Genomic DNA, 72,089 nt, shown 5'->3' with positions numbered 1-72,089 from the left:
TAAGGATTGAGGCCAAGCCTAAGCAAGTGTCAGTTGGGCAATTATTCTTAGTGCTTGGGGGAGTCAGTGATAGTTGTCCTTTGTCAGTGGTAGTGGTCCATTGCTAGTCAGTTGAGTTCTTTGTAGTGTCAGTTATGGCTTGTTGTAAGAATGTCAGCGGTGGCCCCGGTGATGATGAGAGGCGTCTGCCTTGCCTGATAGAGTAGGAAAAGGGAAAGGGGCCAAAGAAGACTACCGCAAAGAAGAAGTGCAAGAGAGTTGACATAGAGGCAGAGAAAGCAGCAGTAGTGGCCACTGCCACAAAGCATGCAGAGAGAGGTGGCAGAGGCAGTGATATTCACATTGGTGATCAATTGTCACTAGCTTAGAGGACCGCAGTTGAGCAGCTAGAGGCCAGTCTTGGTAGTCCACATGGTACTATCATGCTTGGAGGTCGATGTGTATCTTTGGAGGATGCACCAGAGGGCACTCAGGTGGAGGAGATTGAGCCTTAGGAGGAGATCGAGCAGCACCAGGAGTAGGCAGACGTAACACCCCGGGTGTTTAAGTATTAAAAACTGGACATATCATCATATGCATTGCAAGGCATTGGTCATATTGCAAACTTTTATATGCATTCACTAAAACAAGTTTACATTTATGTTACAAGTATTGCTTGGTATTGTTTGAATCAAGTTTGAAACCTTTGTATTGATTTGAAATTCCGAAAACCCTGATTTTCAATATTTAAACCCTACCCTAAAAATCCATTTCAAAATCTAAGCATATTTTGGGGTTGAGCCCAAAAGCAAAAGTGTAGAGCTTGACAAGTTATACAAAGTTTGTTTTTGGAGTTTTTCAAGTTGTTTAGTAAAATTTGGAGTAATTCAAAAAGGCGTAATTCATTAAATTTCCCCTATTCAAATTCAAAAGTTCATTTCAAAATCTAGACTGAATTAGAGGTTGGTTATAAAAGCAAAGTTGTAGAACTTTTGATTTTGAACAACTTTTGTTTTTGGAGATTTTTGAGTTGTTATGAAAATTTGAGAGTAATTTATGAATTTTGGCGAATGGCAATCTTGTAAATACTGTGAACAGTGTTCACCATCTAAGCTACATTGTCGGCGGGCCTTCTTCGGCGTTCTAGGCAGGTCGTGGCCGTCTTTGGCATCGCGGTGGCGTGGAAATGGCTCCATTGTGGCTTCCTTGAGCTTCTGAGCCGCGCTATAAGTACCGAAACGCCGTCGTCGTCGTTTTTCTTCTTCCTCTGTTTTCACCGCCGCCGCCGTTGTCATCGCTCCGGCGAGCTCACATCGTCTCCCTAGCGCCGTTGCCATCTTGGTAAAGGCCGTCCCAGTTCTGTCTTTTCCTTGCAAATCTAGCCAGCTAACATTGGTCGCCTGAAATTGTCGAGAATCCGCTGTCCACGTCTTTCTTCCTCGCGGCCGGCAACTTCACCGCCTCGCCCGTGTCATCATTGCCAAAGGCCTCCGGTGAGCCGTTGCCCGTGATCGATGTACCTACGGCTTCATATCGATGCTGTAGTACTTAATCCATTGTTGTTTACTCGTTTTGATCACTACAGTCGCCGGTTCTCTCTCACCGACGATCTTTGCTCCGCCGTGATCACCGTGGTCGTCGTCACGCCTCTCCGTTGCTTCTCCGACCTCGTTCCTTGCTTCAACGCGTTCAGGGTGAGCTACTGGTGCTTCCTGGATCCTTTGTTTAAGCTCTACTGGTTTCACGTCACCGATGTAGCACTGTCGTGCCACCGCATCTGCCATGGCCGGCGTAGTGCTCGGTCCTGTCCGTAGCTAGTCCAGCTTGTGCCCTAGATCGATGCGCCTAGTCGAGGGTAGTGTTTTGATACCTTGGTCGTCACCGTTGGTCTCGTCGTCGGCGAGGAATCGCCGGTCAGCGCCGTCGTTGCCATGGTCAGCATGGGAGGAAGGGGATGATAGGTGGGGTCGGGTTGTCAGTGACTCAACGTTCAAATGGAATTTTTTTCTATTTTTAGATTTGAATGAATAGTGATGTAATTTGTTATTTTTGTGTAGATTTATTTAGAGCTCCAAAAATTATGAAAATTTTTGTGTGACTTCTGTGTGATGTATAGTATTTAAGAAAAATATGAAATAATGTTTTTCAGTACCTTTTGAATATGATGAAAATTGCTCAATTTATTAATAAATGGATTTCCATGATTTTTCTAGGCTTATTTAATTGTCCAAAAATTTTGAAATTTGTTTTGCCACTTAGTTATTATGTGATGAACATTTACAAAAAGTTTGAGGTCATTTGGAACAAGTTGATTTATTTCATAATTCTTAATTAATTAATTAATTCATAAAAGCAAATAGTAACCTTTAGTGATTTAGGTTTTGTTGGAATTTTTGATTGAGTGATGTCCTTGGGTCATTAGTTGGTAATGATCTTTGGCAATTGATGTTAGTATTCTGGAAAGGTTTAGTTAGTGTGACTCGTAACTGTACCACGAAGGAAAGTTGTATTTAAAATGTTAATTTTTGCATCCATCATCGAGCATCATGTTTCGTATTCCGCATCATGTTAAACATGGCATTGTTACTACGTGTAGTGAATGAAGGTGAACATGTGGTAGTTAATCAAGTTGTGAAAGAGGTTAATCTGTCTGTTGAGGTCGGATCGAATACTTGTGAAACGTCGCAGGAACCAAACTTTTCCGTCAACGAAGGCAAGCCCCGGATGCATACAACCCTACCTTGTATTTTACAAATTGATTTTGCTTTTGCTTCTCTTTACTGCATTAAGTGATTAGGAGTCAAGTGAAAAACAAATTGGTGCATTACCAACCTTGTTATTCCATATTTACCATATTACCAGTTTTAAATTCGTATATGCCTAGTTTTGCTCAGCTATGCTTAGAACGATGAAAGTCGGGTGATTACCTGTCACCTGCGAACTTTAAACGGAATTTTAGTTAACTTATGTTATCATGTGATATGGGAATGTGGAGTAATAAATCTAGACCGAGCGTACTCGGTGTGTGTGAGCCACAAGACATGGAGGTCTTGTAAGCGGGTTCTTTCCGCCTATGTCGATTAAGGTCCGTCCGTTATTGAATTGCATGAGGTGAGACTTTGTAGTACTAACCACATACTTCGGTAAGCCTTAACTTGGCGATTCTATTACGAGAATGGCTACTCGCGCACTGGAAGTGGAGAGATGGTGGGAATAGCGTGTACCCACGTGGCCATGGGCCAGATTGATGGAGTACTGTATTCTCGGGTGGCGCGGACCTGTTCTTGTTTTAGAGGATCTGAGTGCAGGTTGGTATATGTAGGTCGGGGACCTACATATGTCGTGTGGTCTGGAATCCCCAACTGGGTTTATAATCGGTTCGAATCGTCGTTGCTCCTCGGTTATAGAGACTCAACTCACTATTCATCATCGTAGTATTAATAACTAGAACTTGAGAATGGTTTGAGAAAGTGTTGGACATGAAGTTTCATGATCTCTTTACGGATCGTGTCATCTTTGTATATGATTTTATGAAGTTTTAACTGTTGAAATAAAGAATTTTTAATAAAGAGCTTTTATGCAAAATAACTTTGATTATTGCTAAAGCCATACCTTGAATCCCTGAGCCTGCATTCCTGAGTTTATCAGTTCTTATTTCGGTTAAGTCTTGTTAAGTACTTTTGTACTCAGGGTTCGTTGACCCTTGTTGCAGGTGAGCCTCATGAGCAGATCTGTTTTGGATCATGCTGCATGACGGTTGTTCCTTGTGATGACGATGAGAAGTAAATATGTGGCCCTTGGGTAGGGTAGTTTCACTGTGTGTTTTGTATTATATTATAATACCACTCCACGATTTCGTTTTGTAATAATCATCAAACTTAGTTATAAGGTTTGAAACTACTGTTTTGTAAATTATGTTATTGTAAGACTTCCGCTGTTTTTACTCTGGTGTAGATATTTGAATAAATGTTGTAATACTGCAATGACTCTGTAACGTGATCCTGCTCGGAAATCATGGATGATTCAGGGTTCCCCGAGGACACCCGACAGTCTTCTTAATGTAATGTCCCGCCTCTCCGAGGCCGGGCCCGCTTACATCTGACAGCTTCTCTAGGATATAGACTGCCCTCACAGACCAACACAGGTCTTTTCTGCGCACTTTGTCCTCACTCGTGTGCACCCGGGAAGAACTTCCCGGTCGGTCACCCATCGCTCCAGGCCAAGCACGCTTAACCTCAGAGTTATTTGCAGATGGGCTTCCGGAAAAGAAGTTGCAACTTATTTGTATGAGTATCCTATTAATCCTGTTAAGCCCTGGGCCGGGATGTTACATCCTCACCCCCTTAAGAGATCGATGTCCTCGTCGATCAATCCCAAGCCAGGAGCGTCCTCTCTTGGCCACGTTCGTGTGTCCAGAGCCAGCGCATGTGCCATGCTGTGTGACCACGATGGATCCACACCAGCCATGCGCACCATGCCTACGCAACTGCGACACACGCGCCCGTGAAACCGCGAGAGTCGGCTCTGATACCATTCTGTAATGTCTCGCCTCTCCGAGGCCGGGCCCGCTTACATCTGACAGCTTCTCTAGGATATAGACTGCCCTCACAGACCAACACAGGTCTTTTCTGCACACTTTGTCCTCACTCGTGTGCACCCGGGAAGAACTTCCCGGTCGGTCACCCATCGCTGCAGGCCAAGCACGCTTAACCTCAGAGTTATTTGCAGATGGGCTTCCGAAAAAGAAGTTGCAACTTATTTGTATGAGTATCCTATTAATCCTGTTAAGCCCTAGGCCAGGATGTTACACTTAAGTTACCGGAAACATATGCACAGATGTCAAAGGTCGTCGGACAGTGATAGGTGCATGTGGGCCCTATAATTTAGGAGGTTCTGCCACAACAGAGCACCCAAAGCAGGCAGAGCTAATAGAGCAGGCAAACCAACCATGGCTTTGACATTCTAGTCGTACTCACACCTAGGTATCACCGAGGTCTGAGACACAGAGACGTGGTTCTATTCCACCTCCCAGACTACATGGTTCGCCTCTAGTGGTACACTTGGACTTGTAGGCTACCACAGCTAGATAGGTGCAGCAGCTCCATTTTGTGGAGTTTGAGCAGTGGTTTCCGTGGAGGCGAGATGAGCGTACTTTAGAGCAGTTCTACATAGTGCTACAGGAGGACTTCTACAATGCCTACCTCAATAGTGATGTGGCATTCAGATCTTAGAGAGTAATGCTCCTTAGAGGCTATAGTTGTAGTTGTAGGAGAGCAAATCCATCCCCATCTCAACTACCTGCTAGGTCTGGCAGATCTCCTAGGACAGACTAGTTGGTACGTTCTATCATAGGTTAGAGAGTTCTTTGTGTCTTTGTGGATTGACCCAAGGCACAGGTACATTCACTTTGCCTTTAGAGGCCATGACTATAGGCTACAGAGCTCGAGGGCTATTGAGATATTGAGGATTTTAGAGTCTCCTATTCAGATTCATGAGATCTATTATGGAGAGACAGAGCCACCGAGACACCCTCATGACGGACTGATACCACCCACAGACTTGGTCAGAGCTTGCTTCACTGAGTTGTTTGGAGAGGGATTGAGCTACACACCGCATGATGTTACACCAACAACTCATATCCTTGATGCAGTCATGAGGAGGTCTTTGCTCCCGAGGAGTGGCTATCGTGAGGGGTTGACACGTATTCAGCTTTGGCTAGTCTACCACTTGATCTCTTAGACTGTGTTTGATATTTGGGATGTGATGCTCTTAAAGATGGAGGACACCTTAGCAGAGGGTTTTAGAGGCCATCGTCAGTTGCCATATGCTCACTGGATCACATTTCTTATCTTACAGGTAGTTTCATAGATGTCCCCAGAGACAGTGGCTGAGTGGAGTGGTGCTACTATAGAGTTCCCATAGTACAACATGAGCTAGCATTATGTCACAGTCGTGGAAGGACTCCTAGCCAGCCGAGCCATAGACCAGAGGTGCTAGAGACTGCAACTGAGTAGGACAAGGCCATCAGGGCCATTGCTGAGACCGAGTTAGAGCATCTAGAGGCATAACAAGAGGATGTGGTCGAGAGCGACCTGACTGATAGCTTAGATGAGGACTACTAGCCCATCCCGCATATGCCACCATGTGCACATGATGGAGAGGCTGGTGGCTCTAGCTTAGCTCCACCACAGCCACAGCCACCACAGACATACCCCGCCTTGCTAGCTATACTTAAGCGCATGCATCAAGACCAAGCTCGTTAGGCACATGAGACAACAGTTGCCATTGCTCAGGTGTAGGCACATCAGGATCAATTCCAACAGCAGTAGGCCATGCAGCAGCAACAACTAGTCATTCAACAGTAGCTTCTTTGTTTCATGATGCATGTCTTTTTGGCTACAGGGATTGCTCCTCACTATCCCACGTTGTAGCTCAATCAGCCTGCTACTACTACCCTAGTGACTCCAGCTATATAGCCTAGTGGGCTTTAGAGTTAGGGATAACTGGCTGCATAGTGTGCCTCACCTACCGAGCAGTGTCTCAATGGTTTGTGTCGACATAGAATTTTGTCCCGTGCTGAGGACACACGCAGCAAGTTGGAAGGGTCCGCTCGATGGAGCAGATCCACCTAACTTCAGTGCAGGGGTCATCAATCCTGCGTAATCCTCCCATGGCGTGCCAGTCAATTTGACCCTGCAATTGACAAGGAGAGAAAGTTCATCAGTAATTAAGGGCGAAACTTGCCAGTGTTACCAGACAGTTCCGAATGTACAGCGGTGAGAGCCTATATGAAAGGAAATCGGCTAAATAGCAGATTCCAGTATATTCATGAGAATAAGTCAGTTAGAGCTCATGGGGTTGTGTGAAGAGAATCGATTATCATTCAGGATAAACATCATTTAAACGAATATTAATCAATGGCAATAAGATATCAATGATGATCGGTCCATGCTGAGCCAATGATTATGAGTAACCAAACTCCTTTTTATATAAAGAAACAATTCAACATCACTTAATCATTTAATAAAGATAAATCTAATGAACATGTTAGATCTCATCTATCGCCATGACCAGTGGGGCATGAGGCAGAATCATGCAGGCCATAGAAACAACAATAGACTCGACGACCCTAACCCATTACTAATATCAGTGGGGCGTGAGGTAGAATCATGCAGGCCATAATACAATAACAAGATCATAGGGCTAACACATCTTTCAACTTATCTCTACTTCAACGATCTCGTGATGTGAACTGTTCGTGAAAGCATTCGATATCGGCTAAATAGCCGATTCAGGCATAGCGCACAGTTAAGGTCATGTTTTCTCAGGAATAGGTCTATCAACCAATGATCCTCACTCCACGGTGCCAATAGTGGGGTGAGAGGCAGAATCCCATAGGCCATGATGATGGGCCATGAAATGGTTCTCGCTAACCGATAGATCTACTCAAGATCGAACATGCCTTAACCGCACGCTATGCACGATTAAGATTGACGCAAAACATCCAATAAAAACATAACTCATCGCTTAAGATGTAGATTAGATCAGTTCTAGATTAGCAAACGATGAGTTAAACAAGATATAAGGCCGATCCAGATCAATCTCAATCAGGCAGAGTGATATTGTTGTAATTAAATAAACAATGAAAGCAATAAGCAATATCGGTAACTTAATGAATCTACCAAAGACTACCACTCTAAGATAGAGCTGATAACTTGACCTTGATCCAATTCAAGTAGTGGGGTGTGAGGCAGAATCATACAGGCCATACTTGAATTAGGCAAGAATCGATAACTAGCTTATACCAGAGCCGCAGTGGGGGTCGACTGGATCGATGCAGCCATATGAATAGAGGTATAAACCATGACGGTACTTACAACAAGCAGTGGAGGTCGACTAGATGAATGTAGCTATACTTGCCGAAGAACTCATCGAGATCTACTCCACTCCTACTCCTAAGGGGTGGCCGGAGCTGAAAAAAGTAATTGACTTGTATTTGATTGATTGATTGATTTTACAATAGCCGGGGTTTGGCATAATGAAAACATTCCTAATTTAAGATAACTTGAACTCTAATCTTTCCCTTTTTGTAGAGTCCAACATGTCTCATCTCAGCGTCGATCATAGCCTCTGTCGTGATCTGCTGGCGCTATCTGAAAAAAGCCGATTCTGGCATTGCATCTGAATCAGCTGGTTTTGATCTGCACGCAATTGATCCCCTGCTGTCATGATCTTGGGAGCTCCCGAGCTTCTGAAATCCTACTTCCAAATCCCAGTGTAAACACATGCCCCCCAATTTTGGGATAAAAGTAATTTTATTCCAAAATTATCCTGTCTGCATCCCTGATTGGTCCACAGTCACGAGTAGAGAACCTTGATCTAGGGTCCACCGTTTGTCGCCGCTTGTGTCCATTCATGAGCCTATGCCTCAAAACCTTTTCAAGAGTACCACTATTTCATGGGCATTTGGATTCATCTTCTCGGGCCGGCTATAAAATGCTTACCCGCCCCTGGCGAGAGCAACTCACCGTTTCAGTCATGTTTCTCTTCCATCTGTCTTTTTGAGTGCTCCCAACTCCGCTTGACCCTCCATGGCCTATCTCTTTGTGATAAAGATCTTGAGTGGTTAGAAGAATTCTTGTGCGTAGGGTGATTGTGTTGCTCATTCTAGCACCTTGTTGAGCAAGAGAATCAGCTACTATGGCTAGAAGAAGTCTTGTGATGTTGGCTGCATCTTCTCACCAGGCTCATAGAGCTATTCTAGTATTTGCAAGGGCTAGAATGTGTGGACACTTTTCCCTTGTTTGTTCCATCAAATGCCTATCGGGAAAGCCACAAGCTTCTTTCCAGCGATCTCTCAGTCACCGAGGAATTAGCTGGGTATCTGTTAGGCAGGCAGCTCTTCCCTTTCTCTTGCATAATCTTATCAATGGGCCGACATGACTAGGTTCACGATGACCCTCGGCCTTATGGGGATTTGGACTCCCTTGAATCCAAAGAAGCCTTGGTGGGTAGATCTGTAGTCAATGTAGATTCTTTGTATCCGTCTCACGATGCTTCGTGATTTGGGGAAATGATAAGTTTGAATTTGTTACCCTTCCGTTATCTGTCCCCTGAATTCCTAGAATGCCAATCGTTTCCGTATCAGTTTTTAGTTTTCACATCCTCGGCAAAATCCATCTCCTTGCCTCCTCGGGCTATATATACAGACCATGGTTGAGGCTCAGAACGCTACCTGTCTCATCTCAAACCTTCTGCGTCCTTAGTATAGTTCCTGCTCTTTTGTAGGTTTGAGATCATAGAGAACAATAAGAGACCTACTAAGGAGGCTCTTAATGAGCCCGCATCATCACGCCAGTGCCTTCATCGCTAGGAAGGTGCCACTTGGGATGTCCCCATCATTCTGGAGCACAGGGTCAACCCAGCTTAGCCATTGGGATCATCCTCAACACTAATTCATCGCTAGCTCCATAGTTATCCGAGGAGGCAGATCGAAAATGTTGATCTAATCACTTCCATCGATCAGACTGATCAGAGTCTATCCAACTGCCTTTCCCTCGCAGAATCAGCTCTGGCCATGATTCAAATCCGATCGTCCTTCGAGGCCAACCTGAGGGAATGGCTGGCCAAGGCTGAAGCCAGAATCACAGGTGAGAAGGCTACCACAATCTTCTTAGCTTTTCTTAACTTTTGCTTTTGAGATTTTCTGATCATCCCTTCCTTTAAATTTTTAGATCTAACTGCTCAGTTGGAAAGCCTTCGATCAGCCACAAATCATGCGGCGGGGTTTGTCAATGCCAGGGGCGCTGTTTTGGCAATCCGTTTGCATGACATTCCAAACCACGTCAGGGAGGTTGCTCTCCATGGTGTTTGTCATGGCGCTACCACAACGTTGGCTACTGCACAAGTCCGCTCTGGCCATAATCTTCAGCTTCTTCCTCATGGTTTCCTGGATGCAGTGCCCCCTAGGGATCATGAGTGTTTGACTGAGGAATTCTCTAGCACCGCCAATTCTGTAGCTTTCAATACTTTGGCCGATGATGTAGTGAGCAAATTGTTCTCCAACTCATAGCTTGTAATAAGTGATTTTTTAGCAAACAATTTCCTCGTCATGAATGATTTTCCTTTGTTTTCACACTTCATATTATGCATATTACTTCATCCATGCTTGCTTTCCCCCTATAGGCGATACGCATTGTACCGGCTTTTGTTCTTTTGGGTTCATTTTTGCACTAAAGGCGATACCTTTTTGACGTCGGCTATTAGAGCTATCAACCGAACAAATCAGCTTTTTAACTATTAATCCAAACGCTGGGATAATATTTCTTCAGATATTTCCCATTAATTGCTTGGCCGAACTCTTCTTCTGCTCCTAGTGTCTCTAGAATATACGCATTACCAGGAGCACAACGTTTGATCCGATAAGGCCCTTCCCAATTGGGTGACCATTTGCTGAACTTGCTGTCCTTTGACCCGATCGACAATTTCACTTTCCAGACCAAATCTCCTTCAAAAAATTGCTTATTCTGACCTCTTAATCATAATATCTTGCAATCCTTAGTTTATTGGCTTCAATATTTTTCAAGAGCATGCAGCCGAAGGCAACCCAAGTCTTTAAAGTCATCCATCACAAAATTCTGGTAGACTTTGGCTTGATAAATCCCTTTGCGACATGACACGCCTTGATCCAGTTTGAACTTCCCAAAGAAAGACTACACTGTGTCCATGCACAAGTTCATAAGGCGATCACATAGCTCCTTCGCTCTTGGTCACCAAGGGCGACCTATTCTCAGCCCTCCTTAGAGTCTTGTCTCCCTTTTCGGCCAAGGGGCACTTGAACAGGCAAGAGGTTTAAAGAACCACTATAGTCGACTGAGCACGTCCGCTTCGGCTAAAGAGCCGATCCTTTGAGAATAGCCGATTCCAGACTTCCGATCTTAATCCCACTCAAGTCTAAAAACATGGCCTTCATTAAGGGAGCCCCTCGATCTTCTATCCTTAGTCATCTGGTGTTGTATTTTCTTTGACATTGGTGAAGCGGCGCTTCACCTCCTATTAATTGCGGTTGCCTTTTGCGCGTCCTGAGGCATCCGTCCCTTCACTTCATGTCTTCAAATACCAGCCGATGTCTTTCGCCTCGAACACATCTCCATCCACGACTGTTCCTTTGCTCTTCTCTGCCTGCTAAAACCCTGTAGCGGTTAGATCCAATCATTCTTCATGGCCGGTGAAGATAACCGAGGCAAGCCCATGGCGGAGGAAATCCTAGAAGAGAATATGCCGATGAATAAGCGCCTCCAGCGCATGAGGTGAGATTGACATTTCTTGTTCACGATGACGAACAGTTCTAATCTGCCTATAGGTTTGTTGTGAATGACATTCTTCGTCCTCTTCCCAGGGCTGGCGGGCCCTCTAACGCCGCATCTTCTGTGCCAGCCTCGTCGTCGGATTCTTCTGATTCCTACAACGGCGACGACGCTCGGCACTATCTTCACGAGTGGAGGATGGCTCAAAACCATTACTCTGAGGCAACTTGGGAGAACGGCCAACTGGAGATTCGCCTTGGGGTTTCCCAGGCCACCCTTCATGCAGCTGAGGAGGAGGCCAGCGCCGTCCGAGCACGGCTGGCCGAATCCGATGCCATAGTGGCGGGTAAGATGAATCCCATGAAGGCTTTTTACTCTGACTTCCATTATCTTCATCTTGGCCGTCTTCTTGTTCTCGTGATTGTCAGCCCTAACAGCATAGTTGGAATCTCTCCAACTGGTGATGAACGCGGCCATAGACGCTGTCAATGCCCGGGGTTCCTCCATCGATGCTCATCTCCAAGACGTCCTGGTCCGTGTTCGGGAGATCGCCCTCCATGGCGTTCATCATGGTGCGGCAGTGGCGTTGATCGCGGCACAAGTTCGAACTAGGTACGAGCTTCATGCCATGGAAATAGGTTTCCTAATGGGCGGCGGCCCTGAGGAGCATGAGGACCTGCTTGAAGAATTCACCCTGGTAGCGGAGGCTGTAGCAGACATCACATTCGCTCAGGATGTGGTGAACAAGGTCTTCGATTAGTTTGTATTTAGGATAAATCAATGAATGAAGACTCCTGTTCTTTTATGATTGTGTTTCAATGCAATGCCTTCATGTACGACTGTGAATGTTTCTTGCCCTTTTTGTTTTTTGCTCTATAGGCGATACATATCGTATCGGCTATTACTGTCTTTGAAGATGTTTACTTTTTTTAACTAGAGGCAATACCCTCCTGGTATCGGCTATTAGAGCCGAGAATTAATCGGCTACCAAGTGTTGATCAGATGCTAGGATAATGCCCCGTAGAACTTTCAATATAAAAGGTCAGATGAGTAATCATCCCAGGTCAAGCATCCTATTAAGCGAAACAGAACTTCTCTTAAAAAATCCATTAACTCTAAATCGCACTCGCACTTTAACTCAGCCTCCACATACGTCGGCCTAAACCCATCTCCAAGACTTAATACTCATTTTTCCTTTGATCCAACGACCAACGTGAAGCTGTGACTTTTCTACTAAAACAAACTCTCAGAGCCGATCGCCTGCATCGGCTGTTGGCTTTTATTGCCGATTTTAATAAAGCCTCCTTCCCATGTCTTGCTAGAGAAACATTCAAAATCTCCCAGTTCCCAAAAGACTGGATCGGCTATCGCAATACTTATAGACTCATCAGCACGGACCACCTCAACATCATCTCCAAGCCATTGAATCAAACACTAATGCATGGTCGATGGCACACAATAGTTTGCGTGAATCCAGTCACGATCGAGGAGTAAACTATATGATCCTTTTCCATCGATAACAAAGAACGTGGTGAGCAGAGTTTTACTCCCGGTTGTTAGTTCAACGTTTATTGCCCCCCGGGTCTTGGATGTATTTCCTCCAAAGTCTCTAAGCATCATGTCAGTCTTAGGAAAATCTCTTGGTCCCTTGCCAAGCTTACGGAAAGTGGTGTATGGCATAAGATTGACAGAAGCACCTCCGTCCACCAACATCTTGTTCATCGGCTTCCCATCAACAAAATCTTTCATATATAAAGCCTTTAAGTGCCAATGCTTGACTGGCTTATAAAATATTGCTTGCTGCACAACTGTTAACTTGGCAACCATCTCTTCATACTCTACTCGTTGAAGTCTAAATAAACTTCCTGATCTACTGGAGCTCTGAATTCAGGTGGTAACAGAAAAGCTATTTGGATATTAGCCGATGGTTGCCTCTTATCAGTTATCTGCTTGGTACGCCATACTTGAGTTTTACCGGGTGCTTGAGCCTGTTCAATCTCTCTGTTCCTTAGGCGCGGCACCCTCCTCTTTTGGCTTCTCGTCAAATCTCCTGGGCACCACTGGCCTTCCTGCCATGTGTATCTTCTTTTAGTGCCTTCCTCTTCATGATCAGCCCAGTCCTGTCCAATGACTCTTTTTCCCAACCGATCATGAACACTTTTTTTAAGCGCCGATCCATGTTGTTATGATGATATGCATCTTGAGCATGGATAGATCGGCGGTTGGTTCAAGATTGCCTATACTCCCGATATTGATTGCTACATTCTAGACAGTCGTGTCTAGTAGGCGCCTTCAAACCTTTATTCCAGCAATGCCTAAAGAAGGGACAATTCCAATGTAATTCAGCTTGTTCCCTTTCATACCTCTCTTCTTCTAATTAATGCTGGTATGCTTGATCTTTTAACCAACGTTGATAATCCTTTTCCTTCTGCCGTTGCCATTTATTCAATAGAATCTGAGATGTGACCCACGGCTTTGACGTCTCTACTTTTCGTGTCTTCCTCTGCTCGTATTGGCTCTTTTGTTTAGCACGACGTCTTCTAATCTCTCTATACTTATCGGCCGATATTTGCATTTCGGGATCGATTATCCTAGCTTCTCTTGATTTGGTCGATGTTAGGACCTTGGTTTTTCCTTTGAACAGCCCAACATCAACCATGTTCTGATCCCCTAAGAAAGGATTGTCATCGACTTTTATCTTTCGAGGTGTATCGAATTTGAGCCTCCCTTGCTGAATAGCTCTCTATATATGCTGCCTAAAGATTCTGCATTCATTAGTGGAATGAGAAGTAGCATTATGGAATTTGCAGAACTTCTTGTTTTTCAACTGATCAGGGGGCAACATGATATGACCATTGGGCAACTTGATCTGCCCCTCCTCAAGTAAGAAATTGAAGAGCTTGTCCGATTTGGTAACATCAAAGTCATAACACTCATCAACTCCTCTTCCCCAAGGATTTGGCACCATCACTGTCTTCTTGCCCCAATTTCTTTCAGCTGTAGCAACCTCTTCTTCTTCATCTTCATAGCCGTCATTGACTGAATATGGATTGTAAGCTTCGGCCACTGAGGTACTCTTCTAGAATCGGGTATCTCTGCGTATGCTCTGGAATTGGCTATTAAGTGCTGCCACTCATTGAGCCAATTGACCCAAGTTGTCAAATTCCTATCCCAGCAGTTTCTCTTTCCACATCGGCAGCATTCCTTGGACGGCTAAAGCAGCTAGTTGATCATCGGCCAAGCTTAGTGAGAAACACAAATTCTTAGTCTCTCAGAATCTCTGAAGAAATTCAGTGCCTGATTCATTAGTCCTCTGTCTCATTGTAACACCTCTGGTGTTTTAAACCCTAAAACATGCCATGTCATCATATGCATTGCACATCATTCATGTGTTATTGAAAACTTTGATATGCATTCACTAAAACAAGTTTATTTTATGATTATATGTGTTGACTTGTATGGATGAATCAAGTTCAAAACCTTAGCATTGATTTGGAATTTCCGAAAACCCTAATTTCCAGCGTTTAATTCTACCCTGGAAAATCCTAATTCAAAATCTAAGCACATTTTGGGGTTGAGCCTAAAAGGAAAAGTGTAGAGTTTGTCAAGGTGTACAAAGTTGGTCTTTGGAGTTTTCAAAGTTGTTATATGAAATTTGAAGTAATTTGAAAAGGCCATAAGTTCTTAAAGTGTCCCCATTTGATTTCAAACTTGTATTTTCAAATCTAGACAGAATTTGGGTATGGTTATTAAAGCAAAGTTGTAGAACTTTGAATTTGGAACAACTTTCATTTTTGGAGATTTTTGAGTTACCATACAAATTTGGGAGTAATTTGGGAATTAAAGTGAGTGGCAATTCGGTAATTAGTTGGAACAGTGGAAGTAGACACTCTCGCCGTCGGTGAGCTTCCATCGGCTTCTACGCGCGCCCGCAGGCGCCAGCGCCAGCTTTGACATGTCCGCGTCGTTGTGGCGTGTCAAGCGCACCTTCACCGCCGCTCTTCGCTCGCGCGATAAGACCGGGAGTGCTCTCCCATCGTCCTTTCTTCTCCCCTGTTTTTCCCGTCGCCACCGCCAGCTCCGACAAGCTTGCGCCATCGCCGTAGCGCCTCCCCAGTCGCAGCAAAGCCAGTCATAGCTCCACCTGCTCCTTGCGAACCTAGCTGACCAATCCTTGAAGCCCGACTCCATCGAGAAAACGCTACGCACCGTCTTTCTTCTTTGCGGCCGGCAGCATCGCCATCAAGCTTGCGTCACCGTGGCCAGCAAGCTCTGGTAGCTTTCTTGATCTCTCATGCTTGGTTTCATCTTTACCATGCTGCGCTAGTGCTCTGTGGCCCTTTAATTGATCCGTTCCTCCACTACAGACGCTGGAATGCCGCCGTCGACGTCAGCCTACGCCGCCGTGTTTGCTGTGATCGACGACAAGCTTCTCCGTTACTCCTCCGGTCCATCTTTCAGCTCGAGCGTGTGTGGGGTGAGCTCCTGAGTCTTCCCGAGCCTTGTGTTTAACTGCTATCGGCCTCCCTTCACCGGCGTGCCATAGCCGTGCCGTCGTGGCTGCCATGGCCGGCGTCGTGCTCGGACCAAGCTGTAATTGGTCTAGCTAGTGCCACCAATCGACACGCTGTGATGTGGGGAACGTGGTAGTACCTTGGCCGACGCCGGAGATCTCACCGTCGGCGAGAAATCGCCGGTCAGCGAGTTTCGCCCCGTGGTCAGCGCGGGAGGACGGTGCTGACATGTGGGACCCGATGTCAGTGGCTGTGGGTTTGAAAATGGATTTTTCTATTTTTGCAAAATTGAATGAATAGTGCTATGATTTGTTATTTTTGTGTAGAATTAAATAGAGCTACAAAAATTATGAAATTTTTTGTGTGACCTCTTTGAGATGTACACTAATTAGGAAAAATAGTAAATGTTACTTTTCAGTACATTTTGAATGTAATAAAAATTGCTCAATTTAATTAATAAATGGGTTTCCATGATTTTTTTAGGCTTAAATAATTATCCAAAAATTATGAAAATTGTTTTGCCACTTAGTTATGATATGATGAGTCTTCACAAAAATTTTGAGCTCATTTGGAAGAAGTTGATTTATTTCATAATTTTGAATTAAATAATTAATTCATAAAAGAAAATAGTAAACCTTAATGACTTAGGTTTTGTTTGAATTTTGGATTGAGTGATGACCTTAGGTCATTAGTATAAAATGATCCTTGGTACTTAAAGTAAGTGTTTGAGTTTGTGAAAAAGTTTAGTTAGTTGTTGGTTTGCAACTGTACCGCGAAGGAAATTTGTATTCAAGTTTTTAACTTTTGCATCCATCGTCAAGCATCATGTTTTATATCTCGCATCATATTAAACATGACATTGTTACTACGTGTAGTGAACAGAAGCGAGAACGTGGTAGTCAATCAAGTTGTTGAGGAAGTTAATCCGTTTGTTGAGGTCGGATTTGATAACTGTGGAACATCCCCAGAACCTGACTTTTCCGACAACCAAGGCAAGCCCCGGATGCATTTAAACCTACCTTGTGTTTTACAAGTTTTTATCGCTTTTGCTTTTCAGTACTGCATTAAGTGATTAGGAGTTGAGTGGAAACCTAATTGGTGCATTACCAATCTTGTTTTTCCATATCAACCTTGTTACTCGTTTCAATCCGAGAATGCTTAATTATGCTTAGTCATGCTTAGAACGATAAAAGTCGGGTGATTACCGGTCACCTGCGTGGTACAAATGGATTTTTGGATATGATTGGTTATTTATGCTATCATGAGGTATAATCATGTGGAGTAATAAATCTAGACCGGGCGGACTCGGTGTATGAGAGCCACAAGACATGGAGGTCTTGTGAGCAGGTTCTTTCCACCTATGTTGATTAAGAACCGTCCGTTGTTGAATTGCATGAGGTGAGACTTTGTAGTACTAGCCACATACTCCGGTAAGCCTTAACTCGGCTATTCTATTACGAGAATGGCTACTCGCACATTGGGAGTGGAGAGATGGCGAGAGTAGCGTGTACCCACGTGGCAATGGGCTAGATTGGTGGAGTACTATATTCTCGGGTGACGCGGACCTGTTCTTGTTTTAGAAGATCTGAGGGTAGGTTGTTATATGTAGGTCAGGGACCTGCATATGTCGTGTGGTTGGGAATCCCCAGCTGGGTTATAATCGGTTCGAATCGTCGTTGCTCCTCGGTTTTGGAGACTCAACTCACTGTTCATCATCGTAGTTAATAAATGAAACTTGAGGAAGATTTGAGAAAGGGTTTGATATGAAGCTCATGATCTCAATACGGATCATGGCAGATTCATATGTGATCTTGATGAGAGTTATATGTTGAAAGAAAGAATATTATGATAGAGCTTTTACGCAAAAAGGACTTTCATTCTTGCAAAAGCCTTACCTTGAATCCCCGAGCCTGCATTCCTGAGTATTATCTTTTGTTACTTTGGTTAAGTCTTGTTGAGTACCTTTGTACTCAGGGTTCGTTAACCCTTGTTGCAGGTGAGCCTCATGGGCAGGTCTGTCTTGGACCGTGCTGCATGATGGTTGTTCAAATCGATGATGCTGAGTAAATGTGTGGCCTTTGGGCAAGGCACTTTCTTTTGTGTGTTATATTTTATGTTACTAATGCCACTCCACTACTATGGTTTGTAATAATAATCATACTTAGTTTGTAAGGTTTGAAATAACTATTTTGTAAACTAAGTTAATGTAATACTTTCGCTATTTCACTCTGATGTATATTAATGAATAAACTATTGTAATACTGCAATGACTCTGTAATGGGATCCTGCTCGGAAATATTGTGGATGATTCGAGGTTCTCCGAGGACACCCGACAGTCTTCTTAAGTTACCGGGACCATATGCATAGTCATCAGAGGTCATTGGACAGTGACAGGTGCATATGGGCCCTATAATTTAGGAGGTTCTACCACACTCATGGTTGTCAAATCAGTTATTTTCTTCTCTCTAGTCCTAGTGTAAAAATATGTATAAAACTTCTTCTCTAGGTCAGCCCAATTGGCAATGGACTTGACTGGTAGTGACGAGAACCAAGTGAAGGCTGGTCCTGACAGGGACAAGGAGAAGAAACGAACTCGATGGGCATCCTCAACTGACGCTTCGCCCAATTGTGTAAGATACCGACTGACATGTTCTATTGTGCTTGTACCATCTTGACTAGTGAACTTGGCGAATTTCGGGAGCCTGTAATTTGTATGAAGGGCGACCAAATCATACCATTCTAGATATGGGCGTTTGTATGAAAAAGTCAATCCTTTTGGCTTTAGACCGAACAGATTCTTCATCATCTTGGTCACCTTGAGCAGCAACTCGTCAGCTTACGGATTTGGATTTCTCGGTACTTGCTGACCCATCTGTGGATTGAAATCCCGCGTGCCTTGATATCCTGGATTTGGAATCATGTGGAGGCTGTTATAATCCGTGCCATAATGATAGCCTTGTGGAATCTCAATCTATTGGGTCCTTTGCTAGCTTGCTGCTTGAAGTCTCTGATTATAGACATAAGGATCTATATCTCTACGGATCCTCTGAACGGATGGTGCTATCTTCTGAGCCAACGACGGTATGTGGCCTGATGTGCCAAAATTGATCATCTGGTTTTGACTTTGCCCCGCCGGCTGTTGCACATGCTGTACTGATGGTCCAGGATTGTACTGTATCTGATTTATAGCAGTACCCAGAGTTTGTTCAGATGAACCTTGAAGTGTTTGGATGTCACCATTACCTGCTGGTGCTGCTTCTTGATGGCTAGTACCAACTTGATTAGTCCCTTGAGTCAACGGATCTTGAATATTATAACAAGTTGATCCAACCTGACCAACTGGAATTCCATGAATCGCCTCTTTCATGGCTTTGTGAAATGCGTCAACGAAAGCTTCATTACGGCTTGATATGGCATCACGAACAGACTTGTCTATGGCTTCCGTAAAGAAACGCCTATCTTCAGCTTCGACCGTATCTGTCTGCCCATGTAGTAGAACTCTTGGTAGTGGAAATTTCTGAATAATTATGGTGTCATGTGTTTTGGTGTAGGACAACAAACACTTCTTCTGAAATTCTTCCGTAGCTTTGTTGATGGTATCCTTATCTTCATCAGGCAGGTCTTCATAATGTACCATAAGGATGCTGTCATTGTTGTGAACCGTCATGACAATTGTGGTGTCCCACCGACCATGCTAGAAACGTGTGTCGACATAGAATTTCATCCCATGCCGAGCACACACGCAGCAAGCCAGAAGGGTCCGCTCGATGGAGCAGGTCCGCCTAGCTTTAGCGTAGGAGTGGTCGATCCTGTGCAATCCTCCCGAGGCGTGCCAGTCAATTTGACCCTACAATTGACAAGGAGAGAAAGTTCATCAGTAATTAAGGGTGGAACTTGTCGGTGTTACCAGACAGTCCTGAATGTACGGCTGTGAGAGCCGATATAAAAGGAAATCGACTAAATAGCCTATTCCAGTATATTCATGAGAATAAGTCAGTTAGAGCTCATGGGGTCATGTGAAAAGAATTGGTTATCATTCAGGATAAACATCATTTAAATGAATATTAATCAATGGCAATAAGATATCAATGATGATCGGTCCATGCTGAGCCAATGATTACGAGTAACCAAACTCCTTTTTATATAAAGAAACAATTCAACATCACTTAATCATTTAATAAAGATAAATCTAATGAACATGTTAGATCTCATCTATCGCCATGACCAGTGGGGCATGAGGTAGAATCATGTAGGCCATAGAAACAACAATAGACTCGATGACCCTAACTCATTACTAATATCAGTGGGGCATGAGGTAGAATCGTGCAGGCCATAATACAATAACAAGATCATGGGGCTAACACATCTTTCAACTTATCTCTACTTCAACGATCTTGTGTTGTGAACTGTTCGTGAAAGCGTTCGATATCGGCTAAACAGCCGATTCAGGCATAGCGCACAGTTAAGGTCATGTCTTCTCATAAACAGGTCTATCAACCAATGATCCCCACTCCATGGTGCCAACAGTGGGGTGAGAGGCAGAATCCCACAGGCCGTGATGATAGGCCATGAAACGGTTCTCGCTAACCGATAGATCTACTCAAGATCGAACATGCCTTAACCGCACGCTATGCACGATTACGATTGATGCAAAATGGCCGATAAAAACATAACTCATCGCTTAAGATGTAGATTAGATCAGTTCTAGATTAGCAAACGATGAGTTAAACAAGATATAAGGCCGATCTAGATCAATCTCAATTGGGCAGAGTGATATTGCTGTAATTAAATAAACAATGAAAGCAATAGGCAATATCGGTAACTTAATGAATCTACCAAAGACTGCCACTCTAAGATAGAGCCAATAACTTGACCTTGATCCAATTCAAGCAATGGGGTGGGAGGCAGAATCACATAGGCCATACTTAAATTAGGCAAGAATCGATAACTAGCTTATACCAGAGCCGCAGTGGGGGTCAACCGGATCGATGCTGCCATACGAACAGAGGTATAAACCATGATGGTACTTACAACAAGCAGTGGAGGTCGACCGGATTGATGCAGCCGTACTTGCCGAAGAACTCGCTGAGATCTACTCTACTCCTACTCCTAAGGGGTGGCCGGAGCCAAAAAAAGTAATTGACTTGTATTTGATTGATTGATTCATTTTACAATAGCTGGGGTTTGGTATTTATACCCGGAGCCTAAAACGAACCCTACTCGAGTACGACTCAATACAATCTTTGGCATAATGAAAACATTCCTAATTTAAGATAACTTGGACTCTAATATTTCCCTTTTTGTAGAGTCCAGCATGTCTCATCTCAGCGCCGATCATAGCCTCTGTCGTTATCTGCTGGCGCTATCTGAAGAAAGCCAATTCTGGCGTTGCATCTGAATCAGCTGGTTTCGATCTACACGCAACTGATCCCCTGCTGTCATGATCCTAGGAGCTCCCGAGCTTCTGAAATCCTTCTTCCAAATTCCGGTGTAAACAGTTTGCTTCACTAGGGACAGAGCAGGCTCAACACTTCACTCCTATAGTCATGGGCTTCACACCTACTCAGTTCACATCAGTGCTAATGATGGACACCCTTGTCTCCAGGAGTCTAGGTGCTACTTTCAGTGAGCTCATAGGACAACCTACACTGCCTGAGTTCCATGTCCTTACTCCTACCATAGCCGCTCTAGTCATAGGGACTACTGCGATGATCCCGTCTTCTATTGCTTCGTCTGAGCCGCCTCTGATAGTCACTCCCACCCTTAAGGTTTTAACGATAGCAACAGCGGCAGTTGGTGCTCCACTTCCTATAGTGACACCTTTTGAGCAACAAGGTGAGGCTACTACCACAGCTTCAGTGTTACCATAGGCCGACCCAGCTATCGAGTTCACCAAGCAGACCTAGACCGCTTCACCTCCATTTCTAGTGACAGAGGGACTGACTGCTCAGAGTTCAGGGTCCGAGGATAATGCAGCTCAGTTTTAGATCTCTCACCGCACCTCAGCGCCCGACTTGTCTGCTTCTACCCCGCCATCGCCAAAGGGGGAGAGGGAGCGAGTGTAACACCCTTGGTGTTACACCATAACAACATACTTAACCATGTCATGAGCATCATGTTTATGTGGTAATGCATGTGATAAAGTGTGTAGATAAATTTCTTGTAACCTAAAATGAATAATAAAAATGTTAAATGAAAGTTGATTCAATAGCTCATGTATATCAAGTAGGGTTGAAAACCATTTTTTATTGAGCAAAAATATTATAGAACATGTGTGTGGTACCTAAATAAAGCTTGAAGTACAAACTTTGTATATCGCAATGCAACCTTTGCTCTAGAAAAATAACATTGCTAGCCAATACTTCTAATAGCCTAAAAATGGAACTTGGAATCAAAATTCAGCTCAAAGACAGAATATTTTTAAGTATATAGACAGCAAGAAAATGTCATGGTTGAGAATTTATTTTGTGGAATTAAGTTAAGAGGTGGTGTCATGTTTTAGCTCGGGTTGATAGCCTGATATGCCCTCTTGAGCATGGTGAAGGTGGTTTGGTTCCAAGAGCAACTATTTTGTTTTTATAGACGCTTTAAAATTCGTGCACGACACGATTTCGGGCTGGTTGGCCGGGTTGGCGCGGTCACCACGTCCCGGGGTGCGACGTCACCACGCTGGCTCGCACCGCGCGCGCTGCCACGTGCGGTGGGCCAAGGCCGCCTCCAGCCTGGCCATGGCCTGGCTGTAGCCGGGCGCAGTGGGCCGCTACTTTGCTACTCCACTCGCCACCACGCTGCCGTCACCGCCGCTGTCGCCTTGCCGAGCTGCTGGGGTGCAGTCATTGCCGCCCGCCCTCGGCCGCCGTCGTGCGATGCTACTACCACCGTGACTCCATGCTAAGCTGCTGCTGCTGCTTGCCTTGCCACTGCGAGCACGTGGGCTGTCCCGGCTGCTCGCGCCGTCACCTCGCCTTAATGGCACTGCGGCCGCGCAGGCCGTGCCCCCACCTGCCTCCCTGCGCGCACGTGGTCTAGCCACGTTGTCGCGTTGTGAGTGCGCGGATGCTGCCTCGGGTCCGGCCGACCGCTTGCCGCCATGGCGAGGACGGCCAGAGCTCGGACCCATCTCATCTCCCTGTCGCTTCCACCGCCGGAGCCGCGCCCCACGCAATTAGCCAGCCAGAGATCACCTCAATCCAATTCAGCGCGTCCGTGGTTCCGTCATCAAGCCCTCTCGCTGCCTGACCCCACCCAGCCTTGAAGCGTGCACAGCCAAGCTCCAATTTGGAATCTTCTCAGCCTTGAAGCGTGCACGGCCAAACCCTCTCGCTGCCCCGACCCCACCCAGCCTTGAAGCATGCTTGGAGCAGAAAAGGAAAAAAAATGGTGAGTATAGAAATGATTCTGTGGCAGCTGGATCAGTAAGTTAGATTCTAATAATCTAAGAGAATACGACCCTTCTCTGTCACGACATTTGCTTACAGTGGCTGGCAACAGCTTCTCATACTTGATTTGCCAACACCTGTTCGTTTTGTCCACTTCAATGCCAATATCTGTCTAATTCATTAATTACTTTAGATCTCTACGATAGCATAATCCACTAACTTTTTGTACCCTTTCATACTTTATTTTTGTGTAAACTTGTCACATCTTATATTTTCAAATATGCCAGTTTTGTAGCATGGGGTCATTGCTTGATTGACTGCATCTTTGAACAAATTACTTCGTTTTGCAGGCTATAGGTTTGATGAACAGGACCCTCACTCACGCTATTTGAACCTGCAGTTCTCTCACTCTCCTCGTATGGGCTCACATGGTGGGTCCTAGGCACTGAATTGCACGGCTCTAGTTTTCTTCTACACCGTCTCAAAGCGTGCACGACCAAGCTCTAATTTGAAAGAGGGGGAAATAGTGTTAGGACTTAGGTGTGATTCGGAAGAAAACCGAGAACCTTGTTGCAAAAGCGCCAGTGCGCGGACTTCCCCACCGTGGGCCGCACGTGCGTTTCGCCTCGCGGGCCTCGCGTGTGGGCCACGCGGGAAATTCGCTTTTCTTTTTCTAGGGAATTAGTAATTGTTTTATAATTTATTTTCTGAAATGATCTTTGGTAATTAATAGAAAATCATGTAGGTGTCCAAAATTATGAGACAAATTTTGTTAGGTTCCTAAAATTGGTGTATTTAGTTCATATTTATATGTGTTGACACTAGAAGCTATTAAATCATTTGATGGTGCTTCATATTATTAAGTTAATCACTATAGGAATTTTTATCGTAAATTAGTGATAGCTTTAGTCCTGAAATGTTTATGGTAGCTTCATTGTATTATTAGGTGCTCACTGTAATTTTTGTGGCCTTAGAATAGACTAAGCATTGGGGTAGTTAAATGTTCTTTGTTTCAAAATACATTAAATCTTTAGTAGAAATAAAGATATACCCTTAATTTGTAAAGCTAAGTATTTGTTAGTGAACCCAACATTTTGCTTGGTGAAGATAATAGTTAGCTTAGTATTTTAGTCATTAGAGCTAGCTTAGTAGCTTGATAGGTGTATTCTTATTTTAAGAGTTGTTGTTGCCTAAATACTAAATAGCTGCATTACTATAATCACATGCCTATAGAGAATGTGATTATAGTAATGCAGCTATTTAGTATATAATCACATGCCTATAGAGAATGTGACACCGCGCCTGCCCAAGACAAGCCCCGGTGCATAATCCATATTTTTCATATTCACTATATATATATATATATATATATATATATATATATATATATATATATATATATATATATATATATATATATATATATGTTGTGCATTTACATTGCTGGAATTTTATGGAAACCACATGCATATATATGTATATCTACCATATGAGTCCCACTAGCACAGGTTCGAGTAGCTGCTATGCTTAGGGCGTTGATAGCGTGAGTAACCTGTCATTACTCACAATAGGTGAACATTATTACTCTCATAATAAAACGATGAAGAGAAAATAAAGACCGGGCAGAGATATGGTATGTGTATTGGTGGGTGTAACAAGTTGTGTCACTCGGCCACGGGGCTTAGCTTGGTTATGCTGTTTTCCCTATCCATGTCGATTGAGGATAGTCCGTTGTTGTGGATGGTAGTCAGGTCATAGACTTATTATCCTGAGCACATACTTGCTTGTGGGAGTGGGAAGGGTCATTGCGCTCTTGTCATGGGTTTCGGCTCTTTTTGGACGGACTGATTGGAGGCGAGGAAAGGTGGAGGTCGAAGCACCACACTGAGACTAGGTCTCAAGTCTGGTGGCTTAGAGTCCAAGTTTGGATGGAGACCTGGACCCCTCGACAGAAGTGGAATAGGTTGATCTTGTTTGTGCCTGGGGTACAAGCGGGGCATGTGTTTTGGGGTACCCAGCTGGGATACAATGGTTCACGAATCGCCGTTTCTGTGAGAAGGTACAACTTGGCTATGGTCTAGCACCGTAGTAAGAACTTGAAGATGAAAGATGGCGAAACGGTTCTGATTGCTCACCCCTTGCTTAAAAGTAGAACATGTGCTTACCTAGAATGGTTAGCTAATGAAGTAATCATGACTACTAATAAAACTTGACCTTAAGGATGTACTATTAGTAATGCTTTTCGTAATCAAAAGAAAACAACAAACCATATTGCCTATCATATCCTTGAGAGTCAGAAAAGTATTCCCACTAGTCGGGTATGTCTTGCGAGTACATTATGTACTCAGGGTTTATTTTAGCCATGTTGCAAGTGCAGATTGAGGAGTAGCCTTGTGTGGAGGATTCTTCTCGTGGGCACAGATGGATCCTTGTATCGTTTCCACTAGATGTTTATTTTAATTCAGCTGTTTAATTATCACACTCTGAACTCTGGTATTGTAATAAATAATTTCCAAAAACTCTATATTGTATGAAATGGATTAAGTGATGTAAGCTCGTACTCATTATTGGATTCTGGCGGTAAAATGTGGATTGTTTCGAGTTCTCCCTTGGGGTGGGCTCGACGGAACTATTCAGTTTAGCCACTTCTGGGGTGCTTAGTGTCTAGTGGAAGATAAGCGCCTCCGAAAGTGTGTTATTTTGGGCGGTTCTACCACAGGTGGTATGAGAGCTAGGTTGAGTATACGAGTTTAAGAACTCTTTTCAAAAATTTAAAAATTTGACCAACAAAAGCTTTGCGAAAAATAGGACGCGATAAATTACGTAAATAAGTATAAGCCCTAGCAATATGGTCTACTTAGGATAGTGGCACTAGTTTTATCTAATCAATTTCTATAGGTACACTAACCTACGCTGCGTAAGAATCATTTAGCATTCGAGAAGTGACTGTGCACTATGCTAAAATTTTATTCGAATGCCACTATATTCCGGCTCGAGTGAATGAATAGGTCGATGCATGCATCATGAAGAGATAATCTTGCTTAAACTAAACTCCCCCACATGTATAATTTTGGGTAGTGAATTGATAGGATAATAAATGAAAAGAAATGCTTTAACTCTTAAGGAAAGGTTTTAGCATGTAGCAACTTATTGGGTCTTATCATCTCTCTAGCCTTTTGTTTCTAAATATGGAGGCCATGTCCCTAATGGTGGGTTCCTATCTATTTATAGATGAACCTAAGGTCTGGTCGTGGGAGCGCCAGTGCTAGGATAGGATGTGGTCTTAGTGAAGATCAAGGGGAAAACGGTCGTGGCGAGGATAACGGCAATGCCAACGAGGAGAGCCACGAGGCCCCACTCCTTGGCCCTCCTCCTCTGCCACTACCACCGATGACCCATGCAGAGATGATGGCCAAGATGTTGGCTACTCATCATGAGTCAGCCCATGCCTTAGAGATGCTGGCATAGGCTATTGGCAGATTCCCTCGTGGAGGCCCTAGTGGCAATGGTGGGAATGGGGGTGGTGTCTGTGGTCTCGAGAGGCCCTGTTATTGGACTTCTTGGGGACACACTCGCCCATGTTCACGTAGACTATGGAGCCTCTAGACATGGAGCATTGGCTTCATAATCTAGAGAGCAGAAGTTTCAGCTGCTCAATGTGACTAACGAGCAGAAGGTGCGCTTTGCTATACAATAGCTTTTGGGATCTGCTAGTGCTTGGTGGGATACTTTCAATGCCATGCAGCCCGTGGATCACCGTGTGACTTGGCAGGAGTTTACCACTACTTTCCGTCAGTACTATATTCCTGCTAGTTTGCTGAATAGGAAGTTGTCCAAGTTTCTAGAGCTAAAACAGGGAAATATGACTGTGATGGAGTATGTGAACAAGTTCAACCATCTTGCACAGTATGCTAGGACTCATGTGGACACTAATGAGAAGAAGATGGACTATTTCAATGTGGTCTCTCTTGTATCTTACAAGAGAAGCTGTATACATGAGGCTATCAGACCTTTGGTGCTTTGATGAATGCTGCCATTGCTATGGAGGGGCTTCAGCGTGACTCTCAGGTTGAGTGGAAGCGCAAGAGGGTGATCACTGGGTCTTCTAGTCACCCATAGTCACAGAAGGTATAGGTTATGAGGAGGGTGTCCTATCACTCTCTAGGAGGACAGCCATCCTGATAGACTCAGCAGACTCACTAGGCACCGCCCACTCAGTACCGTGCACCTACTCAGCAGGTGCATCAGCCTCAGGGACAATAGGTTCTACCTTGTCAGGGGTAAGGGATCAAGCCGAGTGCTTGTTTCAAGTATGGCAAGGAAGGCCACTATGCTCGGGAGTGCCCCCAGAATCAGCCTTCAGCCAACTCTTGTCTGGTTAAGAGGACTATTATTAGGAAGAAGGTGCTAGTGATCCACTTTGGGCAGGTTAACTTCATCGAGGCTGAGGAGATCCCATTAGGTGAGCCTATGATGGCTGGTATGTTTACCATTGATTCCTACCAGCATATGTGTTATTTGATTCTAGTGCATCATATTCATTCATGAGCATAGGGTTTGCACAAAGGCACAATATATCTACTATGGCTATTCCGATTGCCTATAGAATTAAAGCCCCAGGGGCACAGTTGTGCATTGATACTCGGACGGACATAGTGAGATTAGTACAAGCCACTTGCTCTTACCACCTCTAGTTTATGGTGTTGCCTGGACAAGGCATAGATGCAATTCTGGGGATGAACTAGTTGAGAAATTATGGGGTAGTCTTGAACCTTAAGCAGAGAGTTATTGAGTTAAGGCTTCCTTCTTCTAAGGATAGAATGTCTCTCCTTATGTCCTCAGTCCCACCTCACTAGTTGCTGCTCATGCTAAAGCTTCCCCTGATCTTGCCTCTATTCCTGTGGTTTGTGAGTTTCTAGATGTCTTCCTCGAAGATCTACTTGTGTTACCACCGGATAGGGATGTAGAGTTTACCATTGAATTAGAACCTAGTACTGCTCCTATATCATGGCGTCCTTACCACATGGCTCTAAAAGAATTGACTGAGATGAAGAAACAGTTAGAGGAATTGTTGGAGAAGGGATTCATCCATCCTAGTTCTTTACCATGGGGTTGTCTAGCTATCTTTGTGAAGAAGAAGGATGACACACTTTGGATGTGTGTGGATTATCGCCCCCTCAATGTGGTAACCATTAAGAACAAGTATCCTTTGCCTTGTATTGATACTCTGTTCGATCAGTTGGCTGGTGCAAATGTGTTTTCAAAGATTGATCTTCGTTCGGGGTATCACCAAATTAAAATCCGGCCACAAGATATACCAAAGACAACTTTCTCTATTAGGTATGGGCTTAATAAATACCTAGTCATGTCTTTTGGTCTCACCAATGCTCCTGCATTCTTCATGTATGTCATGAATTCAGTGTTCATGCCAGAGTTGGACAAGTTTGTAGTGGTGTTCATTGATGATATTTTGATATATTCTAAGAACAACGAAGAACATGCACAACATCTTCGTATAGTCTTGACTCAACTACATGAACACAAGCTGTATGCCAAATTCAGTAAGTGTGAGTTTTGGTTGGATCGAGTGTAGTTTTTGGGACATGTCCTGACACTTGAAGGCATCTTTGTTGATCATGGCAAGGTACAGGATGTGTTAAATTGGAAATCTCTAAGGTCAGTGCATCAGATTCATCAGTTCCTTGGTCTTGCTGGTTATTATTGGCGCTTCATCCTTGAGTTTTCCAAAATAGCTCAACCAATGACCAAGTTGCTCCAGATGGATGTCAAGTTTGTATGGAGTCCGGCTTGTGAAGAAGCTTTCCAAGCACTAAAGAGGTTTCTTACCTCTACTCCTATTCTTGCTCAACTAGATATTGAAAGGCCATTTGATGTGTATTGTGATGCCTCTAGGACTGGGCTAGGATGTGTGCTTATGCAGGATGGACGTGTGATCGCTTATGCTTCATGCTAGCGGAAAACGCACAAGCTGAATTACCCCACCCATGATTTAGAGCTGATGACAGTGGTGCACGCTCTAAAAATTTAGAGGCATTACCTATTGGGAAATAAAGTGCATATCTACATGGATCACAAGAGTCTCAAATATATTTTCACTCAATTCAAGCTAAACACGAGGCAACAGATGTGGCTCGAGTTAATCAAAGACTACAATTTAGAAGTTCATTATGACCTTACAAAAGCTAATGTGGTAGATGATGTTTTAAGTCAGAAGTCGCATCGGGTCGAGGAAGAATCTCTACCTCTCACCCATTCTGAAGTGTTAGCTCATATTGCTCTAATCTCGGATTTACTTGAGCAAATTATTATAAGCAAAGGCAAGATGCTTCAGAAATTCCTCATATCAAGAAGTTAATTGCCGAAGGACGTGGTCCTCATTTCAGTATTGATGATCAAGGTGTGGTGAAGTTCAAGTATCGATTGGTGTTTCCCTCAAGTGATGAGCTTAGGAGAAAAATTTTGGATGAAGCTCACAACTCTAAAGTATCCATTCATTCAGGAAGTAACAAGATGTATCATGATTTGCGTCACTTGTACTAGTGACCAAATATGAAGCAGGGCATTACTAAATATATCTCAGAATGCTACTTTTGTGGAAGTTTAAAGGCAGACCACATGCGTACGTCTGGATTTCTACATCCCTTGCCTATCCCTATTTGGAAATGGGAGGATATTTTCATAGATTTTGTTATGAGGTTGCCCCGCACAGCAAAGGGGTATGATTCTATTTGGGTCATTGTGGATCGCCTCACCAAGTCTGCTCATTTTCTCCCGGTGGATACAAGGTATTCAGCCAAAAAGTATGCCAAGCTGTATTTTGATCAGGTTGTGACCCTACATGGAGTTCCCCTTACCATTATTTCTAAAAGAGGGTCAGTTTTTGTCTCTCGCTTCTAGGAGCATCTTCAGAAGTGTCTTGGTACTCGTCTTCTCAGGAGTTCAGCTTATCATCCACAAACTGATGGTCAGACAAAAAGAGTGAAACAAGTAATTGAGGATATGTTGAGAGCTTGTGTCATTTCTTTTCTGAAAAAGTGGGATGAATGCTTGACTTTAGCTAGGTTTTCTTATAACAATAGTTATCAAGCAAGCATTCTAATGGCACCTTTCGAGGCTTTTATATGGCAAGAAATGTAGAACACCTCTTAACTAGGTTGAAGTAGGAGACCATGGTTATTTAGGGCCTGATTTTATCAAAGAAGCAAGAGAGCAAGTCGGTGTTATCTAGAGTCATTTAAAAGCAGCCCAGAACCGTCAGAAAACTTATGCAGACAAGAGGAGAAGGCCTTTGCAGTTTCAAGTTGGTGACCATGTGTATCTTAAGGTATCTCCAATGAGAGGTGTGCATCATTTTGGAGTTCATGAGAAATTAGCTCCTCGTTATGTTGGACCTTATAAAGTTTTGGAACGGTGTGGTTCTATTGCTTATCGTATCCAACTCCCGGATATCTTATCAACATTCCATAATGTCTTCTATGTTTCTTAGTTAAAAAAGTGTTTACGAGTTCCCATAGAAGTAGTGGAAATTGAAGGACTCTCTCTCCAACCTGATCTTTATTATGTTGAGCATCCCGTCAATATCTTGGATGAAAAAGAAAGAGTAACAAGAAACAAAGTGGTGAAATTTTATAAAGTCAAATGACAAAACCATTTGGAGGATGAAGCAACTTGGGAACAGGAGAGTTATATTATGGAATATTATCCCCATCTTCTTCCTAATGCATCAAGGTAATGGTTTAAATAATAGTTTATTTCTTACCTCTTTCCCACACTAGGCACACACATGAAATCTTGGGATGAGATTTTGTTTAAGGAGGGTAGAGCTATAACACCCTCGGTGTTACACCATAACAACCTACTTAACCATGTCATGAGCATCATGTTTATGTGGTAATGCATGTGATAAAGTTTGTAGATAAATTTCTTGTAACCTAAAATGAATAATAAAAATGTTAAATGAAAGTTGATTCAACAGCTCATGTATATCAAGTAGGGTTCAAAACCAATTTTATAGATCAAAAATATTATAAAACATGTATGTGGTACCTAAATAAAGCTTGAAGTACAAACTTTGTAGATGGCAATGTAACCTTTATTGTAGAAAAATAACATTGATACCCAATACTTCTAATAGCCTAGAAATGAAACTTGGAATAAAAATTCAACTCAAAGACATAGAAGATTTTTAAGTATATAGACAACAAGACAATGCCATGGTTGGGAATTTATTTTGTGGAATTGAGTTAAGAGGTGGTGTCATGTTTTAGCTTGGGTTGGTAACCTGACATGCCCTCTTGAGCATAGTGAAGGTGGTTTGGTTCCAAGAGGAATCATTTAGTTTTTATAGACACTTTAAAATTCATGTACGACATGATTTCGGGATGGATGGTCGGGTGGGTGTGGTCACCATGTCCGAGGGCACGATGTCGCCATGCTGGCTTGCCCCGTGTGTGCACGCGTGCTGCCACGTGCGGTGGGCCAAGGCCGCCTCCGGCCTGGCCATGGCCTAGCTATAGCCAGGCGTAGCGGGCCACTGCGTTGCTGCTCCACTCACCACCACGCCATCATCATCGCCGCTGTCGCCTTGCCAAGCTGTCCAGGCGTAGTCATTGCCGCCCTCGGCCACCGTCATGCGATGCTGCTACAACCGTGATACCATGCTGCGCTGCTGCTGCTTGCCTTGCCACCACGCACACATGGTCTGTCCCGGATGCTCGTGCTGTCGCCTTGCCTTAATGGCGCTCCTACCACGTAGGTTGTGCCCCCACCTGCCTTCCTGCGCGCGCACATGGTCTGGCCGCGTTGTCATGTAGTGATTACGTGGATGCTGCCTCAGGTCTGGCCGACCGCTTGCTGCCATGGCGAGGATGGCCAGAGCTCAGACCCATCTCCTATCCCTACCGCTTCCACCACCGGAGCTATGCCCCACGCAATTAGCCATCAAGAAATCACCTCAATCCAATTCAGCGTGTCCGTGGTTCCACCATCAATCCCTCTCGCTGCCCGACCCCACCCAGCCTTGAAGTGTGCATGGCCAAGCTCCAATTTGGAGTCTTCCCTGCCATCATGATGATAAGGCCTTGCTCGGCCATAGCCGAGGGTAGCCCTCCACCTGTCCACCTAGAACCAATTCTAGTGCACCGCTAGCTTCGCTTCCATCCTCTCTTTACCCTACATGTCTTAGGTGAACCTCTACCGCTTCCCTGGCATCGCTAACGCGACTATGTCACCGCGGTGCGTCGCCGCCCAGCTCGGGTGCACGTGGCCAGCCCTCCTCCATCATCCTCCACTCCAACCGTCTCCTCGGCCAGACCCACGGTAGTCTCCTGATGCTCGCTCACCAACCGTCTAGGCCTATAGTTTTGACCAAGCTCACCGGAGTAGTTGCGCTACCGTCGTAGATGGCCACGTGCCGCTGCAACCTTCCCCGGTGAGTCTTGACACCCCTCACCGCCGTCTAGTGTAGCCACCATGGTCGAGGATGGTAACCAACCCGATAGGTGGGCTGGCGCATCTCCCAGGTGGTCGACGCGACCATGCTGTGTCATTGTCCGCCGCGCCGCCATGCGCTGAGTCACCGGGGGTGCGTGCGGGGGAATTCTAGAAATGTCAGGGGGTTAAGTGAGAGGGTTTGAGAGAGGGGAAAATAGTGTTAGGACTTAAGTGTGATTCAGAAGAAAACTGAGGACCTTGTTGCAAAAAAGCCAGCGCGTAGACTTCCTCGCCGTGGGCCGCTTCGCGTGCGTGGGCCGCATCACACGGGCCGTGCACGCGCGTTTTGCTGCGTGGGCCTCGCGTGTGGGCCGTGCGGGAAATTCACTTTTCTTTTTCTAGGGAATTAGTAATAGTTTTCTAATTTAATTTCTGAACTGATCTTTGGTAATTAATAGAAAATCATGTAGGTGTCCAAAAATTATGGAACAAATTTTGTTAGGTTCCTAAAATTGTGATCTATCTGTTGGTGTATTTAGTTCATATTTATATGTGTTGACACTAGAAGCTATTAAATCGTTTGAAAGTGCTTCATATTATTAAGTTAATCATTGTAGGAATTTTTGTCGTAAATTGGAGATTGCTTTAGTCCTGAAATATTTATGGTAGCTTCATTGTATTATTATGTGCTCACTGTAATTTTTGTGGCCTTAGAATAGACTAAGCATTGGGGTAGTTAAATGTTCTTTGTTTCAAAATACATTAAATCTTTAGTAGAAATAAAGATATACCCTTAATTTGTAAAGCTAAGTGTTTGTTAGTGAACCCAATATTTTGCTTGGTAAAGATGATAGTTAGCTTAGTATCTTAGTCATTAGAGCTATCTTAGTAGCTTAGTCATTAGCTACGTTACTATAATCACATGCATATAGAGAACGAGTCGGCGAAGATAGTGACCATTGGCAACCATGAGTTCAAGGAGATGGTCGAGGAGTATAAGGAGGAGGTCCTAGAGCTGCAACTGACTGACTCAGCTGACACCGCGCCTGCCCAAGACAAGCCCCGGTGCATAATCCCTATTTTTCATATTCACCGAATATATATATATATATATATATATATACACACACACACTATGAGTCCCACTAGTAGAGGTTTGAGTAGCTGCAATGCTTAGGGTGTCAGTAGCATGAGTAACCTATCGTTACTCACAATAGGTGAACATTATTGCTCTCATAATAAAATGATCAAGAGAAAGTGGAGACCGGGCAAGGATATGATATGGGTATTGGTGGGTGTAACAAGTTGTGTCTCGCAGCCACGGAGCTTAGCTTGGTTACGCTGTTTTCCCTATCCATGTCGATTGAGGATCGTCCGTTGCTGTGGATGGTAGTCAGGTCACAGACTTATTATCTTGAGCACATACTTGCTTATGGGAGCGGGAAGGCTTGTCGCGCTCTTATCGTGAGTTCTAGCTCTTTTCGGATAGACTGATTGGAGACGGGGAAAGGTGGAGGTCTAAGCACCACACTGAGACCGGGTCTCAAGTGTGGGGGCTTGGAGCAAGTTTGGATGGGGACCTAAACCCCTCAGTGGGAGTGGAATGGGTTGGTCTCGTTTGTGCCTAGGGTACAAGCAGGGCGTGTGTTTCGGGGTACCCAGCTAGAATACATTGGTTCGCGAATCACCATTTCTTTGAGATAGTATGACTTGGCTATGGTCTAGCACTGTAGTAAGAACTTGAAGATGAAAGATGGTGAAACGGTTCTGATTGCTCAGCCCTTGCTTAAAAGTGGAATAGGTGCTTACCTAGAATGGTTAGCTAATGAAGTAATCATGACTGCTAATAAAACTTGACCTTAAGGATGTACTATTAGTAATGCTTTTCGCAAACAAAAGAAAACAACAAACCATACTACCTATCATATCCTTGAGAGTCAGAAAAGTATTCCCACTAGTCGGGTAAGTCTTACGGTGTACTCAGGGTTTATTTTACCCCTATTGCAGGTGTAGATTGAGGAGTAGCCTTGTGTGGAGGATTCTTCTGGTGGGCACAGATGGATCCTTATATCGTTTCCGCTAGATATTTATTTTAATTCCGCTATTTAATTATCGCACTCTGAACTCTAGTATTGTAATAAATAATTTCTAAGAACTCTATGTTGTATGAAATGAATTAAGTGATGTAAGCTCGTACTCATTATTGGATTCTAGCGATAAAATATGGATTGTTTTGAGTTTTCTCTTGGGGTGGGCTCGATGGAACTATTCGGTTTAGCCACTTCTAGGGTGCTTAGTGTCTAGTGGAAGACAAGCGCCTCTGAAAGTGTGTTATTTCGGACGGTTCTGCCACAATGAGTATGTTAGATTTAGGGGGAGCTTGTGAGATGGACTCGATCTTTTGTGTGTGATACTTCATGCATTCACGTTTACTCTCATACATTGTGTTATATGTGATATATGTGTGATTCTGAAACTTATGTGACATGTGTGCTCTCTACTTTGATATATATATGTCTTGTCACTTTGTTATGCTCATTTGCTTTGCTTTCATGTTTTACTCCGATACAAATGATCTTTACTTTGTGTACTCATACGTATTCAATATCATATAAGTACATTGCGTTAACTTGGATCATATAAGCATGCCTAACCCCCTTTGTTCTTATTGTCAATTGCTTATATGAACCAAGCATGTTGAAAACCTCACTCATCTCTTGTACATACTCGAGGTTGTGTTGCCATCAATCACCAAAAAGGAGGAGATTAAAAGCATCTAGGCCCCTAGTTGGGTTTCGGTGATTAATGACGACACGAGATTACTGTGACTAACGTGTGTTTTACAGAGGCAACATGAGTTAGGTCATGGTAATGATGATTGTTTGGGCAATTATGGTTTTCATGCCCCTATCGATGGAAATAATTTTGCTTTTCAAAGGATGGACGATAAGGTTAAGGACGAACTAGTTCTAAGTATCATTTGATGTTGGAGAGACACTTAGAATAGTTTAGGACTTTGTTTTTCATTTGGCCGTACTATTAAGAAAGGGTATGAACTAGTAGCTTGACCTAGATGAGTCTAATGGGTTAGGTGTGGTGCACACTTATCAAACTTAGCACTAGGTAGCTCAAGAATAGCTCAAAGATCAATTGGAGTCAACCTCATCCACAAAGGATTTTGAATTGGAAGTGAACGGAGGGTCAAATATTGATCGGGTGCCGTTTTAGTGATGACCGGACTCATAGGTGCTGCGTTCGGTCAGTGATCAGCGCACACATCAAAAGCCGATGAGTGACCGGACGCTGCACAGTGATTGGAACCGGTCACGCCTCTAGTCGTATCTGTAGCAGTAGGGCCTCGCTGTCAGGGAGGATCAGACACTAAACAGTAAACGACCGGACGCTAAGTTTGCACCGTCAGGTCAACATCATAGAGGGTCTAGAGACCAAAACTCCTGTCCGGACGCGTTCGGTGGATGTTGACCGGACACTAGCCAGCGTCAGGTCACTCCAACAACCTTCTCTGACAGGCTGACGCCACGTAGCCGTTGGCTACTGACCGAACGCGTCTGGTCACTTCGATCGGTGCGTCCTGTCACCCCAAAAACTGCTAAGTTGGACAATAACGGTTATGTTTTAAAGTGGGGAGTATATATACTTCTACTCGTCCAACTTAGCTCTCTTGCCCATTTGTTCAGCTGAGAAACATCTTTAGAGTGCAAGGGAGAGCAAAAGCCTACTGGGGTGATTGAGATTTGATAATCCAAGATTAAGGACCTCATTAGTGCGTAGGGAGTAGCAAGTGTGCATCCACCTTTCTTATTAGGCTTGTCTTGGTCAAGTGAGAGTTTGTGCTTGTTACTCTTGGTGATCGCCATCACCTAGATGACTCGGTGGTGAATGAAAACTTGGTGATAATCCGACGGAGCTTGTGGATGATCCAAGTCATGGTGTGAGCGGTCGTGGGCGATTCACCGCGACGGAGTGTCAAAGAATCAGCCCGTAGAGAGCACTTGATCCTTGCGTGGATCAAGAGGGGGCTATACCCTTGCGCGGGTGCTCCAACGAGGACTAGTGGGGAGTGGCGACTCTCCGATACCTTGGAAAAACATCGCCGCGTTCCTCTTCTTCTCTTTACTTTGAACATTTATATTTGAGCAATTCAATTCATGTCTTTACATTTTTAGAATTGCCATGCTAGAGTAAGATTGGAAATTAGGGTGCAAAGCTTTTGTGCGGTAGAACAATAGAAACACTTCTAGACACATGGAGGTGAAATAGGCTAAATGTAAAGCTCAATTATTAAAAAAATTTTAGAATTAGCCTAATTCATCGTCTTTTGGACATCTGGGTCCTTTCAAACGACGTCGACGATGAGGAATACGATGGGAGGGTGTGTCGCGTGTAGGAGGAAGACAGGTTGCTCGTTTCCCAAACACGTGTTATCTGCCTCCATCGATTTTGTTAGGACAGAGGGACAAATACAGCTTTAATTTTTCTCGTCCTTCCTCTGCATCCTCTAGAAAAAAAAAACCTTGACCAGGGGATTTTTTGCGCATGCGAGGTGGGGAGTTGAACTCCAAGCTTCTCACGATGCGGTCGCCACCAACTGAGCTTTCAGCTAGTTCGCAGTTTGTGGGCTATTCACCACCAACCTCTAAAGATCCGAACTCAGCTCTCCCTCCATCTCCAATGGGCTCGGACAAGGATTCATGAGACTGCGAGAGGGTTTTGGTGCTTTACATTACCTTGTGGGCTATGGTGTGTTACTTCTCCCTGAAAAAAAAATTCACTTCACTTATTTCTCGTCTACCTACAAATATTTCATAGCCTTTCCGCTGGCAGGCGGCAACAATTTCCATGAGGCTGCAGTTTGTATCCAAGCCGTGGGTTAGGGTTGCTTCTTACAAATAATAGGTTAATTAATTACTACTGTACGAATTGTGTTATGTTTCCGGTCTAGATTAGTTAGACATGCAAACAGGTTTGTCTGCGAACCTTTAAATAGGCTTAAATTTTGTAGGTTACATGGATAACCCGTAAAATTAAGTTTATCTGCAAATTCGCAAACAATATCAACACTTCGTTCTGCCATTTTTCGTTTTTTAATATCCCGACATTCCTGAGTTCATACCCGTTTCCAGGTGTCCCATGTTTTCATTACGTTTTCCAGAAAAATGATGACCGCCTGTAGGATTCATGTCTGCTGTTGACTTGCCCATTGTCGACAGAATATGCTCGGCAGTTCACCGAGGGGTATTCCGCGATGGTAGATTTGTCGGTGGGGGTGCGCGTGATCAGGAACATGATGGTGGCACAAAGCGCAGAGACAACGATTTAGACAGGTTCGGGCCGTCTGATCGACGTAATACCCTACGTCCTATGTCTTTTGTGTATTGTATTGATCTAGACGACCAAGTAGTTTGATGTAGCCTATCCGCTAGGGGACCCCCTACCTCTCCTTATATACTCTAGAGGAGGTAGGGTTACAAGGTAAGTATCCTATTTGGTACTATACAATTTCTTGCGGTGCACGCCGAGCAACGCCGTGCACGCCTTGATCTTGTGGGCTGGGCCACCTCCGATGGTGCAGCCCATGTCTTGGGGGCCATACCTCCACAGCTAGTCCCCGAGCCTGACAGTAGGTGACGCAGTCATATGGTTCCAGGGTCATAAAATAGAAGACGAGCCGAGCAGGCAGCCAGTCCCCGGACGTAGCCTCGAGATGAGAACAAGCACATTCTCCGCAAGGTGAAGTGTGCCCACTTAGCCCCCGAGTCTGCTGGAAGGTGAAGAATGAATCTTGTAGCAGGGTCAAAGAAGTCTGAAAGTTAACCGACGTCGTCTGACATGCGCGTATCAAGACCCCAAATGTGCTGCCCAAGATCAGCACCCTGATCCGAACAGCATGGAGCAGCTTGATAGCACACCGACGAGACGTAGCAAGATCCGAGCACTGAGGAGTCCCCGGCGTAGGCGGCCATGACCGAGCACCAAGGAGCGAGGAGTCCCCGGCGTAGGCGGCGATGACCAAGCACCGAGGAGCGAGGAGTCTCTGGCGCCGCTGGCGATGACCGAGCACCAAGGAGTCCCCGGCGTCAGCGGCGATGACCGAGCACCGAGGAGCAAGGAGTCCTCGGCGTCACTGGCGATGTCTGAGCACCGAGGAGCGAGGAGTCCCCGGCGTAGGTGGCGATGTCCGAGCAGCGAAGAGTCCCCGGCGTAGGCGGCGATGTCCGAGCATCGAGGAGTCCTCGGCGTAGGCGGCGAGGTCCGAGCACCGAGGAGTGAGGAGTCCCCGGCGTCGCTGGCGATGACCGAGCACCGAGGAGCGAGGAGTCCCCGGCGTCGCTGGCGATGACCGAGCACCGAGGAGCGAGGAGTCCCTGGCGTCGCTGGCGATGACCGAGCACCGAGGAGCGAGGAGTCCCCGGCGTCGCTGGCGATGTCCGACCACCAAGGAGCGAGGATCTCAGGTGTCATTGGCGTTGATCGAGCACCGAGGAGCGAGGAGTCCCCGGCGTCACTGGCGATGACCGAGCACCAAGGAGCGAGGTCCTCGGCGTCGCTGGCGATGTCCGAGCACCGAGGAGTCCCCGGCGTAGGCGGCGAGGTCTGAGCACCGACGTAGCTGACGACGTCCGTGCGGTGAAGTGTGCCCACTTAGTCCTCGAGCACGAAGAATTCGAGCGCTGAGGAGTAACCAGCGTAGCTGGCGATGAAGCACGAGCGGCGAACAGTCCGATCAACTGGTCGGCGATGGAGTCCATAAACCGAGCGGTCTGACCAGTTGATCGGTGGGGAAGCCCGAGCACCAGATGATTCGATCACCTGGACGATGATCCTGCAATGCAAACATGTAGAACGGGTAGTACATGACGCACAAATAAATAAACTCCGGAGAAAAAATAGCAATGGTGATGAAACGGCGTATGCAGTTCGACGATCAGTTGGTATGAAAATATATTTATGTTTAATATAAACCACCCGAACAGTTAGTGTGTAGCTGAGTCTCCAGCCCTAGCTAGCCCATAGTCCATAACGTCGAGCGCGGAGCCCGTGCACGTGTAGGAGGAACAGGCGTGACCAAGGAGCCGCTGCCGACCACCCATAACGCAGAGCGTGGAGCCCGTAGCACGTGTAGGCAGGAGCCGGAGACAGGGCCGTCTCTGGAGGCGTCCGAGCATCAACATGACTGTTCGAGGGTTCAAAAAATCGTGTGGAGAGCAAATATGGAGAAAACAGTTGGGAGAAACATTGCGGCGATATATGGAGACTGGAGAATATTTAGAAGAATATTAAAGTGTGACTTAGCTTTGGACGGAGCGTCTGGTCGACGACATATGGCGTTATCTGGTCGGCGTTGACGGCGAACACCTGGCGGGCGGTGAGTTGTTGGTGAAGGCGACCTCGAAGGTGGTTCCGAGATCGGACGCGTTGTTGATTTGAGGTCCATCTGGCCCACTATGGATCAAGCGCACACCCCCTACCTGGCGCGCCAACTGTCGACAGAATATGCTCGGTAGTTCACCGAAGGGTATCCTGCGATGGTAGATTTGTCGGTGGGGTGCGCGTGATCAGGAACCGGATGGTGACACAAAGCGCAGAGACAACGATTTAGTCAGGTTCGGGCCATCTGATCGACGTAATACCCTACGTCCTGTGTCTTTGGTGTATTGTATTGATCTAGACGACCAAGTAGCTTGATATAGCCTATCCGCTAGGGGATCCCTACCTCTCTTTATATACTCTGGATGAGGTAGGGTTATAAAGTAAGTATCCTATTTGGTACTATACGATGTCTTGCGGTATACGCTGAGCAGCACCGTGCACGCCTTGATCTTGTGGGCTGAGCCACATCCGATGGTACGGCCCATGTCTTGGGGGGCCGTACCCCCCACACCCATCAAGCGCAGTTGTATTTATTGATCCGGTTACATTCGAAGTTCAGCTGAGAGTTCAAGGGAAAATAGAGCCTCCAAGGATATAGGGTTGGTTCGTAGTTCCTCGGAGAAAAGAAAGTTGTCCCTTTCATGATTCAGAGCCGTTGCTCGAGTAAGCGGAGCACGTTTGATATCACTTTTGCAGCACTCGTTGACACGGTTGAGGCCACTGTGTCATGGCCAGATCATGTGGGAGAAGTATATTCTACGTAAGATTAAGCTTCCCTGGAGCTGTTTCAATGGATTTAAGAGGAATGTTGAAGAAGTTCCTGTGGTGGCTTCCCAAGTTGTTAGCACACCAAATGCTGTTAAAAAAGGGAAAAACCTTCCTAGAGATATTTCATCAAGAAATCTCAACCACAGGGTTAAGAAAATACCACGTGACAGGGTTATCACAAAATACCACCTTTTGTGTTCATAAGTGCATGAGTCCTGTAAAAAAAATATTTCCAGGGCGCAACCAGCAATGAAGTCACATTGCACCAAACGGTAAGATCTTGGAACTGAAATATTCAAGCTGAATGTTGCGCACAAAAAACAGAGGGCAAAACAGCAGAATCGACATGAACTTCTTCCAGCCACAAAAATAAGTTCCAATTCTTAGAAGGGCCTTGCCATTCAGAAAACTATTCTTTTATATCCTTTGTATTATGTTTGCTTAGTTAAAGAAGGCTGAATAGTATGGCATCGAAAGAAAGAAAATCATGGCTGTATGCTTTTTTTGCTTGAACTTGTCTTGTGTACTCAGATTACACAACGGTCTGCAGAAATAAGAAAGTAAGAAACTGGTATTTGTGGACGAGATGCCGAAGTATGAACCGTCATCAGTCAGGTGTTAAAGTGTTATATCAACTGAATTACAACAGTTCATGAGAGGAGATATACCATTCTTTCATATACTAGCTAATGGCCCTGCATTGCTACAGGCATCATAAATTATATCAAACTAATTTATTTCCACAGTCATAGCTATGAATGCTACTTGCAGGTTGAAAGGAAAATTTGTTCTCAAAGGATCACAAATCCATCACCCTTATTATGCTTCAAAGACACATAAGTGTTAACGTGGATTCTGTAAAATAGTGTGCCAAAAATCACTTTGCAGTAGAGCATAGCTTCTGTTCTTTCCCTATTCAACTTTCAAGTGCGACAAATCTCAATTTGACATATATATCTTAAAAGAAAATTTGTTCTAATTCATGTTGGCAGCTTCCTCACATTTTGTTCTTGAATAGCCAATTCATGCCACCCAGGTGAACATAACTGGAAATGTGCCGAAGTACAACTCTAAAATACAATAGGCTAGCCATAAAAATCCTTAAATCAATCAATTAATGGTACCTGAATCATAAAGCCTTGTTCCGAAAGAATGACATGTAAAATTAGGAAGTAACAAATATCTCACAGTTATAAAGAGGTATCATATAGGTTTGCTAGCATCAGATACATTTTGCATGTCACCTATGTTGGCAGCAGTACTGAAGCAAAAGCTCCAATCAGAAGATACACAATCAATAGAGCTAGTATACCTATTTCTCAGTTCAATACAAAGCAAAGTACATAGCTGTATTACAAAGATTGCCTCCATGTCAACTTCTTATAGCCAGCACCAATATCATGTCAAATTCTTATTTTGCATGTCATCTGTGCTGGATGGTATGTCAAGATGGTTGTATGCATTACCATGCAAAGCAGATTTTCCACTTTATATAAGCAGCTGTGCTGCCACAATAAGAAAGACTCAGAATCCCAGTTCTTGTAATAAGGATATAAGAATCCAAACTGTTCTCACCTGGATGTGGGAAATAGAGATAAACATGCCGTCATGGAATAACTACTTTTCAATAGGAATAGCACGGTAGTAGTCACAAAAAAAAGGAATAGCATGGTACTGTTTTGTTCATATATCATCAAATGTACGTTAACAATCTTTTTGTCTACTTTGAGTGTGTTCAGAAAATAAGACCTTTCCTGTATTCTAATCATTAAGATGGTGAACGAGAGCCACACATGGCATGTGAGACTTGCATACCTATTTTACATTAACCAGAAAGCTGCCAGGCGTACGTACTGATTTTTAAGCTAACCAAAAAGTTGTCAGCTCTAAAGGAATAAGAAATCTCATTACTCAACAAGAGTCTGTTGAGTCCACATATCATGGACCATTAGTAGGGCTGTTAGGCCCCTTGTGACTTCGTCTCCATTGACCAAACCTGAGACAATTTCTAACACTGATAAGCTGACAGGGCATTGCTGGAATTGTCTTAGCCAGGTGCCAACATTAGCCTTGGTGCCGGTGCGTCCTGGACTCCTGGTCTTCCACGACAGGGTCACAAGGTTCATCAGGTCAGATGTCACGCTCGATCCTAAAGCCGAGGGCTAATGGAGTTGCGCGCACTGATGGGTGATTGGGAGCGTGCAGGCGGCGACAGGTGGACGATGGGAGGGGCAAGCAGAACGTGCGACATGAAGGAACATGGGAGTGGAACAGACAGGCGCAGGTGACGAGTGGGAAATGCAGGAATGCGGTGTGGAGGACGGCACAACGGCACCATGGAAGGCGCTAGGGGAGACAGCACATCCGTGAGGCGGAGGGAGGGGAGGTGGCGTTGCAGAGCCAAGGGGCAAACTGGGAGGCTCTGCGGAGGAATGGGAGGTGGAACGTGGCCCCATCTGTCGGCGCATGAGAGGAAAGGTGACAAACGGATGGAGGTGAATTGCTTACTTGTTTTTTAAATAGGAGAGAAATGCAACTGAACCACAAGGTAGGAGCTACAAAACAAAATCGCTACTGATTACTGAGCAGCATAGCTTCACCATTGATTAGATGACATGAGTTTATAAGTGCATAAGTTTTTCGAAAAAAAATGTATTTATGGTGCAGCCAGGGTGCTAACTGACAATCAAAGGCTCAGAGCACATTAGTAACAAGCTCATCACACATTACTCCAAAAAATGCAATCTTGAAACTAAAATTTTCAAGCTTGAACAAATGCAAACAAAAAGGAGTTGCAAAATAGAGTGCAAATACAGCAAGACTTACAAGGAGTCAATTATGTTCCAAGCTTGTTAACTTCCTTCTTCAACCATAAACCACGAAGTCTTGATTCATAGCTCATAAAAATCTCTCGATTTGTTGCATCCTTAAGAACATGAAATGCAAGATGCTTTATCTCATCTGACACATCGTCCATGTCATGTAACACTTTTAAGCATTTTGATATTGAGTATTCATTTCCTTGTTTTGTAGTTAGAGGCTGCAAAGTGAACAGTTTTAGACCGAGACTAAGGTGCACATTTTTCTTACAAAAGGACTAAATGTCGAATGGTACAAAATACAATTAAATAAAATGTGGTATAACAAAGACGCAGAGGCAGACTACTACTGCTTGTGTTTGAAAAATACACTGCTGCATTGTTTTAAACATAAACAGAAATTGGGTAAAATACTTAAATACCTCAGTCAGAATATCCATCTTCCCCAGATATGATATATTGTAGTTCCGATTAAGTGCATCATCTGCAGGGTCGGCATATGTGCATTGCCTCTTAGAAGGTTTCTCTGCAGCACCGCTGCCACAATGTCGTGCCCCTCCTGCTGAAGGTGGCACTTGACCTTTCAATGCAGGACATGAACCTAGGGTGAGGTGCCTCTTTAGATGGCTAGTGCCTGATGTTCTGGAGCAGGCAAAGGACCTCCTGCAATACTTACAGCATGCTCGTGTGCATCCATCAGAATCGGTTTCAGTAGCGAAATGTTTCCAGATGATGGAGTTCTTTCTCCGATATTTTGCGATGGTTGGAGGTGTCACCTCAGCAGTGTTCTTACCAAGAGTCATCTCAATACCTTGAACCATTTCCCTGTCATGGATGATCATTTGGTTACAATGGGTCATTAAACCACCATGATTATTCTTGCTAACAGGGACCATTTCGCTGCAATGTCTTGATGTGGTTGGTGCTGCCTCACCAGTGTAATTACCATGAGTCATGTCAATACCTTGAACCATCCCACTGCCACAAATAACCATTTGGTTGCAGTGGATCATCTCATCGCTGTGATCCATGTCATTGCCACATCTTGATGTGGTTGGTGGTGTCACCTCAGCAGTGCCATTATCTTGAGTTGTCTCAATACCTTGAAAAATCTCACTGCCCTGGATGACAGTTTCGTGACAGTGGATCTTCTCACCACCATGATCACTGGAGACCATCTCACTGCCAAATCTAGATTTGGTCAGTGTCGCTGACTCATTCGTGTAACTACCATGAATCATCTCAATACCTTGATCCATTTCAGTGCCATGGGGGTCCATTTGATTACAGTGGATCATCTCACCAACATGATCCAGCTTGCTACTGGGAACTATCTCGCTTCTGTGAGCCACCTTGTTGCAATGGATGTCAACCATCATCTCTGTCTAAAAAAACAAGAAACAATTGTAATATTATAAAAGAGCAAAGTTTTGCAAAAAAAAAGAAGAAGTTTGAAGCAACATGTTAATCTTAGTGGCAACAACTATATTAATCTTAGAGCATCTCTAATAGTTCCCAAAAAAACAACTGGTGAATCAATGAGTTTTCAAAGTGGATAAAAAAAAGTTGGGAGTGTATTTGTTGGGTTCCTCCAACCATTTCCAAAATCTCGCTCCTAGGCAGTTTTACATCAGGAATCCTGGACTTCTTCCAAATCATCCCCAACCACTTTTATACTTTCTCTCTCTTGTACATTTGTATTGGGAACCATGCCCTTACTCCTTCCTTATTCTTTCCCACGTCCTTCCATCTCGCACGATTGGGTTAATTTTCCCAAGTGCGGAAAGATTGGGAGTTGAGATAAGGAGTTGTTGGAGAGTGGTCTTTTTTCAATCTTGTTGAAAAAACAAGATTGGGAGTGGGTTTTGGAAACTGGAGATGCTCTTAGTGGCAAAAAAAAAAAAAAAAAAAATTACAACTATAGCAAGAGTCAGGAGTATAAAGTGCAGCTGTTAAATTTGACTGAACAAAGATGCTTAAGGCAATTTTCACATATGGTTGGGACTTGGGACATAAAAAACTTGGATATCTTTTGATAGAAATAGAAATTGGGTACAATTCAAAAATACCTGAATTTCTTCAATTGCCGAAAAGTTTTGCGTTACAAGATCCACAACATAATTAATGGTCTCTGCAGCAAAGTCAACACAATTGTCAGTGTAAGTAGTAACCAAAAAGTGCACTTTGCTCGTACTTTTTTGTTGTTGAACATCTGTCTAAGGTGTGGATCACATACCATGAGTAGTTTCAACCAGCACAGCAGGTGGCCATGGCATTTGCAAAGGATAACCAAGAGCGCTGCACTCAAACTCAGAATCGATACACATTTTCTTCAGATTGATGGCAAACTGGCGGGATTGGTCCCAGCATAGAAGAGCTAGTCCATTGGTTACTGCATGGACTTGACGCAATTGGATATCCCTGCCAAGCACTTGGCTCACTAGACTTTTCCTCTCTGGCTCCCACATCTTGGCAGCACCATTCTCCTTTAGCAACCACACTTGCAAATGGAGATTGTTAATGCTACCGACAAGGCCCACAAGGCAGCACATACCATCCTCAGTGTCTCCTATGGCATACATTGACTCTTGGAAGAACGTAAATGGGAGACCAAGGATGAAGAATTCCATAGTGGCCGTGTCAAGCAAGAGCGATGAAGTGTCATCATATCTCCAAAAGATGAACCGACCGGCGTGCATCGCCTGGTCATGTTGAGGTCTGTTAATGTCCTTCACCCACTGGTGGCAATGCCACTGGCGAGTATCTGAGTGGTACTCGGCAGCTCGCAACAGCTGATCATGGCCACGCTGCTGCACAGAGACCACACGGAACGACGCCACATCGTCGCTATGGCCTTGCAGCAAACATTCAGAAATAATGGTACCTGGGAGGGGGCTATTCTGCGGAAGCCAAACAGGTTCGCGGGCGGACGCTGGGTCGAACACGGCGCGTGATTCGCCTCTAGAGAGTAGGAGGCGGCCATTGTGGCAGTCAAGGAGGCGCCAATCCGGATGGCTCTCGAGACCGGTGAGACCGAAGTCGCCCCCGCGCACGAATTTGGCGAGGGCGCGGTCGGAGCGGACTGAATCCGCGAGCTGGAATGAGGGAAGCCCGGTGTGCGCCCTGGGAACGTAGAGGCCGAGCAGGGGCGACGAGGCGTGGCGGGAGCGGTACCTGCGGAGGAACCCGGGGGAGGATGCGATCTGGAGCCAGCGCCTCGAGGCGAGCGCGGCGCGGACGAGGGCGGCAGGCGACGGGAGAAGGAGCAGGATCTCAGCAACGGCACGGAGATCGCCGGCGAGGGAGGTGGGGCCAGCTTTGATGGGCGGCATCGCCATCAACGTGCACAAGCACCAGTGGTGGCCAAGTGGGGAAATCCGTGGATGGCGGCCGAAGCGTGGGCCGGACCCCGGCGCGGAGGACGGAGGAGCGGCGGCTGCGCGTCCTCCAGTTGCTCTTCCACTGGGCGAAGAAAGAGGAGCCTTTTACCTGTGTTCATAAAAAAGGTGGCTAATTACGCATAAACTATTAAAAAATTTGACGGTAGTGTCACTGCTCTAAACTTCTTTACTTTACAAACCATTCCATTCTTATTTTATTTATTTTTCATTGTTTGATAGCCTTTACAGGTGGAATCGGCCAATAAAATTGTCTATGTTGCTCTTGGACAGTGCAGACCGTGTTGACTACGATTGATAACCACCTTAGTCCCTCACTCTTCCCATCTCGCTTGAGTCCTCTTCCCCCACACCCTAGCGGCGTCGACAATCCAGCCCTACTTGTGGCTGCGGTGCGGAGAGAAGAACCCCTAATCCCCCGTGCTTGCGGCGTGGAATGAGGTAGTGGAGCAAGGAAGTGGATGGATCCTCCGGATTGGCGGCGCATGGCCGCGAACAAGGGGGCGCGCGGGGGCGACCGACCACCTTAGCTTCCTGACGGGTGAGTATCATTTTTAGGGGTTTTTTTCCGCTTCGATTGCTTGGTCCTTGTGATTGTGGTCAGTTAGGTGTAGTAGTCGTGGTTGATATACTGTAATTTTAGATAGATAGATGTATGTGAATTTGTTGTTCTTCATATGTAGGATGGACCCGGCTAGTAGCTACAACCTATAAATCTAGATAATTGCTCGTCATACTTGTGCTCGGTGGTTTAGCTTAAACAAAGTCGTCGATGCTGATCGTACCAACTTTATAGATCTGGTTGCTGAAGTTGAGAATAAGTATCCTTCAAATTATAGGGATGTTATGAGATTGTTTTACTTCTGCATTGAGAGACGGATGAACATCCAAGTTTGCACCAACCAAGATTTATTTGACATGTTTGCAAAATATAATGCTTCCAAGTGCTGCTTCCTGACTTTTGGTTACCACAACCCCAGTACTAAGCCTCCTGAAATTTCTTCTTGGGATTTTAGCTGTTCTTGGCAGTCTGTGGAGAACCCCTTGACCCCTTCACTGCCTTGTCCTAGCATTGCACAACCAAGCCATACCCAAAGTGAAACTGCAGATGATGAATACCTGGCTAACCCAAACCCATCCAATGAGCATTTGGGTGTTGATGAGGAAGGGTTGTATATAGACCTTGGTCCTCAACATCCACCATCTCCAAAACCTCAGAGTCAAGGTTGCAACAAACAAATGGATGGTGATGGATCTAATGCAGATACATACTGTGAAACAGACAGTGATGATGAATCTGTGTCTGATGATGATGATAATTATAAAATGGAGGATGTAGATGACATTGTTAAAGATAATGAGCCTGATCATATGTCTGATGCTGAGTATGACAAGAAGGATCCTCCTATAATAGTAGGCAGTGTGTATAGAAACATGTATGCATTTAAGCTGGTTTTAGCTTCACATGCTGTCAAACATGAGTTTCATTATGACATTGAAAAGAGTGACACAAGAAGGTATAGAGTTTACTGCTGTGGGAGTACTGAGGCAATGAAGTACCTGCAATAGAATCACAAGAAGCTATGGACCAGAAGTCAGTTTGGCACAGATTCCAAGATGGATTATGTAACCAATAATTTGGCTGAGTCCTTCAATAACTGGATAAAGGCAGAGAAGGCCAAGCACATTGATGATTTGATGGATACCATAAGGTAGAAGTTGTTGATTAAATGGAATACAAGAAAAAGGTGGCAAAAAAGTTTGTGGGAAAGATTCTACTTCATGTTATGCAGCAGCTGAGGGAAGGCAGCTTCAACCTAGACATTGAGGTCATCACAATACATGATGGAGTTGCTGAAGTTTGTGCTAAGGGGGACTGGATTCAGATTTGTTGTGGACTTAAGAAACATGACATGTTCCTGCAGGGCTTGGCAAGGGTCAAGAATACCATGCAAGCATGCAATTGCCTACATAACATCTATACCTGGTGAAAAGCTAGAAGACCATGTGGATGAATGCTATTGTGTGGCCAAATTCAAAGCTGCATATGAAGGTGCCATCCCATCTATTCCTAATAAGTCTATGTGGCCTGATGCCACACATAGATTCTTCATGCATCCTCCCCTGCTTAAGTCCACAGCTGGTAGAAGAAAGAGCAGGTACAAAGGGGCAGTTGAAGGAGGTAACAGAAAAAAATCAAAGAGACATGAGTGTCCAATATGCCATGAGTTAGGGCACCACTAGTACACCTACAAGAATGGGAGTCTAGCAGACATAGCTGCAATAGAGGCTGACAGATGAACTTCTCTCAGTTACATTTATTCATATATGATATGAACTGCATTAAATAATCTAACATAACTAAAATTTTACCTGCAGGGGTCTGCCAAAGAAGAGGTAGAAAAAGGTAGCTAAAGCTAACACAGAGACAAGCATTGTTGTGGTCACAAGGATGGTGTTCCCTCCCAATGAGGCAGTGGAGAATGCTGTACACAAGAAAAGAAAGAGAAAATCCTCTTCTTCATCATCTGTCTCCAAATCTAAGGAAGTAGCAACAGTACTTTAGTATCTACTACTACTCCTTTCTCTAGAAGGTATGCCACTTCTCCATTTCTTTCTAATTTTTTGCAATGCCAACAGCTCACACTAAACTTCATGTTTCATGTACCACAAGATCTAGAACTAGATCCAACGAAACAATTCCTATTCAAGTTGTGCACCTTGCCCCTTATTTTGAAGATGCTGTAGTTCAACATGAGCCACAGGAAGCTTCAACTGCTATAATTCATACACCAAGGAGGAAGATTGGATTGAAGAAGAAGCTTACACCAAGGAAAGATGTGTCTGCCACTCTAGCTAGGGAAACAAGCAGCAAGGCTCCAGCTGACCCATCTAGCCAAGCTGAAAATACCAGAAGTAAGAAGCAACTGCTGCTGGAATGAACAAATGTGACTCCACCATGTTGTTTTGATGATGCATTGGTGCTGTACTCCTAGAGAACACCTTGGCTTTTGTGGTATGAAATCATTTGGATGGTATGAAATGATGATGTAATAGAGCTATAATATTTTGCATGTTGGTGAATGAACAATCTGAGAATTTTATATTTCTAGACCATCAGATAGCCTCTTCTTCCTGAGGGCATGCTTGTCTTTTCCCCCATCCGTTAGCCACAGTTAGCGCTGTATTTGGATGGAATGGCTTATAAGGCAAAGAAGTTTAGAGCAGTGGCACCTATATGCGCTCAACTTTTTAGTAGCTTGTGTGTAATTATAAACTTTTTTAATGGCACATAGGTAAAAGGCTCAAGAAAGAAACAAATTGAAGCCAACTGCGGCCACGCTGGCGGGATCGGTGCTGGTAGGGGGGCAGCATCTCAGCGATGAGCAGGGGCAGCGGCAGCCTTTAGCTGGTTCAGGGTGGGGAGCAAGGAGGTGGGAAGGTCGCCTTCGGTTCATAGTTCTCGAGGATTTCATGGGAAATTTACATATTTACCATTATTATGTCACTCGTTCGTTTCTCATCTGTAGTATGGAAATTACAAATTTATCAGATGAGAGAAGTTTTAACATCCATTTTACTACTTTTGCGCATGTGACACGCTATGTCTACCTGACATGTTGGCGCCCAGTCAGCATAGGCACACGAAATGTCCTTGCTGCCCCTGACCTGCTCCTCTCAATCCGTCTCTGATGGCCGGGTCCTTTAGCTCCCTTTCACACTAGGTGGGCCCCACTCGTCAGCTTTGTCTTCCACCTCTAGCACCTGGATGGGGGCACACGAAGAAGTTGTCAAGTTGTCAACACACTAAATGATGATGTCTCGGGACTGGACGCTTCGGGGCGCACACATGAGTGCACCCAGCATGGTGTTAGTGGCGAAGACTGTGGCCGTGTCATTCTCGGCAAGGCGGTGGATAATGGGGTCATTGGTGGTGGTGACCTTGAAGAAGTTGAAAGGTCCTAATATGGCTATAGGGGGTAAATAGCCTATTTAAAAATCTACAAGGCACTACATCAATTGATTAGTACAACAAAGGCGTAAAGCAATTTTGCTCTAGCTCTACAAGGATTGCAAGCCACCTATCCCAATAATTATAGTTGCTATGATCACTAGGTACACATAAGAGCTAAGTCACTACTCACTAAGCTAGTGTGCTCTTAAAGACTACCTAAAGAGCCACACTAACCGAACTAACAAGCTCTCAAAGATTAACTACACTAAAGAGCTTGTCAACTAGTTTGCAAGAAATGTAAAGGAGTGAGTAGCGTGATTATACCGCTGAGTAGAGGGGTGAACCAATCACAATATGAAGTTAATCCAATCACCGGGAGAAATCCAATCATACAAGAGACACAAGATTTTTCTCCCGAGGTTCACGTGTTTGCTGGCACGCTACTCTCTGTTTGTCGACCAATACTTGGTGGTTCGGTGGCTAAGAGGTGTTGCATGAACCTCGTCTAACAAATGGACACTGCAAGAACCTACCCACAAGTGAGGTAACTCAATGATACGAGCAATCCACTAGACTTACCATTCGGCTCTCCGCCGAGGAAGGTACAAGACCACTCACAATCACCGAAGCCGGCCACGCACAATAACCAACACATGCCGAAGCTCCTCCGCTGCTCCAAACCATCTAGGTGGAGGCAACCACCAAGAGAAACAAGAAATTCGTAGCCACAACGATCCCCAAGTGCCACTATATGCAATCACTCAAGCAAATGCACTTGTAATCACTCCCAATCTCACTATGATGATGAATCAATGATGAAGATGAGTGGGAGGTCTTTGCTTAGGCTCATAAGGATGTCAAGTATGTCAAAATACCATGAGTGAGCCCCAAGCCGGTACCTTCCTATTTATAGAGCCCCAAAGCTCAGAGAGCCATTGGGAGCTCTCGGGTTAATCGGACGCACCCAGCGTCCGATCGGCCAACATCCGATCGCCATTGGGCCATCCACAAGTTAGTGCTTTGAATCCCACCCACTGATCTCCAACGGTCAAGTTCTCACGCATCAGCACTTAAATTAAGACCAGACTCAATGTTCAAGTGATCTGACTCTCATACACTGTGCGTCAGATCGTTTCCAGAGAGGTTCTAGAGCCGATAAATGTTGACCGGATGCGTCTAGTCAGAGGTGACCTGACGTGCCTGGGCGTCCGGTCATCACTCTACTCCTCTACATGCGCCCACAATATTGACGCCAGCGTACGTTAGTGCGGACCTGACATAGCCCCTGCATGTCTGATCGCGCACTCTCTCCTGCGTCCGATCGCTGCCTTACTCTACGCTGCCTCTAGAACAACTGACCAAATGCATGCCCTACGTCCGAGGCCAGCATTCGGTCGCTTCTCCTTGTCCTCGGCCAATGCAGCGCCACCACGCTATAAATGACCGGACGCGCAGGTCCACCCCGACAGTTGCGTCCAGTCAAGGACTTTCTCCTCCTTTACTTTTTCTAAGTCCTCAACCTCTTCACCCTTGCTTCCAAGTTGCTAACCACAATGTGTACAACTCATGTGCTCATGTGTTAGCATTTTTCAAAGCATTTTACAAGGGTCAAAGATAGCACATTAGGTTCCTAAATGCATATGTAAGAGTCATGTCACCTAGTGGCACTCGATAACCGCTTAGCCAAAGATTTCCCCTCTTTATAGTATGGCTATTGATCCTAAATCACTTACACCTTCTATGGTGTCTTGAGTGCAAACCAAAATAGCTCATATCATTATACCTTTGCCTTGAGCCCATTTTTATTCTTCTCTTTCTTCTTTTCCAAATGTTAAGCACTTGATCATCTCTTTTGTGGTCATCACCTTCACCATGACCATCATCTAGCTTCACCACTTGGATTGGACTACCTCATCTAAATCACACACTTAGATCAAACATTAGTCCTAGGTTTCATCAATTATCCAAAACTAAACTAGGGTTTTTAATCTCTCCCTTTTTGGTAATTGATGATAACCTATTTACAAAGATATTCAATGAAATCTTTTGGGATTCATGTTGCTTGCCCAAGCATATTACCATGTGTAAAGGATATGGACAAGTTTTATAAACCCAAATTGGTAGTATTAGCTTCCCCTACATATGTGCTAAGAGTTTGGATTTGAAGGCTTGCACATATGCATGGATAAGAAGTTTGGGAGAGTAATAGCTACCAAATGATGCTAAGGTGTAAAGAATGGACCTTTGAAGCATGATACCAATTGGAGTTGCCATTTGAACACCATCCTTAGCACCATGGTTTACTAGATACCACTTGAAAAACACAAATAACTAGATATCTTGTGAGATCAACATTAGAAGCAAGGCTCTAGTACCACTTGTAAAAGTTCAATGAATATCTAGCTATCCTATGCATGTTATTTTTTATTTCATCAATCATTTTCTACAATCTAGCATACACCACACAAGCATGGATATTGAATTTAAAAACTTGTGCCATGCAGGCAAATATATGTAATGCACATACAAATGCAACATACAAGTTTATGAGCTTGCTCCCCCTACTTGTGTGCTTCAAATTTTAATTGACCCCCTTACTTTTTATATTTCTCCCCCTATGTCAAAGTTTTCCCCTTTGTCATCTTTTCCCTATCTTTGTGCACTAATTTCTTCCCCTTTGTCATCAATAACCACAAAAGTTCAACTTTAGATAGGTTAAGATTATCAAAGTCAATCAATGGGGTGAGGATCATTTTTCCAATTTTGTCCAAACTAGAACACTTGCCAAAGATATTTAACTTGGTTTGATCCAAGGACAAGCTTCTTCACACATCATTGTAAGGGTTATCTTGACCATGTTGAGTTAAACACTTATAGTTCATTTTCTAGATCAAACACTAGGATTGCAAAGCCCACAAACATGTCATATGCTACCACTAGATCAAATCAAGCATAGAAGCAATAGTGGTACCATACAAACATCAAATTCATTTGATTTTCATGAATGAGCCTATTGAAAGTGAGGAATGACTAGATGCACTACACAAGTCCTTAGCAAAGAATATATGCATGCCAATCAACTTTTACCTTGGTTACTCGAAGGATAGGCATGTCATATGAGTGGGGGTGCATCAACACATATTTGAGAAATCCAATATATTCAACTCATTCCTTAGCTTGCAAAACCTCTTTTCATCTAGTGGCTTGGTGAATATATCAGCAAGTTGATCTTCGGTGCCCACACTCTCAATGCAAATGCCCCCTTTTTGTTGATGATCTCTTATGAAATGGTGGTGGACATCAATGTGCTTTGTTCTTTCATGTTGAACTAGATTATTGGTTAGCTTGATTGCACTCTCATTGTCACATAGCAATGGCACTTTCTTGAACTTGATTCCAAAGTCATTCAAGGTGGCCTTGATTCAAAGTATTTGTGCACAACAACTACCGGTGGATATGTATTTGGCTTTGGCGGTTGATAATGCAACACTATTTTGCTTCTTTGATGACCATGAAACAAGTGATCTTTCCAACAATTGACAAGTGCCCGATGTGCTCTTCCTTTCAACCTTGCATCCCGCATAGTCCGAGTCCAAATATCCAACAAGCTAAAACTTAGCTCTTTTAGGATACCACAAGCCAACATTTTGTGTATGCTTCAAGTACCTCAATATTCTCTTGGTTGCCTTCAAGTGACTTTCTCTTGGTGAGGCTTAAAATCTTGCACACATGCACACACTAAACATGACATCTGGCCTTGACGCGGTCACATAGAGTAGGCTTCCAATCATAGAGCAATACAACTTTTGATCCACCATGTTGCCAATAGCATCACTATCCAAGTTTTTATTTGTCCCCTTTGGTGTACTAATAGCTTTAGCATCATCCATTCCAAACTTCTTGAGCATGTCTTTGATGTACTTACCTTGACTCATAAATATCCCATCCTTCATTTGTTTGATTTGAAGACCAAGGAAGTAGGTAAGCTCTCCATCATGGACATCTCAAACTCACTTGCCATCATCTTTCCAAACTCCTCACAAAAATCTTAATTGGTAGATCCAAATATTGTAACACCCTGCCTAGGTGTTAAGCTTGCATTTTGCACTTGCATTGCATGAGCATAAGCATCATTCATTTATTCATGAGCATGAGCATATGAAATTGTATTTTATTACTCTATGTTTATCCCATGAAATGCTTAATTTATCCATGTTCTGCTTTATGATCATGCTTGGTAACGCAAGTGAATGTTGTTTGATCACCTAAACAACTTAGAACAGCCCGAGATAAAAAAATCAAGTAGAGTTTATATTCGTGTTCTAGCTGAAATATGCTTGTATGTGTTGGTCTGCTAGAAAATGCCTTTTCATGATGCTAGTTTGATCTAAGTTGATATATAGCTTAGAGTGCTTGCATAGAGTTGAACCTTAAATAAAAGTTATAGTTCTGGTTGAGTAGAGCAAACTTTGTTTAATGATATTGACCTAGATTTGTGTCTAACCTAGCCGAAAAGAGCTCCCAAAACTGAACCTACTGCTGTTTTCAGGTTCCTAGAAATCGGCTAGGTTTGGGACTGAATTTCGTCAGTTTTCAGTTTTCATGTAGCCCTCTTTGGGAATTAATATCTCGCAAACCAGTTCGAATTTGACCAAGATTCTTTAAGCAATGTTGTAGTACTCATGTAGCTCTATCACATGGTGCAATTGGTTGAACAAATCACTAACCGGTTTAAGAGATGTGAAGGGGAGAATATGGAGTTTCAATTGTATTTTTGAGGTGGTATTGTCAGCTCCTTAGCTGATTTTGAACTAGAGCTCGTCATGGCCGACCGATCATAGACGTCATATGCCACGTCGCCCTCCCATGTGCACTTTGCTCGACACCTCGCTGCCCTCAATCGTGCATGCTTGCTACCTCGCTCATGCTTGCTATTTGGAGAAGCCGAGCGTTGCTCCCTCGATCTCTTTCTCTTGCTCTCCCTCTCGCTCTCTGTCTCTCACGCTCTCGCTCGCCATGGCTAGGATAGAGTAGAGCACACTACTGCGCTGCTCACTCCAGCCACCACTGCCTGCCATGCCACACCTTCCAGCCACTTCCTCGCCACCGTAGTCGCCGGAGCCGGCCTGCCGCTAGCCGCCGCATCCACCGTAGGCAGCTGGCGCTCATGGCTGAGCCACCATGGGCTACCGCTGCCTCGCTAAGCCCCCTCCTCGGGTGCGTGCAGACCTAGGTGAGTCCCCAGCGCCGCCACTTGCCATCGGCGAGCACCCCATCGCCGGTGTTGGCCTCCCCTCTGCTGTGCCCGTCCGTGCTCTACTTGAAGGAAGAAGAGAAGGGTGGAAAAGGAAATAGAAACTTTTTGTTGGGTCCAGATGCGAAACCCTAGACTCATGTGAATAGTAGCTTTGATCTGTGGTTCATTTTGTGAAATTTACAGGGTTCCTGATGCAAATGTGTTTTTTCCTTTATCTGTTAATCCTTTTTCTTTTTGCATAATGTGGCTGAAACTTTAAAAATACATAGTAAATTGTAGAAAAATAATAAAATAGCAAATGAAGATGTTTTGGAACCCTTGTGAATATATCTATGTAGTAGAAACATAATAGGGCATGTTTTAGCAGAAAGTTTTGTTGTAGATTTATATCTATGCTGGTTTAGGGTTTTCTGTGTTTAATTTATATCTGTAGATTCTGTGATCCAATTGATGTGAAATTTTTATGGTATGCTACTCATGTGATGATTGATCTATGATAAAAATTTTAGCTTCATTGGTGCTTGTTTGCCTGAGTTATTGATTTAATCTTGCTAGTGCTCGGTAAATAGTTTATAAATGATATAAGTGTGTAAAAATATAAAATGTAGTTCCACTAGCTTTTTATGATGTTGTTGTAACCTAAAGAACCTTAATATGGCCATGTGTTTACTGAAAATGTTGATTTATAGATTTATTTTGCTCTCACGTGCTTTATCGCAATTAAACTTTGTTTTTATTGTGGTAATTAATATACTAAACCTGAGCATATAATATTTCTACAGTAATCATGTTTTTTCATCATTTATCATCCATAAAAATCTCATCTCTAAACTTGATGTTTGCCACACCACTTCAAAATTAATGTATAGGTTTATATATAAAGGATTAGTGAAATCTTAATAATAGTAACCAAGCATATGTATGTTCTTGTGATGCTTCTACTAGATGTTGTTGAGTGGTATGTTACTGAGTTGTGTTGGTTTTGGTTTGAGCTTTTAGATACATACACGTATGCCCTCTGGTTAATATGATAACTAATAAATATGTGGCTTACGCAAGTTTCTAGTCTTTGCTTTAACCCTTGTTTGGATGTGTGCTATATGTATGTTATTGAATACTTGTATGTTATTAAGATTTATATCAGCCCCTAAATCACCTTGGGGGCAGGTCACTCTCCTTTATATGATATCATGTTTGCTAATTAGTAAACAAGTGCCAATAGAATAAAAATAAGCGATAAGCATCACTATGTAAGCTCCATGTTTTGAAGATATGTTAATATGCTTTTCATGTTAGCCATGACAAATGCTAATTTAATATATTAGTAGTAGTTTGAGATCCATGTAATTAGATATACATATGTGATCTTGTTGTTGAACCAAGTGAAGGACTTGGTTACACGTATGCTGAAAATGGCTGCTTGTACAGTTTCTGTTGTGGTGATATTTACGTAGTGATAATGATGTTTTCTGTGAATGAGGCTATTACAAAGTTGTATATAACTCCCTCATTTTAGTTGTCCTAAAATTTTATGATTTTAGGACAACAGGTCGGAGAGTTATGGATTTTACAATCTCCCTGTCAGGTTTTGCTTGCTCTCTATGTAGTGCTGCCTTGTTGTACCTTTTTGACTAAGATAACTTTTGAATCATGCATGGGTGATAATTAAAGAGTTGTAGTGATTTTCATAAGCTTTCCAAAATAATAAAGGGCATACCTTTTGGTGGTCTATAACTCTAGATATAGATGCTTAAAGCTTAATGCTAGAATCTGTCCAAGTCTGGATAGATTTGCTTCTTCATATTGTTTGGTCTTGTTAACTATTGATTCGTCTTGAGATGATAGTAATAAAGTTATAGATAACTTATTAATATTTCTAGAAAGTTAATAATCAAGTTTATTAGATGTGTAGAACTTCTGATATATATTTTTAAAGTTCATGTTAGTTTTCTGTCCTTGCTGTGCAGTTCTTATTCCTTGTGGTTTTTGTCCTAGTTAACTAATGAATCACTTTGGATGTAAATAACAAAGTTGTAGACAATTCCCTAATCTTTCCATAAAGTCTAGGATCACCTTAGTTGGATGCCTATAACTCTAGTTATGGTTAAAACAAGTGCCTTCTGTGCTGCTATCTAGATTATGTGCATGTGCTTATGTTGATTGCTTTAACTTGTTCTTGTGTTGGTTAAACATGTTTAGTTAGTTCTTGATTGGTGAATGCTTGCAATATCTGAACTTAAGTTAACTTGTGTGGCAAGCTTGATGTGCTTGCTATCTCTCGATAATAGATTGTGTGATGTTTAGTTAAATAACTCTAGGTGCTTATGTCTTCTCGTGGAACTATGCTTGACCTAAATGCTTTTATGTGATGCATCTCATATTGCCATTCTTTGCATTTATACATCTGCATTGTGCATCTCATCTTGGTATGCTAGATGAACCACATGAAGGACATGATGTTGGAGCCGAACCTAAGATTGTATTTGGTGGATCTATTTCGAAGATGGAAGGACCCCTAGAGTGCATGCCTGGAATGGAGATGTTCCCCAAGACGGTGCAACCTAACTGAACTGATCTAGTGTTGGACTCTAGGCAAGCCCTGGAGCATTATAAGCCTCCTACCCTCTCTTTTTATAAATGCACTCGAGTCTATCTTTTATGTACTATGCATTAAGTTATATGAGTTGGATGAAACCGTTGTTGCATGACTTACCGTGTCCACCATATATACATACCTTGACCCTTACTAGTATGTGTAGGTCGATTTATGCTTAGCCAGGCTTAGACCGGTAGAAGTCGGGTGATTTCATGTCACCTACGAGATATAGGTGGATACTCGGTCACGGTTGGCTATATTTGCTATCATGGAAAATAACCATGTGATGATTATATAAATGGAGATCGGGCGAGATCTTATATGCAAATGGTGATGGTTGGCTATGTTGATCCCGCCTATGTCATTTAAGGGCCGTACCGTTGTTGGACCTTCTATCGAGATTGAACATACCTTTCACATAATGGCCGAATAACTTGTTCCGACTGTGAAGCCAAGTACCTCGAATTCGGGCCGGGTTTTGAACTGAGAATGGGCATCATTGGAGGAGAGTAAGGATGTGCGGTTAGGCAGGCATTGACCATGGGTAGGTAGGGCCTGAGTGACCTAGCTTTCGGCTGTCCCCTGGGTGGTGCGGCCAGTTCAGTCCCATGAGATCCCAAATTTGAGCAAAAGGTTATCCAACGTGACCCCGACGGGGAAGTATGGGTGTGTGATTTGGGTTTGGCCCAGCTGGTTACAACCGATTCGAATCACTGTCTCTCTCGGATAGTGAGAAACTCAACTAGCTTTAGCATCGCAGTAAGATGATGAAAGATAATGGTTATGCTGATTATATGATAAACTAGATATGGTTACTATTGTGGTGCTTATTAATCAAGTGATTGCTATAGAACAGGTGTAAACTTAGCCTTAAATAGCTTCACTAAACTTGATGCTAAAATATGGAATAAATACTAAAAGTAAGGACTCATGATAGTAATGCTCTTTTTGCAAAACTATGCTATCAAACCAGCTCTATGAAATAAGCCTTGCATATCCTTGAGAGTCTTTTTATTTCTCTCCTGTCGGGTAAGTCTAGCTGAGTACATTCGAGTACTTGGGGTTTATTCCACCATGTTGCAGGTGAAATTTTTGGCCTACGAAAGATGGTGGCTAACCACCAGTGGGCTTGGCGACTCTGTATTTATTTCTCATCTACATGCTTTTGTTGGAGGATGTAATTTAAGCTAGCAGTGTATTTTAAGTTATGTTATTATAATTATTTCAAAGCTATGTTGTTTCTTCTAATCAGATTTGAACTCAGTATGTATTATTTTTTTGTGAATTCAATTATAATGCAAACTTTGTGTATGTGATGTGTATTTGCTTAATCTATTATGGTCTTGGTTGTGATGTTGATTTACTGAGGTCTATTATGACACTCGGCGGACTACCAGGTTTATATAAGTGAAAGTGTGTGCGTGCCAACGTTTTAGCGGGGGTAGCCGTACTTGATATTGTATAAATTGGACGGTTCTATCATAAATATGATATCATCAACCTAGATTTGCAACACAAAGAAGTCCTTGCCAATCTTCTTGGTAAAGAGAGTGGTGTCAACCTTGCCCATAATGAATCCCTTAGAGAGTAGGAAATTACTCAATTTCTCATACCATGCTCTTGGTGCTTGCTTCAAACCATATAAAGCTTTTCTCAACTTGTAAACATGGTTGGGTTTCTTCTCATCTTCAAAGCCGGGTGGTTGCTCAACATACACAAGCTCATTGATGTACCCATTTAGAAATGCACTCTTCACATCCATTTGGTACAACTTGATGTTGTGGGCACAAGCATAGGCTAACAAGATCCTAATTGCTTTCAATCTTGCAACCAGGGCATAAGTTTCTCCAAAGTCAAGACCTTCAACTTGAGTGTAACCTTGGGTCACTAATCTTGCTTTGTTCCTTACTACTATCCCATCTTGATCTTGCTTGTTTTCAAAGACCCATTTGGTTTCAATCACATTATGATCCTTAGACCTCTCAACTAACTCCCATACTTGATTTCTTGTGAAGTTGTTTAGCTCTTCATGCATAGCATTCACCCAATCAACATCCAACAAAGTTTTTCATCATGGGGTGACAATGGAGTCAGTTGCTATAGTAGCAAGCCATGTTGATTGCTTCGGCCCAAAATGAATGACTCACATTGTACTAACTTAATATTGATCTTGCCATGTCAATCAAAGTTCTATTCTTCCTCTCAACTAGGCCATTTGATTGTGGAGTGTACTTAGCCGAGAATTGATGTCTAATCTCAAACTCATCACACAAATCATCAACTTTTGTGTTCTTGAATTCACTTCCATTGTCACTTCTCACTTTCTTGATGGTTGTTTCAAAATGATTGTGAATTCTCTTGATGAATGTCTTGAAGGTTGCAAACACATCACTCTTGTCAATAAGAAAGAACACCCATGTATATCTAGTGAAATCATCCACAATCATAAATCTATATTTGTTTCCACCAATGCTAGTATATGTGGTTGGTCCAAACAAGTCCATGCACAACAACTCAAATGCCTTAGATGTACTCATCATGCTCTTCTTAGGGTGTGTGTTGCCAACTTGCTTTCTAGCTTGACATGCGCTACATAGCTTATCCTTCTCAAATGTGACATCTTTCAAGCCTCTAACTAGATCATGCTTAATCAACTTGTTCAATTATTTCATTCCAACATGACCAAGCCTTCTATGCCATAACCAACCCATACTAGACTTAGTGAACAAACATGTTGATAATTGAGCTTCTCTAGAATTGAAATCAATCAAGTATAGATTCTCATATCTAAATCCTTTGAATATTAAGTTAGAGCCATCTACACTTATGATGTCTACATCATCCACACCAAATATGCACTTGAAACCAAGATCACATAATTGAGCTACTGACAATAGGTTGAAGTTCAAGCTCTCTACTAGTAGCACATTAGAAATTCTCAAGTCATTGGATATTGCAATCTTACCAAGACCTTTGACTTTGCCTTTACCATTGTCACCAAATGTGATACTATCAACCCCATTGCTCTCATTTGTGTTGATTGAATTGAACATTCTTGAATCACCGGTCATGTGTTGTGTGCACCCACTATCAAGCACCTAATGTATTCCTCTAACTTTATTATTGACCTACAATAGAAGATCAATTCCTTTTAGGTACCCAAACTTGCTTGGATCCTTGAAGGCTAGTTACTAAGGCCTTTAGTACCCAAATAACTTTCTTCTTTGAGCCCACAATTGTTGCACCAATAAACTTAGCCTTCACACCATTGGCACCCTTAACAAGCATGTAACAATAATCAAATCTAATTGAGGATACTTTAGCATGTGATTTCTTGTTCTTGCAATCATGCTCTTTGTGACCAACTTGCTTGCAACTAGTGTAATACCAACCATTGTTCTTCAAAAACTAGTCTTGTGAGGAGCAAAGGCCGCCTTGCCTTTCTTAGGGGTATAGCCCAATCCCTCTTTGTAGAGAGAACTTCTTTGGCTACTCAAGCACATAAGCAAGCGGTCCTCACCACCATAGGCTTTGCCTAAAGCACGAGTAAGCTCATTGATCTTCTTCTTGAGGGTCTCATTTTCCACCATTAGTGAGGCATCACAAGTGAAACCATCACTCAAAGGTGAAGTAGAAGTGGAAGTGCTATAAGAAGGGTTAGTAGGAGCAACAATAATGGGCTTATAAAATGATTCATCAAGAATATCACATGTTAGTCCCACATCACATGACACAATTACTTGCTCCTTCTTGGCTTCCTCCTTCTTGACTTGCTCGAGGAGAGAGGAGTGAGCTTTTTCAAGCTTAGAGTGAGCTTTGCCAAGCTTCTTATGGGCTTCCATTAGCCTTTTATGAGTGGTATTGAGCTCATCAAAGGATTGCTCAAGAGATTTTACTTTCTCTTGCAATTCTTTGCACTCTTTTTTTTCATCTCAAAGCAAGTATGTACTTGCTCACACATGTCCAAGAGCTCCTCCTTTGAGTACTCCTCATCATCATCATCACTCCTACAATCATCACTTTCACAATCATCATCACTCACATCATATTTTTCCTTGTTGGGCTTTGCCATGAGGCAAGTAGATGGAGTGTCAAAGATGGAAGGCTTGTTGTTGATGGCGATGCTTGGTAGTGCCTTCTTGAGAGACTTCTTATCATCATCACTAGAGTCATCACTATTTGAAGAGCCATCACTATCCCATGTTACCGCATAGCCTCCACCCTTCTTCTTTTGGAAGGTTATCTTCTTCTTCTTTTCTTTCTTTTCCTTCATTTCCTTCTCCTTCTTCTTCTCATCCTCATCATTGTCACTATTGTAGGGACAATCTGCTACATACAACATGATCCTTGCTCTTGCACTTGTAGCATCTTCTCACATAATCCTTGCTCTTAAAGTTGTTTCTTCTCTTTCTTGCACCATAGCCCTTCTTCTTCATGAATTTGCCCATCTTGCGCATAAAGAGAGCCATGGCCTCATCATAAATGTCACTAGCATATTCATAATCACTTGATTCTTGTTTCTTGGATGATGAGCTAGCCTTGAATGCTACACTCTTCTTCTTGTTGTCTTCATCTTCCTTCTTCTCATCCTTGTCAACCCTCTTCCTTTCCACACGGTATGTCTCTTGTGTCATGACATCACCTAGTACTTGATTAGGGGTTAGTTGCTTCAATCCTCCTCTAATGATGATCAATCTCATTGTCTCAAATCTTGGAGGTAAGCACATCAAGAACTGATAAGAGACATCATCATCATTGATCTTCTCTCCCAATGCCTTCAAGTCATTCACAATCACTTGGAGCCTATGGAACATCTCTGGAATGCTCTCATCATCCTTCATCTTGAAGCTTGTCAACTTGTCCTCGAGGATGTATAGTTTGGCACTCTTCACCGCTAGTGTTCTCTCATATGTTTCTTCCAATCTCTTCCACACCTCACTAGCTCTCTCACAATTCTTGATTTGCTTAAACACCTTGGAATAAATGGCATTATAGATGGTGTTGAGAGCCATTGTATTAGATTGCTTGTTGGCCTTGTCATTGTTGTTGAGATTGTCCGGATCAAGAATCACAAAATCACTCTCGGTCACTGATTGAACCAAGATACATCTTTATCTTTCTCTTCCAATAGTCATAGCATGTACCATCAAAGAATGGTGGTTTGCCCCCCACATGGTTGAACACAATTTGAGCCATCTTTTGACACTGAGGTTGTTAAGCCTTCAATCAAACGGTGACCACGACTCTGATACCACTTGAAAAGGTCCTAATATGGCTAGAGGAGGGGTGAATAGCCTATTTAAAAAATCTACAAGGCACTAGAGTAATTGATTAGTACAACAAACGCCGTAATATAATTTTGCTCTAGCTCTACAAGGGTTGTAAGCCACATATCTCAACAATTCTAGTTGCTATGATCACTAGGTACACATAAGAGCTAAGTCACTACTCACTAAGCTAGTGTGCTCTTAAAGACTAACTAAAGAGCCACACTAACCAAACTAACAAGCTCTCAAAGACTAACTACACAAAAGAGCTAGGCAACTAGTTTGCAAGAAATGTAAAGGAGTGAGTAGGGTGATTATACCACCGAGTAGAGGGGTAAACCAATCATAATACGAAGTTGTTGACACCAAAAATCTGGTTCATGATAAGGAGGCCATAAGGTCAAAAACTTATCAAAGGAAAGCTGAGATATTCAGCAAGGTCGACTGACTAGATTGCCATCAAAACCAACTAAGATAAGGTGGCATCATCGTCACACAAGAATGGGCCTTATTGGTAGGGACGACAAGACATAAAGCAAGAAGACACGTTAGAATTCATAGAAGGGAAAGATTGAGGTCCAAGTTATCGTAATTTAGGAAGCTTTGTTTTCTTTTCCAAGTTTGTGGTTGGTCTTGTTCGATCAGGACTCATGGTTAAGCCTCGGGTATAAATATTGAACTTCGGCTATTGTAACAGACATCTCAACGATCAATAAAAAACTAGTACCTTTACTTTTCGGCTTATGCCACCCCTTAGGAGTAGGGGTAGAGTAGATCTCGGTGAGTTCTTCAGTAAGCTAGGCTACCATCGGTTAAGTCTGACCTCTAGTTTGTCTATGAGTATCCGAAAAAACTTATATTTTGTTTGTAAGGCTGCCCTTGGTTAAGTTTGATCTCTTGCAAGCATAGTATAAGTTAGTTATCATTAGTTAATTGTAAAGTTGCATCGGTCTAGCTCATATCTCTTACAATTACTGATACAAGTTACCCTTGATTCATATCAAAATTTGTACGGTTGCATCGGTCCGGCTTGTATCTCATACAAATTTTGATACAGATTAGTTATCGGCTAAATCTATTAAGATTAGTAGGGTTTTCTTGTTGTTTTTAATAGATTTGCTAGTTATCGATCTTGTTATAATAAGTTTCTTACTATTTGTAACAAAATAATCCTTTGCCCGATTAAGATTGAAACAGATAGGCTTTATATCTCTTCTAATCATCGTCTTGTTGCTCTACCCCGTTTACATCTTATTTTGATGATGGTTTCGGTTAGCTTAGCTGCTTTGATCCAATCTTGATCGAAGATAGCATGTGGTCAAGACATGATTAGCCGTAGGTAAGGCTTGCTAGTTGATGAAATCTGGTCTAGAATCGCTATTATGGCTGCCATTGATCCGGTCGACCCCCACTGTTAGCACTATAGATCATAAATCACTAGGTAGCAAATCTTGCTTATGGTCAAACATAGCCTCTAGCTGCATGCTATGTCTGCATCAGCTATTTAGTTGATCGCCCATGCTTCCACGATCGTAGCATGTTTTCACGATTCTGTTAAAGCGCGTATAGATTCGTATGCTTTGAAGGTTTAGCCTGTTATCTTTATCATGGTTGCATTGGTTCAGCTCATATTCCCATTGTTAGAGATGATAGATTGGATCTGATAAGTGTATGGACTTATCCACGTTTAATAGTTGAGTGTTTACATGTTATGAGTTTTGTTTCACTGGAATCGACTATTTTAGCCAATAACCTATCTTTTGAGAATGTATTGGCTATTTACATACTTTTACTTGTTTTTGTCCTGGTCAAAAGCTAGTATGTTTCTCATTTAATGCTTTCATGCCTACTTCTTACACCATTTGCATGTTTTCATGATCATCGACTGTTTAGATCCATAGAATTGAGTGACTGATGATTGTCGATATGCTCATTTTTACTTACTATGCATCATCAACATGCTGGATATCGACTCTCTAGTCGATAGCCTTATCTCATCGGCTACTTAGCCGCACATTCAGAACTATATAGACAAACACCAACATGTTTCACCTTAAATTACTGATGAATCTTGTCTCCTTGTGCATTATAGGGTCAAATTGACTGGCACGCCCTAGGTCACGACTATTCGGTCTGGTGTCCTCCTAAGTCTAGGGAGAGCTCGAGATCTGCTTCACGTGGTTTCTCTCGGCTTGCTAGCATGTCAGCGGCAGGGATTGACACGCCACTTTTTTGCCGTGGACACAGATTGGCATGCTTGGTGGGACCACAATCGTCAACATGGACAACGAAGGGATCCTCAAGGTCAACCTTGAAGACTTGCCTGATGACCAAAATGCATCCATTGAGCAGGCGATGGAGGAGTTCTATGAGAAGTGTCTGCTATCTTACAGTAGGACACGTGATTCAGTCATCTAGAAGACTCCCCTATCAAGCATCCTCCTACATGGACAAAGCAAAGATGTTGAAGGAAAAACTACCGCCCATTTGGTCCACAAGACTATTCATGAAGCCTTTATAAATCGCATAAGGTGTTAGCCAACACAATTGGTAATGTTTTGAAGGAAGTTTTCTTTGGAGCGCTAGTTGATCAGGTGGGACCAGCATATTTCAATAGCTATAATCCTTCAACTGTTGGAAGCAGTGTGCCTAGTTCTAGTCAGCAGCCCAATGGTGGACAGTATCAGCAGCCACCAATGCAGCAGCTTCTAGGAGGGCAAGCTCAAGATCAAACCCTACAAGCAGTAGGGGGACAAGGTCAAGCCCTCCCAATAGCAAGGGGCAAGGTCAGATGATAGGGGGCAACCGCCAGTGCAGCAGTCACCAAGTGTCCCTATCACATAGACAATTCAATAGCTTATTGGACAAAACCAAGCTTGTTCAGTCCAGCAGCCAACCTCTCTAGCTACTCGATAGGTTGTGCAATGGTTGGCTTAGGGAAGATTCAGTACTTCCTATTAAGCACCTAAGTCGGCCCATAAAATTGCTCTATCAGTGCATAGGATCATCAAGAATGTTGATCCCAACTACTTTAATAGTCGATTGCAAGGATATGCTACTCACAATGCTCAAATTGTCTATCTAGAAGAATATCACTTGGTTTCTGATGCCAGCACATATGAGCTTATGTCACATCCTAGGTATCAGAATCCTTACAGTTATAATGCACAACAACTCTAGCAATCTCAGGTCCAAGGACAAGTCTATGGCTCAGGGTGCACAAGTTCAAGTATAACGCTCTCAGGCTTAGACTCAAGGGTAGCTGAGATAAGAAGTTGCTGGCATGGATGTTGATGAGTTCATCAATAGAATAACTGCTATGATGCAAAGCTAGTTTGGTCTAAAGCCTAAAGGATAGGTTGGCTCTTACCAGCGCCTATACCTAGCCTGGTATGATATTGTGCAACTCCCTCCATGCAACAGAGTCCTAGATTTCTCCAAATTTATCAAGATAGATGAGATGACAACCATAGAACATATCAGCCACTATTTCATTCAGCTCAAAGATGCAACTATTGAGGAGGCACATAAGGTTCGATTCTTCCCCTTGTCCCTATCTAGACTGGCCTTCAGTTGGTTTTCATCGCTTGAGCCAAACTCGATCACTGGATGGGCTGATCTAGAGAACAAGTTCTATGCATACTTCTACAGTGGGATAGGAGAGAAGAAGATTATAGATCTAACAAGCATGAGAAAAAGAAATAATGAAACAGGCTCTAAGTTCATTCAAAGTTTCAGAGAAGTAAGGACCCGTTGGTACTCATTAGATCTGTCTGATGGCCAATTAGCTGAATTGGCCCTTCAAGGGATGTCTCCATTAATCAGAGACAAGTTTGATGGCCAAGAGTTTGAGAGTTTAGCCCACCTAATTCAGAGGGTATCCGCTTTTGAGAGTCAGCATTGGTCCCTGCACAAAGAGAAATATTTGAAGGGTACTACTGCTATGTCTGATCCATACGATGCATATTCTGATGGAGATGATCCAAAAGTTGCAACCGCTAAGTGGATTTAGGGCTAGGCCCCTATATCTTGTCCATGGGTGAAGGAATCAGAAAATGCCTATGACTTCGATGTCAAGAAGGCCAATAAGATCTTTGATTTGCTTCTAGAGAAGAAACAGTTGAGATTGCCTACAAATCATGTGATTCCTTCAGCTGAGGAACTTAAAGGGAAGAAATACTACAAGTTTCACAATGCCACTAATCATAACACTAACGGTGCAGAATCTTCTGCTTACATATTCAGAAGGCTATTGAACAAGAAAAGATCAAGTTTGAGCCAGCCAAGAAACCAACAATGGACATACATAAGCATCCTTTCCCATAGGTGCATATGGTAGAATTTTAGTTGGCTAAAGAAAGACGAAGGTCTTAACATTGGCTAAGGCCAAAGAAGATGGGTCGGTCGACCCTAAGGTTCAGATATCAGCTAATGAGTTCAAGAAGGCTAGGCAACAACACGATCAACAAAAGAGCCGATATGAACATGGTGAGACATCCAGAGCTGGTGCTATACGTTGTAAAACCCTAGTGTTAAGTATTGCATTTGGCACTTGCATTTCATGAGCACAAGCATCATCCAAGCATTCATGAGCATGAGCATATGGAATTTCATCTTATTCTTTACGTATTATCACATGTGATGTTGATTATATACATGCATATGCTTGTGATCATGTGTGACCAATGCAAGAGATGGTTGTGAGGTCACAAAAACACCTTAGACACATCTAGGATGGAAAATGGAACAATGTTTTATTCATGACATGGGCCAAATTTGCTTCTAAGTCATACTTTGCTCAAAATTTCATTTCTCATGATACTACATTGACTAGAGTTGAACTATATCATAGAGGGTTTGCATGGCAGTGCACCCTTAATAAAAGTTGTAGTTCTTGACATGGGTAACAAACTTTATTTAAGAGTCATGAGCTAATTCAATGCCTAACATGGTCAAATAGGGCCGACAAGAATCAACAAAATGCTGTTTTGAGACTTAAAAATTTTGCTAAGTCTAGAAGCTGTTTTCAGTTTCAATGTGACCTACTTTGGAGCTTTACATTTTGAAAACCAATGAGAATTTAGCAATGCTTATTAAAGCAAAGTTGTAGTACTCACATAGCTCTACAACTTCTATTAATGATGTTTTTGCTAAATCACCACGGATTAGGAGTAATGATGGTGTGAAAACGCATTATCAGTCGGTCTAAAACCGGCTGATCAAGCAGCAGAAGTGGCCGACTGGCCACAGGCCATGGCCGCCACGTGGCGTGCACATGCCAAAGCTGGGCCGCGTCATGGCCAGGTGTGCGCTGAAGAGGCCGTCGTGCTCTCACTCACTCCCTTCATTCACTCTCGCGCCCGCAGTAGCAAAGCCAAGCGTCGTCGTCGCCATTGCCGAGCTCCGCCGTGCTCGCACGCCAACCACACCGCACCACCATCCAATCCATCTCGCCCACAACTTTGCTTTGACATGCTCCACCTCACCGAGTCGCTAGCACCACCGTTCGAGCCAAGGTAAGGCTGCATTGTGCGTCGCCGTCGCCGCCATGGCCATGGTGCGCTGTCAAGCTCAAGCTCACCTGTGGCCAGCCACAACCCGTCCACCTCTGACCGCTCTCTCCCTCATCTGTTCATTGTCATAGGGTCTAGATGCTAAGGCCAAAGCCGGTTTAACTATTACCACCACCACCACACTAGAACGCGCGACCACGCTATGTGCGTCTGCCATGGCCGCACGCATGAGCTCGCCGCCGTCGACCTCTCCGACCGCCTTTAGCTCCGTTTAGTCCTCATTACCGTGTCGTCTAGAACTTCTACATCTTCCCTGAAGACGGAGACCTACCTTCAGCCATCATCTTGTTAGAATGGTGACCTCACTACCGTGCGCTATGCACCGTCGCGCCGCCATGCACGCAACCGAAGCACACCGCCGCTCTACCATGACCTAGACCTAACCCTAGAGCTCCACTAGGACCTCCTGATGCTGTAGCCATGCTCGCCTAATCATATCGTCACCAGAGATGATGAGCCTACCATAGAGCACCTCTATCATGCCACCATTGTCGCTGGTGAGGTAGCTTCGGTGATCCACCAAGCTACCAAGGGTATCAGTCGATGCGCAAGAGTGTGGGGAACACAATGCCGGTGACCTCGCCATCAACAAGTTTACCGCCGGTCAAGCCATGTCCCTTCTTAGGGTTGTAGACCCAGGTGTTTTGGGTGTCTTGAGCCCCCGAGCCTCGTTGGGCTTTGGTAGGGGTCGGTTTGAGTTGTGTGCGTTACCCTGTCCTCAGTTTCTCACAATCGGAGGGGCTAAGCTTTGTTGCTTGCCTTAATCGCTCGGGCTTGAGTGACTCGCTCGGTGAGCTCACTAATAGGTATGATCGAGTGGAATCTAGGTCCATTGATCATGATGGGGTCGGCATAGCCATCTTGTGACATTCCACTGCTCCTTTACCTGCAACCCGACAGATGCCTGGGTCGTTCTGGAGACCGACCCAGGTGGCCCGCTGGCCTCCCCTCGATGGAGATTCTATGGGTTTTGGCAGAGGTTTAGGATCGAATAAGAAGGTTGAGATGACCCTATCTACTTTGGGGCAGACTAGGCGAGGGCCGCACGGGGCTCATCTGCGTTTTCTCCCCTGACTCTATTTGATGTGAGGCAGCCTTGAGCCCTTTATGGGTCGGCCTTTGAACCCTGGTCGGCCATTGCTCATGTTTGAATGAGGCAACTGCTGCTTCGTGACGCAACATGGAGCGTTGTGATGCATTTCGCTGCATGTGTGATGCCTTAGTTCCTGAGCCCCCGAGCGATTCAGGGCCTGAATTGTCCGTGGGACACGGGCGTATGGAATGAATGCGTGTATGGATGTATGAATGACTATAAAGAAATAGTGGGGGTCGATAGTGTTACCTTGATGATTCAAGTGACGGGGTTTGAAGAGCTCCAATCAAAAATGTCTGACCGAGGATGTGCCAAACCCTGCTCACTGCTCTTCAATCGAAAATGTTTGACAAATGCTCCTGCATATTTCATGTATCTGATGAATTCGGTGTTCATGCCCAAGCTGGATAAGTTCGTGGTTGTGTTCATCGATGACATTCTGATCTATTTAGAGAACGAGGAGGATCACACAAATCACCTGAGAGTTGTTCTAACTACGCTAAGAGAACATAAGTTGTATGCTAAGTTTAGCAAGTGTGAGTTTTGGCTTTGGAAGGTACCTTTTCTAGGGCACATGCTATCAGAAAATGGGATCTCCGTAGACCCCTCTAAGGTGCAAGAAGTTATGAATTGGAAGGCCCCGACTTCAGTTCATGAAGTTTGGAGTTTTCTTAGTTTAGGAGGTTACTACCATCGATTCATTCTAGACTTCTCCAAAATCGCCAAGCCAATGACAAGATTGCTTTAGAAAGATGAGAACTTTATGTGGACTCTGGAGTGTGAAGCTGCTTTTCACACTTTATGGACTTTGCTCACTTCATCTCCTGTTTTGATACAACCTAATATCGAGAAACCTTTTGATGTGTTTTGTGATGCATCAGGTACCGGTTTGGGATGTGTTCTTATGCAGGAAGGCCGAGTCATTGCTTATGCCTAACATTAGCTAAAGAAGCATGAAGTCAATTACCCAACTCATGACTTGGAATTAGCAGCGGTTGTCCATGCAATGAAGATTTGGAGACACTATTTGCTTGGCAATGTGTGTCATATTTACACAGATCATAAGAGTCTTAAGTATATCTTCACTCAACCTGAATTGAATATGAGACATAGAAGATGGCTAAAATTGATCAAGGATTACAATTTAGAAGTACATTATCATCTAGACAAAGCGAATGCTATTGCAGATGCTTTGAGCACAAAGTGTCAACACAAAATTTTGTCCCGTGCCGATGACACACAAGCAAGTCAAAAGGGTCTGCTCGATGGAGCTAGAGATCTGCCTAGCTTCAGCGCAAGGGTGGTCGATCCTACACACTCCTCCCAAGACATGCTAGTCA

General features: G+C 43.7%; 1 protein-coding gene across 1 annotated transcript; it reads right to left on the bottom strand.

The window, feature by feature from the left end:
- Nucleotides 1–41,798: 41,798 nt before the first annotated feature.
- On the bottom strand, nt 41,799–47,080 carry LOC136511926 (uncharacterized). Its single transcript, XM_066505948.1, has 5 exons — nt 45,847–47,080; nt 45,680–45,741; nt 44,033–44,995; nt 43,618–43,831; nt 41,799–42,366 (listed from the first exon to the last, which is right to left on the bottom strand). Exons 1-4 carry the CDS (start codon nt 46,946–46,948, stop codon nt 43,628–43,630), a joined length of 2,331 nt encoding a protein of 776 aa, XP_066362045.1. The 5' UTR covers nt 46,949–47,080; the 3' UTR covers nt 41,799–42,366; nt 43,618–43,627.
- Nucleotides 47,081–72,089: the final 25,009 nt, after the last annotated feature.

This window comes from Miscanthus floridulus, chromosome 16 (genome assembly GCF_019320115.1).
Source record: "Miscanthus floridulus cultivar M001 chromosome 16, ASM1932011v1, whole genome shotgun sequence".
Classification (NCBI taxonomy): Eukaryota; Viridiplantae; Streptophyta; class Magnoliopsida; order Poales; family Poaceae; genus Miscanthus; species Miscanthus floridulus.
Note: the sequence above shows the minus strand (reverse complement) of the source record. Positions and strands in the feature narration are given on the sequence as shown.

Coding starts and splice junctions, on each gene's coding strand:
- LOC136511926 (XM_066505948.1), bottom strand. CDS start 46,948: ATGGCGATGCCGCCCATCAAAGCTGGCCCCACCTCCCTCGCCGGCGAT. Junction 44,996..45,679: donor CGGCAATTGAAGAAATTCAG/GTATTTTTGAAT, acceptor TTGTTTTTTTAG/ACAGAGATGATGGTTGACAT. Junction 43,832..44,032: donor AGATGGATATTCTGACTGAG/GTATTTAAGTAT, acceptor TTCACTTTGCAG/CCTCTAACTACAAAACAAGG.